This window comes from Poecilia mexicana, unplaced genomic scaffold (genome assembly GCF_051168715.1).
Source record: "Poecilia mexicana isolate PSO_F unplaced genomic scaffold, ASM5116871v1 scaffold_2, whole genome shotgun sequence".
NCBI lineage: Eukaryota > Metazoa > Chordata > Actinopteri > Cyprinodontiformes > Poeciliidae > Poecilia > Poecilia mexicana.
In genome coordinates this window covers 29,338,548-29,396,740 of record NW_028263371.1, presented here as the reverse complement: position 1 = coordinate 29,396,740, position 58,193 = coordinate 29,338,548, and the positions used below count along the sequence as shown (strand labels likewise).

The following is a 58,193-nucleotide window of genomic DNA, read 5'->3' as shown; positions in this document are numbered from 1 at the left end:
TAATTGTTTTTTTAAATCATTTACTATTTTCTCTTTGAGTTTCTCGTAGAGTTGTTATTTTCATTTACTTTTTACCTTGTTTGGCAGAGATGAAGATAACACAAATTAAAAATGTTCCTTAAAGTTTCTGCGTTTTGCAGTTTCAAACTATATCAAGAACAGGAACTATATGTTAACATCAGAAGCTTTCTTTTCGAGTAGACTTCTGTTTTCTTCTACGTGTTGCAGCCTTTGGACTTTTTCACATTTTGGTCATGCTGCAACCACTAATTTCACTTTACAAATAAAAAGTGAAATCTAGACAGTGTACCACGCAGCTGTCTTCATTTCCCTTCACTCTGAAATCCAAAGGTAAGCCATAAAAAATCCAGATTTTAATTCGTAAAACTTTTAAACAGCCATGTATTAGTTGCCTTCTCCCTCACAATTGGTGGAGGTCTGTCGCTTGAAATCAAAATAAAATACATTAAAGTCTGAGCTGAGGAAATGTGTAACAGTTAAAGAGGTGTAAACATTTAATAAGTAATAGTTAAGCACAAAGGGAAAACCGCTCTTCATTGTTTTCACACAGGATTTCACACTTTGAAGCAGTTTGGGTGTTTCCAAACACCCAAACTGTGTTCCTGTTGATTGCTTGCCATCCTGTTGATTGCTTTGTAACCTTTGACCTTATACCTGTAACAAAATTTATGCATCATTAAATCTGTTAAATTCGCCAACTTCTCAAATTGAACCTTAAAATGTTACATTCATATTCCCTTCTTTGATGTTTCATATCTTAATGTCTTTTTTTGTTTAACTAGTAGCAGAGTTTTCAAGGATGTTCTTTATTTGAGAATTGATCTCTCTGGCCTTTCTGCAAAAAATCTGGCAGAAATGCAATCAGCATGATCACACCATTGCCGTAGTCATGCTTGGTGTTGGCAACATCATTTGGTCAAAGTTATATGGATGGAGCTAAATACATTAAAGTTCTGAAAGAAATAGCTGCAGAAATGTTCAGGTTTCATTTTCAGTGGACTTAAAACATCTTCAAACCGTGATTTTTCTAGGAAACCTAAATGATGTTTACATAATTTATGCCAAAATCTATATGAACATTGGGATGTATAATTGGAAAAACTACTTTAAGCAAACTGTAGAAACCAAAGTGTCCAACAGGGGGCGTAAGAGTCTATTTTGATAGAGCTGTTTACATGTTCTACAACTTTTTCCAGTTTATTCAGTCAGGCCACTGTTTATGTTTATGTTTTTTTTAAATAACACAATTTGTTTTAAATAAATAAAACAAATTAAACCCCTGACAGTAATGAGCTCTTTAGCAGTTTCTGCTCATCCCAATTTGTCTTATTATTTAATTAATATATGTGTTTACATTATAAATGCTGTATAAGAGATTTTGTGGTGCAAGAAATGTGGATAATTTTCCATCAAATTTTTTGTGATTACATCTCTGTGTCTGTGCTGCATATGGTGAAAATTACAGAGCGACAGAACAGAAATTAGTTGAGTTTCTTTCAAATTAAAAGCTCTGATTTAAATCTTCAGGTGTACAGATTTTGATAATGGTTGCTTGCTGTTAGCAAAAACCCAATTTCTGGGTTTTCAACATTGATTGACATCGCTAAGACCCTCCCTCCCGACTCTGATTGGTTGTTGTTGGTTGGGTGTGGTGCATGTCTTCAGACAGCAAAAGTAGCACAGAGAGGAGGTGCAGGAGATCGACCTCTTTACAGATTTCCACTTTTACTTTGAAAACTGACAAAGGAAGTCATTTCTTACACCTTCTAGCTTGGTGAATCTGCTGGCCGCTACAGCTGTGCACAAAGCAAGGTGATACCAACATCCTCAGGAAGAGAGGAGAGGAAGAGGGAGGAGGAGGAGGAAGGAGCGATCTTGTTTCTCACTTCCAGCTCCGTTCCTTCTGTTTCCAGGCTGCGGGGTTTTCACCCAGCCTGGACTGACTGAGCTGCTGCTGTAGGACGATCCGAGACGCCAAATCATGAATTCGGCAGAGCAGACGGTAACGTGGCTTATCACGCTTGGGGTCCTGGAGTCTCCCAAGAAGAGCGTGTCGGATCCAGAGGCTTTCCTCCAGGCGTCCCTGCAGGATGGAGTGGTTCTGTGCAGGCTGCTGGAGCGACTCAGACCCGGGACGGTGGACAAAGTAAGCAGTCTAAAAATGGAAAACCACACGGAAGACTGATTTTTCCACTAATCTGAAAGGCTTTTTACGGTACATTTAGTAAAAATGATCAAGTTGTTAAAAAAAATAATAACTGGAGGTCCCAAATAGGCTACAGTATGTTTTCGGTATTTTGCGCTCAGATCTTAATTAATGCCTATGTCCTACTTTTGTAAAAAAAAAAAAAAATCTAGATCACAATTATTTTTGATGGCTATTGTTACACTTGGCAATTAAAATGTGTTGTTTTGAAATGTACTGCGTATGTAAATATGAAAAAGTGTAATTGCAAAATACTTTTGACATTTTAAAAACAAAGCAACAATAAGAACATGTTTAATATGGCTGGCAATTTGGGTAAACAGCTAAACTTAAAAAATGTTCACAATGGAGTTTAAATAAAACATTGGGTAAAGAAGAGCAGTTGAAATGTACTGCAATGTGCAAAATGCCTCAGTTTGATCATCCAAACACAACAAGATTCTGATATGCAATCTAAGAAAAGAAGAAACCCAAACACATGTAACTAGAGAGCCACAGATCAGTCTTTTTCTGGGTTTCAATAGCTTTGAGGTGCAGATATTTCAACTGCATGAGCCGTTTGTTTGATAGATGTAGGTCTGACTCCAACAAAAAAAATAAATAAAAGAATCACAAGATTGTCCCTATATGCATCAAAATCTGTGTCCCAATTTCCCAAACATTTTTGTTTGCTCAATTCAAAGAAAGGCATTAAAGTCATGCGATTGTTCACAACAACCGGTCTTCTGCAAGCTTGGCCACAAAGGGAATTCAAACTCGTATAAAAAAACTATATAAACTCTCTTGAATTGTTTAGAAATAAAGATACTCTGCTCTTTATTGGGGCTGATAACTTTTGGTTTTTAAGTTTGACCTGCCATTTCTTATTTTGGCGAAGTTCACGTTTTCCTTTACAACAATCAGTAGTTAATCAAATCCTTATTTTTTAACCATATAATCTCACAGGTGTGCGAGGTTATTCCCATTTGCACCAGAGCACGACGACACACTCACGCTTATATCCAACCACGCCCCCAAGACTCACGGACAATGGACTATGAGTCTGTTAACGTCACATCCTCCTTTAGCTTCGCGCAATTGCAATTAAAGTTTGACAGAAAATTTGATTTTTAAATAGCTTTTGGTGAAACAACACAGTAAATAACAACAAAACTAAACCACGGGGAGAGAGAACGCGCTCTTCAAAAATAAAATAAAGAACAATCATGTCACCAGACGTCAATGGAAGCAACTGTTTAATTCTTGAAAGCTTTACATTCTTTCTGGGGCTATTATAGATTACAAATGCATAAGCACTCGATGAAATAATATTGAGTGCTTAGTTATCACTATAAAGCAATAATAATAATAATAATAATAATAATAATAATAATAAGTCGCATTTTAAGCTTGTTTGGCAATGGTTTGCTTTACTTTGAAAGGTAAAACCGGAAGTTGTGCTGATTAGGTTGCTTGATCCTGGAAAGCAGCAAGTGCTCAGTCTGAGCGTCTGTGGGTTAAAAAAAGACGTGTGTCAGTCAAGGAAACTCTTTAAAATCTGCCATAGGGGTTAATTATCGCTTCAGAAGAGTATTTGAAACTGACCCGGTTTTCCTTTAATTCATAGTTTATCCAGGAACCGAGGAGCGACAGCGAGTGTCAGAGGAACATTGCGGAGTTTATTAAGGGCTGCGGGGCTTTCAGTGTAGAGGTGAGTCACTCCATCAGTTGTGTATTTATTTAGTTACACTGCGAGGTTATTAAAACAACAACAACAACAACAAAAAAAAAACAACAGCAACGACAAAAAGAAACACGTGTAGCTTTGTTTTTCTTGTGTAGAACCGCCTTTAAAATGTTATTTTGACAATTTATAAGTCATGTCTTAAAGCTGCGTGACAGCAAGAGTAACGGGCTTTTATATGGAAATTTATCATAAAAAGTGCCTTTGTTTTGTCACTTTGAGTCTACAAATATTAACTACCAAGATTCTATGGTCATGATTTTAAGATGGCTTGTTAGTCTCAATGCTGCTCTTTCATTAGACTGTATTTTATTGCTTTTCTTTAGCTTGCAGTTGTTTCTAAAGGTTTTATATTACTCTGACCCCAATGTGAGAATATTATTACCACCTCTTAATAAATCACTGATTGACTGTGATTAGCTGACTTTGTAAAATCAGTTTTATCATCCATATTAAGGCATGACTGCTTTGAGACTTTTAGAATCAAGAAATGATCTATGGGCTGTATTTATTGCAACAATGAATTATGTCAAGGAAAATGTCTGGCTGTCAGTTTTAAGCTGAAGTACATTTGAGTAATGTGTCAGGATTGTGATTTAATGCAAACCAGCAAGAAAGACTCATAAAAGCAAAATGAGGGTGGCCTGGAGTGGCCTAGTCAAAGTCAGGAGTTAAGTCTGGTTTAACTGCTGTGGCATGATTAATTTCTGTTGCCCTCCAGCATTATTGACTTCTGCAAAGCAGTGGTCCTGCACCACAACTTATTCCAAATGCTTAATTGTGGAGGAGAGGGGGAATGTTTTCATATTGAAAATGAAAACATTGAAAAAAAAATCTGTAGGGTAGCAAATACTTTGGTTGCAGATTCAAAACAAGCGAGACAGATTATTTTTGTCCTCACATTGGCTGCTCCCAAAATATGTATTTGCTGCCTGTGGTTCATTGGTAGTTATGGAAACAGGAGGCACAGATTCACTTTGATAGGATGTTGATTTTTTTTTCCATTTTTTTTTCCATTTTTTATTTTTTTTTACTTGACAGGAATGTTAAGTCTGTGGAACTGATTCCTAAATGAACGCGTCTTGAATAGGATCACAGTGCATTTTGATGTTTTTTAATCTTCTGTCGGTGGGATATAAAGTAAATTCAGGGACAATCTGGTATTTGTCTTTCTGTCACAGTTCAAAAGGACAACGCAGGGCGTTTGCCTCTCTGTTTGCATTTCTAAATGGGTCATGGCAGGTTATGACCTCCTTCTCAGTGAGTATGCAGAGAGAGCCAGAGAATAATGTTCAAAACGACAAACATCCTCTCACACAGTATTGATTTTAGCCGTGGGAAAAAGAAGAGTGGGATCATAATGGAAGAGATAGTGCAGCATGTAGACTCCTAACAAGGTTCTACTGTGGATTTGTAAGATAGATGGGCTTTTTTATTTAAAAAAAAAAAAAATCTTGAATCCTTGAGGAGGGATGGTGAGAGCATAAAATGGATAAAATGTGGGGGAGGGGAAGAGTGGGCTGATGTAATGTAGTCTGCCAGGCATCCAGTGGATTTTCCAATCAGCTTGATTAGAGGAATGGCAGCCATGTCACTGGAAGCCAAGGTCTCCATTACGAGCAGTCGGGAGTAATTCCCCCAGACAGTCGTGAAGCAGGCGGAGGGCAGGCCAGACCGAGTGTCCCACAGAAGAGGATTACACAGAGGAGGGCAACTCGGACTTTGATTAACGGAAGCAGCACAGGAAGCGGTCAGATAAAAAAAAAACAAAAAAAAAAAACAACAAAAAAAAAACGCTGCTGGACGTTTGACTGTAGCTGTAGAAAAGCTATCTCATTGTAGCTGTAAACCATTTAAACTGTAGTCAAGTAAGCAGCTTAAGCTATCACAAACTTTTGGCGACAAAGTAAAAATATTAGCTGTATTTAATCTTACCTTAAAGTTCATTTTTCTGATTATAAGGTTTTTGAAAGTTATGTTTTTCTACTAAAACTGATTTAAAGAGGAGAAAATTGCTCCTCCTTTTGGTGAAATTCATTTGGTAAACTCATAAAATATACAGGAATCATTTGGTTAAAGCTTTAACTTTGACTGCATCTCATTCCAGTCCTGCTTTTCCTTAGAGTTGCTTTTAACTTCAGCTTAGTGGATGTCGGCTTTGGTTAATAGTTTCATTAAGTAGACCTTAAATTTTGTCTTGTGATTTTTTTTAATAAACAAATGGATATTACTTGTTTCCATTTATTTTATAAAGATTAAATTAATTTAACAGAAGCTGATAGAAGCTATTATTCTCTAAAATCGAATGTTAAGACTATGGCGTGTAGAAACAACAGTTGACGGATTAATTGCAGCATAAATAAAACTTTTATTCAGGCAGAGGCCTCGCTGTATAATTTTATTCTTTCTTTTACCTAATTTTACCCTCGATTACCAGTCGGTGAAGTTTTGGGTCGTTGTGCGTTCGCTGTAGTCAGTTGGCACAAGTGTTTTGGTGAGATTAGCAACCCAAGCCAAATGCAAAAGAATGCATCTGGAAGTGTTTGGCTCGTTATGCTGTTAAGATTTTGCGGTTTAATTTGCCAATATAACCTTTAAAAAGGACACTACACCGAAAACAAACAAGCTATAAAAAGCTCAAACCTTGGCTTGCAAATGATCTGAAACGATGTATTAAAAGTTAAAATCCTCATCACATATGGCTCCATCTTCACAATTTGCTAATATAAACATGTTGCTGTGTGTGGTTTACACAGGATTAGGAGCTTCGGAGGTGTTTTGATTCTGGCTGCGTGTGTTGCCAGTAACATGTGTGATCGAGCGATTACAAGAGGGAAGCTCAGACTTAATCCACCTTCAGACCAAAGTTGGATCAGAGAATTAATGCAGCATTTGGCTCAGTTTTGCTTCATTTTTAGGGTGACGTACTTCTTCGAATGCAAACCAGATTCATTTATTGCATTTACCTTAAAGAAGAGTTTCTCAAAAGGTGTGAAAAGCTTTTTTTTCTGTCAGAGAGAACTCCTTTTTTTTTGTATGTCTCTTTGCGTTTTTTTTTTTTTTTTTTTTTTATTCTTTGTGGAGAAATTTTGGCCCACTGTCTAGGTTGTTCAAAAACAAACTTTGACTAGGCTAAAAAAAAAAATAAAAAAAAAATGCTAAAATTCTTTATTTGTTTCCAAGCCTTTTGAAGTGAGCGACCTCCTGCAGGGACTGAACTTCTCCAAAGTACTAAACTCCTTAGTTGCTCTTAACAAAGCCACTGAAGGTAAGAGTCGGGTGTTTGGGGCCATCTTAGGTGTTCATCTCTTTTCGAGTGTTATGGTTTTGCTTCCTGCTGTGTGCCTGCAGAGTTGTCCGTCCCAGGAGACGGCATATGCGTGCCGCACCCCTCCAATCTACGGATCAAATCGTTCGACTCTCTGAACACTCAAAGTCGCTCCTCTAAGCTGCAGCAGCCTCAGTACCGCAGCCTGGTGAGTCACGCTGCCAACGCCGGCGTCGCGACTCCAGCCAGACGTTTTCCCATTAAAACGGCCTCTCCGCTCCACCGTAGGACATGTCGGACGGCGGCGTGTGCGGCCAGCTGCTGGTCAAAGCGCGTTTCGCCTTCCAGCCGACCAACGAGGACGAGCTCTCCTTCTCCAAGGGTGACGTCATCTGTGTGACCAAGCAGGTGGAGGGGGGCTGGTGGGAAGGCTCGCTGAACGACAAGACTGGCTGGTTCCCCAGTAACTACGTGCGGGAGCTGAAAGGAGGCGGTGGGTGCTGACGAATACGGAAAGCGTTTAGTTGAAGACACTGAAATATCAACGTGCTGTTTGGATTTTCACTTCTTTATAACGATTGGCATCAGACACTGTCAGAACTGCACTTATAGTTGAGTCTGTGCTGTTGCTTCTACAGTCAGGTTGATCAGATCCTCGTGGCTCGTCTATAGTCTTGGTTTGCTGAGCTGCTTCCAAATTCAGGAAGCGTCACATGGACACAAAGAAAGGAAGTTCCTGAGCTGCTACTTAAAAAGGAAATTCCTGATGGAAAACATCAACTCAGACAGCAGCAGGCTGAGATGTAGCAGAGGATACATATGCCCCGTTGAGATGGTTTCATTCATTTTGATCTTTTTAAGTACAATAAGAAACTCATTACCCAGAAAAGACAGAGATTTATCCTGGCTTTACATTGCAATGTGTATTTAACTGGAATGATTATAACAACATGCCTGTTGGGAGTCATGCAGAACTATAATGATCAAACCAAAAGCTGAAAGATAACTTTTGGGGTTTCATTAGCTATAAGCTCCAATGATTACGATAGAAAAACACACATTTTAAATAAATCATGTTTTATAGAAAGGTGTGATGGTGTAAGGAATCTATGTATATAGTAGGAATTGAACATTAATTCCTTTTCAATGACGGTCTAACAAAGAGAGATGCACTTTAATATTGTGCTTGTAACGTGTGTTATCCTCTGATTGGAGCAGTAAGACTTTGTTCTGTTTTTAGACAAAACAGCAGACAAGCCAAAGTGTGGCACTCTGAAAAGTCCCCCAAAAAGTTTGGACACCACCATCATCTCAAAGACCTATTACAACATGGTGAGTAGCTATGGAGGACCAAAACCGACATAATAAAAAATAAAAGAAGAAATGTATAAATAAAAGAATAAATGTATAAATAAAATAAATATATATTTTGATAAGAAATAAAAGCATAAATATATATTTAGTTTTTCCTTTTCCTTACACATGAGTTTCCGTCGAGTAATGTATACATTTTCTTTTTCATTTCCCCTAAACATGCGCTTTGTCAAGAAAAATAGACATTTTGCTTTGTCTTTTTTTTTGCTTCTCTCTTTTCTGCTTGCTGTATTTCTGCTGCATCAATATGTTAATGAGGAGAGCTGTCCAGCTCCTCTACTATTGGCCAATGGAGCTTTGGAACCAGCGTCACTACGCGAGACATTGTTGGCCATTCAGCTCGCTCTGTGCATTCTTTACAGGCCACAGACTTAAACTTTACCCCGGTGGTTTTAACGTGCTACCAACTGCAGTGACGTTAGTTGTGAGTTGGATATTTCAATGTCCGCCGAGAAAGCAGCGTTTACCTCTAGGTTGATCCGATTTATGAATGCTAATTTCAGCCAGCTGTTCTCCTGCTCCCTCCTCAGCGCTCGGAGGTTCACTTAGGGCTGTCAACAAATTTCCGAACTGAACACTCCTGTCAACAAATGTTAATAAATGCCTTGCCTTATGACCAACTGATCCAAAAAGGTGGTAATTCATGCTTTTACATGAAACAGACTACCCTCTTTTAAAATGTCAAGTCGTATTCAATAAGATTCAAAGCTCTATTGGCCAATAGTAGAGGAGCTGGACAGCTCTCCTCATTAACGTATTGATGCAGCAGAAATAGAGCAAACGGAAAAAGATCAAGCAGAAAAGGGAGAAGCAAAAAAGGACAAAGCAAAATGTCTATTTTTCTTGACAAAACGCATGTTTAGGGGAAATGATAAAGAAAATGTATACATTACTTGACGGAAACTCATGTAAGGAAAAGGAAAAACTAAATATATATTTATGCATAATAAGAAATAAAAGAATAAATATATAAATAAAAGAATAAATAAATGTATTCTTTTATTTTTAATTATGTCGGTTTTGGTTCTCCATAAGTATCAGTATGTCAAGAAATCCGACCTCCTATTGTGCTCACTAATGTTTACTTAACATGCCAGCTGAAAGTCTTCTACCAGAAGTTAGACGTTTGGCTAAAATGATGGTTTGCAAAAAATGTAAAAATAAATTTTTTTTTTGTTTGTTTTTTTCTGTGGTGACTCAAGCTTAGAGGATGATTTTCACATTGTGTGTCCACCTTCATGGGCTGTCGCAATCAATTATTTTTGATTCACACATCTAATTGACCATCTCATAACCATGTCCGTGTGTGTATATAAGCATGGCATGATTTTGTGGAGCCCACATGGCACCCAAGCATGCGTCAGGTCTGTGTTGACAGAGTGCGGCCAATGTAATGTAGGTTATTTCTTCCATCTCAGTGGTTTCTGGGGCAGCCTTGCCTCAGGGTGGGCTCTTTCTGGTGCGAGTGTGTTTGAGTGTTTTTAATAATGTAGCAAGATGTCACAGTCTCTGCAGACAGTCTCATCTCTGGTTGAGGAGCCTCAGTGTTCTTTATACACTCGCATACAGGTTGTGCCTGAAGTGAAAGCTGTTCCTGGACCCTAATGCAAAAGAAAAAATAGGATCCCGTTTTTATTTATTAAAAAAAAAACTAGCTCGGATGAAGATGTAGGCTTTGGGCATTTTTATGATTACCAACTATAATGACCTCTTTCATTCACTTGCCATACTAATACATATTTTCTTGAAACATGTTAAAAATAAGCTAGTGTATACCTTAACACAGTATTGACAGAGGAGATTTTCACAACACCAGCATGAGTCAGAAATAAGATTGTGATAGCAGTATAGCATATGTTACTGTTTTAGATGGCTTCACACCTCACTCACTTCTTGTTTGAGCTAAAAATGTGCAATTGTTGGAAACATCAAGCCTGCTAGACTTCTGTAATTGTTGCAAGGTCTGTAAATGAACCTGTGGGGTAAAATGAAAATCCGGTTTTTAAGAGACTGTAAACTGCACTACTGGAGGGTGTGTTGTCGCTCCCCCAGGACGCTTTAACTGCCCAGTTTGCTTATCTTTAACAAGGTTTACAGCGTTTTCTTCCCAATAATTTAGGACTGTAACTGATAATCATTTTAGTAATTGATTAAACCATCAGTTTTTCATGTTGATTATTCAGATAAAATATGGCACTTTCTACAGATTATTTATTTAACAACTTAATCCTTTTTTTTTCTTTTTGTAAAATTAGAAATACATTAAAATGAGAATAAAAAAATATCCAATTCCTTTTTAAAATTAGAAAATAAAAATTTTATTCCCTAAATAAAATATATCTACAGACAGATATTTTTTTAATCTTAATTTCAAAATGTATATGTTTTGTACAGTCTTCGCATAATAATTGCTCTGAATTTTTGTCTTGCATTTTTTGAGTGTATACTGCACTTAATCACTGACTAAATTAATAAGTATTATTTCAATAATTGATTAATCACAGTTAATCCAATTAATCATTTCAGCCCAACAATTAATCACAGCTGTCTTGATGTTTCTCTCTGTATAACTTTTTGTTCATTTCCTTAAGAGATTTATGAAAAACATGGACAAGTGTAAAAAAAATGATTTATTTTTACTAACTCCGTGTCTCTCACAGGTCCTTCAAAACATCCTGGAGGCAGAGAGTGAATATTCAAGGGAGCTACAGAGTCTCCTGGGGACGTACCTACGTCCACTTCACCCCACAGACAGGTAGACGTTCCTCACCCCACTGTATAAATAAAATTTTACGTTGCAGCACGTATGTCTCAAAATTATTTTCTTCTGCTTTACAGACTCAGCAGTGTTGACATCGGTCATATTCAGGGAAATCTGGAAGAGATCTCTACATTTCAGCAGATGCTTGTCCAGTCCTTGGACGACCAGACCAAGTCAGTTTGTTTTTGTCTTTTTCTGCAAAATTCCTTCATTATTATTATTATTTTTTTTTTTTTTGTCGGATTCAAAACTGCTAAGAAGAACACGTGGCACTTTTTTTGTATGTACTTTTAAATAACCTTTAAGTCGGAAGTAGATGTAGCAGCAGAGCCATCTAGTGGTCATCTGAATTTAGTATTTTTTTTCTGTGTAATTGCAGAAATAAACATTTTTCCATTCAGTCTGATATTGCAGTGTAATTTGTGTAGACTTCCAGAGAACCAACAGAGAATTGGGGGTTTCTTTCTGAACCTGATGCCTGAGATGAAGGCCATATATGTGGCTTACTGCTCCAATCACCCGTCTGCAGTCAGTGTGCTCACACAGCACAGGTATGGACTCAAACCCTGAACACGTTTTGAAACTACAAACACTTTAAACTAACAGGTTTATCAATGTGTGTCTCACAGCGATGATCTTAGGGAATATATGGAGTCAAAAGGAGCGTCCAGTCCCGGCAACCTGACGCTAACAGTCAGTCTGAGCAAACCCTTCACCAGAATGGAAAGATACCCAGCACTGCTGAAGGAACTGGACAGACATATGGAAGTAAGAGTCCGTTTGTAGACCCAAAACTTCAGGCGACGCACATTCTTGTTTTTGATATTCTGGTCGTCTTTTAGGAGCAACACCCTGACCGAGTTGACCTCAGCGCCGCCATGGCAGCCTTCAAAGGCCTTGCAGTGAGAATGCTTCTTTTCCAGTTGTGAATCAGTTTTACGTCACATTTTGCAGAGTTTTTTTTATTTTTATTTACCAGAGTGTGTTTTAACGTAGGCAGAGTGTGAGGAGGTGAGAAAGAGGAAGAACCTGGAGCTGCAGATTCTGACTGAGCCAATCAGAAACTGGGAAGGAGAAGACATTAAAACTCTCGGCCCAGTTCTCCACATGTCCCAAGTCAAGGTTCACACGCAGAATTGCCAGGTACAAAACTCTGTGACGGAGGTGTTGGGTTTCGCTTTTTACCTGTCGAAGTCCGAATTGTTGTGATCTCGCCTGTGAGTCGAATCCAGCAGGATTTGGTGAACCACGTTCGTGTTTCTTCCAGGAGTCAAATGAACGCTTCCTCATCCTCTTCCCTCACACTCTGCTTATGCTCTCAGCTAGTCTCCGAATGAGTGGATTCATATACCAGGTATGTTATCATCATTATACTGCACAAATATTCATATGAATTGTTATTTAGGCTTACAAACATTAAAGGAATTGATTTCCAGCTCTAAGGGGAGCTCCTCTGTGTTTCTGTTTGTAGGGGAAAATGCCTCTATCAGGAATGCTCATCTCCAGAATTGAAGATGGAGAAAACCTGAAGAATGCTTTTGAAATATCTGGTCACTCCCACTTTTTCTCTCCATTTTCAAAATAAAATCATTTCAACAGAGGTCATATTGTTCCAAAAGATAACCCACTTCATGAGCTTGATTATTAAATAACACATCATCTCCAACTGTGTGCCTGTTGTTGAGCAGGAGGCCAATGTGAGCGCACGCAGATAGCTTGTAGCAGTCAACGTGATCTACAAGACTGGTTGGACCTCCTCACCAAACACACACACACCACACCGCCTCAAATGTGCAAGCTTCAGGATGTTTGTTACACAGTAAGGCTCCATGTTGTTCCGTCAGCCAGTGAGTTGATGGATGTTGACCCTCGCTGCTCATTCGTTCGTCTCTTTCTCTTCTTCACCTTGTCGCCTCTAGTTGCCCTCCCATCCCGCCGCTCACTCCAGATACTCCGAGTCTCGCGGGGGGAGCCCTTACCACACCCTGCCTCATCCCTCCTTAAATGGGACAATTTCCAGCAGCGGCCCCGTGTGGGGACCGCTGGAGCCACCGAGCACCCCCAAACCCTGGACCCTGAGCTGCCTTCGCCCTGCACCTCCACTACGGCCGTCTGCTGCTCTGTGCTTCAAAGAGGTGCCGATCGCAAACTCGTTCACGCAAACCTTCTTATAGACCCACACAAAGCAAGGCGTAATTGTGAAGTGGGAGGAACATGAAAGGGTTTTGAATATTTTTATAAACAGTGTGAAGAGTTAGCACACAGCTCCAGCTAGTTCAGCTAGTAATTAGTGATCAGGCCTGAAATCTGGCTATAGTGGCAGACTCAAACCTGAGCCTTCAAAGACACATAAACACAGTTAAAAAAAAGTCAGCCTTCTATCACCTGAAGAACAACCTGCTGTTATTTTGATTCATAATGACTGGAGCATTGATTGATACATTTGATGTGTATTTGCTTGGAGATTTTGATGATTGTGTTTTGACAAAATGTCAAAACACAATAACTCATAACTTACATTATGAGTTATTGTAAGAGGTTTTTATGGTGTAAAGCACCATGTTAATGAAATGTAAAGGAACTTGTATGTAAATTTGAACCAAATGTTCTTGCAGTTACAGCTGTAAATCTTTGAATCGCCTTTTTTTTTGGCACTGATTTTGTCTTTTAAAGGATGTAAGTAAAAGCCCCAAAAACAAGAGGCCGCTGCTCCCTACCATAAGGAAACCAGAGAGGAAACCATCTGAGGAAGATTTCACTGCTAGAAAGAGTAAGCTGAGCACACTGAAAACAAATGAGCTTTTGACAGGTTTCTTCTTCTGCATTAAAACTTTTGGATTTATCCTCATCTGTCATGTTTCTGTTCCTCCCACCTTCCTCTGGTGCGTCAGGCACAGCGGCTCTGGAGGAGGACGCTCAGATACTGAAGGTGATCGAGGCTTACTGCACGAGTGCAAAGACTCGCCAGACTCTAAACTCAAGTGAGTTACTTTACTTCTTCATATCCACACACAGTGTCTCAAACTGTTAGTACTGTGAATCACTTTTTCTTCAAAGCTTTTCTTTTTTACTAACAAGTTTTTCTCTCTCCTCTCTTTTCTCTGATATTCATTCAACCTCTTATGTCATCCTCATCCATTCTCTATTTTCCTATTTGTCCCAAACAAACCATTATTATTTTTGATTTGTCCTTGTGTTGTCATGCATTTTCCTATTTTGTTTGCGTTTCTTGTCCAAACCGACTTTATGGTTTTTCCGACACCTTCTTCACCCTTTATCCAATATGATTTGATTTTATTCCCTCATCCTCCAAAACATGTAATTTGGTGTTTTATGGCACCGTAAAGCATGGCAGGGAACTGACCTCATGCACAACCATGTGCTGGCTGAGACCAGCCTCACAGTGGCTGCGCTCCCTAGTAACCTGCCATCTTCTGACCAATCAGAAGACTCCGATTATGACAGTATCTGGACTAATCAAAGTCACAGGACCGCCTCGTTTTCTCGTAAGACGTTGTTGTGAACTGTTTCTGCTGATTCAAAGTGTGTGATAGGTGCTGTGTGGATGTCAGTGTGTTGCTGGAATCTTCCAAATACTTTTTTTTTTAAATGTCTGATTCAGTATCATTTAAGAATAACAATTAAGTGTAGATTTTTTTTACTTGCTTAAGTTGTGAAATACTCTGGTTACTTTGTAAAAATTAAAAATAGATTTTTTTACTTTTATTGTCTTAGGCTCCAGCAGAAAGGATGTCCATATGCTGTTCCCAGAGGAGGAGAAGATTATTGTTGAAGAAACAAGGAGCAACGGACAAACTGTAGTGGAGGAACGGTAATAAATCTGATTATATGCGCATCATATTTAAAAACAGGTCAATTGTTTGATGAACTTATGCATTGCAATGTATCAAATAATTTTTTTTAGATGTGATTTGTTCTATTTTACTTCATTTGGCTAATTTAAAGGGCTTAGTGACAAATACATTTCATTGTGATTTTTTTTTTATAGTATAAACATTATGTGTGTTAAAGCGTATGTGTATACTAATACCTTTGCTAATTTTTATTAATAATATTCCTGTATGTCTATATATGGATGACTGATAGAAGAAAAATATTAAAGCAGAGCTTGCATATTTATTTTATTTTTGCACCAGTAGTTTTGGATTAAGTTCTACTTTTAAAAAAATGACCTGCTGCCACTGACATTCAGCTTCTTGCATTGGTTGTACTTTTTATTTTTGTGAATGTAGCTTAATTTTTTCTCGTTTTAGATCAACATGTAAACAGGTTTTGGGGTATAAATTATATATTTTTTCTCCTGCAGGAGTCTGGTGGACACCGTTTATAGCCTCAGAGATGAGGTTCAGGAACTCAAGCAGGTCAGTTTCGTCTTTCTTTTTATTCCTGCCTATATTCTATTTTATTTCAGCCCAAAATTGAGGTTAGATTGAAAAACAAAAATCATTTTGATATCTAAATTTTGTTGTATTCAGTTTAGCATTATGGGATACAGACTAACCAAGCAGTTGGTATTGGTCATACCGGTTTTCTTTCATTTTAGGGTCACATTTTATGTGCATAAAATGTGTGGTGTGATTTCTACTTTGTTGTAGTATTAGTTTTTTGTCCCAGAGTTCCTCTTTTTTTTTTCTTTCATTCTTTGTTAATCTGTCTCCTTCTGTTTTCCAGGACAACAAGAGAATAAAGCGGACACTGGAGGAGGAGCAGCGAGCGAGAAAAGAGCTGGAGCGAATCGTCAGGCGGGTTCTGAAGAACATGAACGACCCGACCTGGGATGAGACTAACCTCTGAAACCGCTTCAGATTTGAAGCCAGGACCAATTTCTGACATTTAAATCATTATATGATGAGAGCTGTTAGCTGTGTGGACAGAAGCTGCCAGTAGTTTGTGCCACTCTTCATCACTTAATTTAACTTTAAAACCTTGAACTAACCCATGTGCCAAACCAGGGACCAGGAAACTGCCTGCCAGCTATCGATGAAGCCGCCCCCTACTGTTCATGAAGTAATGAAGCCATAACAGCTGGTAGGCATGAGGATGTCACTTCGGTTCGTCTTTTCTTCTGTTCTTGAACCAATAATAATTTCCTTTTTCTTTCCTAGTGTTGTCGCTGCTCCTTCCACTGGTATCCAGGACTGTATTTTATTTGCTCCTGGTCCATAAATATGACAGTTTTAAATGAACAAGACACCATAAGGAAGTTCAATAGTTAAGTCTTGATTAAAAACACACACACACACACACACACACAGTCACTGTCAGTCACACTTCCTGTGAGAACTTTGCATTCACTCATAGTGATGCGTATAAATGCTTCTTTTTCCAGAGCGGAGTCATTACACAACATAACACTTAAAGCTGCAGTATGTAACTTTAATAAAGAATATGTTTATTACGTATTTATTGAAACTGTCATCATTTCATGACGATACATTATGAGGCAGATAATCTGTGAGAATACTGAGCTCTTCCTCCTCCTCTGCTGCTGTTAATCACATGGCGAGTGATTGACAGCGCTAAGACGCGCCTCCTGGCTCTGTTTCTAGTTAGCACTGGGAGAAGGCAGAGGAGCTTGATTTTTTTTTTTTCTTTTTACGCCAGATTATCTGTGTCATACCATACTATTATGACATTATGACAGTTTCAACAAATGCATATAAAAATATTTTCTACGTACTGTTTGGTGGAGGTTTGAATTTAAACCAAATGTTAGTGGGTATATCTATAATTCAGGCTCCAACTTCCTAACTTTAGAAATCATTCTAGTTTTATGGTGTATAATCATTCAGTCCTGGAAAAATGAGTTCACATGGTTCATTCCCATTAGGAGTTGCTATAAAACATTTAACTGTATATTTTGTCTCCAAATGAAATGAACATTTAAAGGAACCAACAAGCCAGCTATGAAGTTACCAAAAACATCATAAATCAGCCAATAATGCACCAGCGTTTATAAAGATTTATGAACCACAAAAGAGTAACTAATAGTTTAAAAAAATGTTTGTAACTGATGATGAGATTATGTTATGGGACCACAGGGGAAAAAAAATCAGAACAGTCGTATTTATATTTGTTTTAATTTGATAAGCTACAATAAAACATCTTGAAAATGTTTGGTTTTCAGAAAACCTCAGGGCTTAATACCTTATGTTTCCAGCTCCAAATTAACACCCATTTCTACTTTAATTTTTCAAGCAATATTTAAAGGTGCTCATAATGTTATATTGACTTGAACTGCCTCTTAAGCAAAAAAACAAAAAACCTTTAGTTATTTGGTTTGTTTACATTTTAGAACCCCTGTAACTTAAAAACATTTTCCTTTCTGACCTTAGAATATATTCCTTTCATCATTAATGGTCAGTAAAAATGCATATTTGTTCATGGTAACAGGAAAAACATCAGAAGAGGCCTTCTACTGAACTCTGTTCAATGGTTCCAACTTAGGTCTCATCCTTAATGCAATAAATGGGAAGTTTTTCATTCCTGTTGTCAAAACTGAATATTTTTCAGATACTATTGAGGCACTTCAGCTGTTAGATTTCTATAATCCATTGCAAAGTGCAAGTTTGTTTGGTGAAACACTAAAAATGAGTAATAAAATAAAACTTAGTGCTAAGTTGGAAATGTAATAATGGTAGAAACCATCCGACTCACTTTTTTGAGTTCTGCTTAAGCAATGCGACTGATGGAAAAAAACTCAATGGACATTTGTCTTTGCAAAGCCAAATTTAAAGCAATATTACACTGGAAAATGTGTTTTATTTTTGTCAATATGCAATTTACTGTTTAATAAGTCATATTTATCTTTGTTTTCATTTTTTTTTTACTTGCTTTCATTAACACCTCTTTTCTACTTGACCCTGGCTCACATCACATATGTGATCTATAGAGCAGTTTCTCATCAGCAGTAGATATACTGCTAAAACATATTGCTTATACCTTGACAGCCTCTGTTGTGTTAGTTGTATGGCAATGATTTAACTCTAACTTGTGTATTTAGCAGTAACTGATGTAAATGTGTTCTGTGCCCTGGTGTTAGAATGATGAAAATGATTGCAGAGGTTACTATAACAACCATCTCTATTTATTTCACCTATTGATCTGCCCATGAATAAAATGCTGAATCCAAGTGAAACTTGAGTCTGTCATTGAGAATAAAAATATGATTACATTGTGTTCTGTGTCCACCAGCTTTGCTCTTCTTCACTATATATTTGAGGGGTTTTCCTCCTGGAAGGTGAAAATACACCTTATTCTCAAGTGGAAATGGATTGGCATTTGGATTGCATGCCACACTTTTAAGATTTTTATTTTTTATTTAAAAATCATGCTTCGTTTTCGTTCAATTTCTAAATTATGTCAGATAAAGTCCCAGTAAATGTGTTCCAGTTTTTTTTATCTGATAACCCAAAAGTATCTAATTCGGGCTGAAATCTGAGTGAAACAGCGCCGCCATTTAACGTTATATAATCGTAGTGGTCGAAAATGGTATTACACCTTTAGCAAACGGACGCAGGTGAAACTCGGCCTGATTTGATTATTTCAGACAGACGAAGATTCTCTGGAACAAAACACGGATAGCGCTTCCCATGAACAATAAACGTAAGTTATAACACAAGTTGCACTAAATGCGCACGGTAATATCTGAAAGGAACACACTTATAACTATTAACATAAATTGTGTTGGCTGACAGAGACTGACTAAAGAAGTAGACTGGACAGCGAAATATGCCAGTGAAATAAATGTATATATTTTTTGTTTATATAAGCCGCTGCGGCTTAAATTTTGACGTGAACCTGCGCTGATACTGTTAGTAATGTATCTTCCTGTCTAATTGAAATACGAGTCGAATTTAAAACTTAAATTGCCTTTTTTGTTTTTTTTTGTGTTATTTTGTAACAAAACACTTTTAAACCTGAGAAACCTCTACAGCTTCAGTCTATACCTATAATAAAAATATAACGAACTTTTTTCTACTTCCTGAGTGCAGCACAAGTGTTTATCGACTCAACAAATTGAATACAAGATGCTTGAGAAATTTATATAACTAGCTCTATTTCCAATTACCTACTGTATAGTAAAGTAATGAAGACATTTTTATCCGAGAGTGTAAATGTTCATTCCACCTCTAAATACCACGTCATATAAAATCCCAATTAAACAACAGCGTAAAATATTAATTTCCCCCCGTTCCAGTTTTTTACCGGACAACCCAACAGTATCTAATCCAGGAATTACACCTTACGCAATCAAACGCAGGTGAAAGTCGGTATAACTTGATTATTTCAAAGCGACTGAAACACGCAGGAATAAAACAAAGATAGCGCTTCCTCAGAAAATAAACTCCAATGTAAGTTGTAGCACGATGTCCAGTGAATGTGCATTGTAGAATATAAAAATAACTAATAAAATAATTATTAATATTAATTGCGAAACTTGTTAATTTCTCAAAAAAAATTTCTTCAGCCAGCAGGAGTGAAGAAAGAAGAGGACACAGGATTTCTCGAGAACTTCATCGACACGGGATGGAACAGACTAGTCAGCGAAATATGTGAGTGAAATTAATCACTTGTTTATGTTTATGTCTGCTGCTGTAGCTTAAGTTTACCTACCTGCTCATGAAGGTCCATACTAATCGTAATATCTATCTGTCCATCTATCTCAATTTTTTAAATCAAATTTGAAACTTATAATTACTCTTTCTTTTTTGTTTTTATGCTATTTTATGACTACATTATTTATTTGTATTGCAAAATATCCTTTGCACCACAGCAACAATCAGCTGCCCTGACCCTGTGCCTTTGTTGCTCACCCTCTAAAACATCAGCAGCCCTCCTCCGTGTTTCACAGTAAGAAAGTTGGACCTTTCATCATAGGCCTTGGTGACTCCTCCAAATGTTTATGGCTAAAAAGATAAATATTAATCTCATTAGTTCATATGAGTTTGTTCCAGAGGCATTCTCAGTTCTTTGGATATCGTTTTCTGTTCTTTTCTTGTTTTATACAACTCAGTTACCTCTTCCTGCAGTTGCTTTGACATTTATTTAGCCTTATCCACGACTCAGAAATCAGAAATGTCAGTGTAGCACTAGATGAAAGAGGCAATGGTCTATCATGAGCCAAGATATTACCTTTCGTATCCATTCAGAGCAGTTTGTGTCAACTTATGTGCAGGTTACAAGACCAAAATCAGGTATGTAATCTTTTGATCCGAGTCATTAGGGTAGTTTCTGTTGTCAGTATGATTTAAAACAAGTAAAAGTGTTTTAATAAGAAGTGGCAAATGAAAAATTGACAAAAAAAAACATTATGGTGTGTAAACTTCTGACTGTATATTCGACATCGACTAACATGAATCAAAACTTACTGTATTTGTTTTGTAAAATCTTCATTCATACTAGATATGTGCTTGATGTTTCACCGTGGATCTGTTTGATAGTTTCCATGGTAGTCGTCTGTTATCAATGCAATCAATAACATCGCACGGCCGGACTGCCAGGCGGTTTTGGCAGAACACCAGTGAAAAGCATTATTCTCGCAACAACAGAGAAGAAAGGAGTCTTTGTGGAGTTGTCCCTACCAAATTGACAAGGCCTTTTACAGCCTTTGATAGAGACTGGCTGCCTCGCACAATGGAAGGCATATAAATCTGCAGATGTCTTCTGGAAAGCTCAAATGTCAACGCTTTTCACAACAGCACCGGAGCCTTGCAAGAGGAATAATTGATTAGTTCACCTTTTGTCTTGAGCCAAATATTCATCCAGTCAGACATGAAAAGGAACCTGCAGGATAAAAAAAAAAAAACATCTTCTGCGTCAATCAACATGTAAAGAAATTATTATTTTTATTAAAAACTTTAATTTCTCATATTTTAACATTTGTTAATTTATTGACTAAACTGATTCAAATCTTTCTAGCCTTTGTTAAGCAGGCAGGGTTAGTTCATTGACTTTTATAACTAGGTAATACTACATCCTGAATCATTTTCCTGAAGTGTTATTAACACTACTTAAATTTCTTACATCGTAATCTTAAGAAATTTTTCTTTTCGGTTGAATTCAGTGGCTTTTGTCTCATGAACGTCAAAGAAAAGGCAGCCTAAAGCTGTAAATAAATGATTATGGCAGGCCTGAAATATCTAATTTACTCAACATTACATTTCTGGTTAGTGAAACTTAAATTATCATAACACCAGTGAAAATATGCAAAAAAAAAAAAAAAAAAAAAAAAAAAAGGTCCTGAAGCAGAAAAGCAGCCTGATATTATCATATAACACCAGCGTCATTAGTTTGTAATGAACAAGAACTAGTTCTAAACTGACTGAAAAACACATCACAATATAAGCGTTTAATTATTGATTTGTTTTTAATTTTGAATATCTGAAATACTTCCAAACTGGTGAAGTGGCCAATCCTGTTTTATCTACAGTTTTCACTCCACACTGTGGTTTTGTACTGTTTTTAAGCAGTTGTGAGGCACGGTGGTGAAAACTTATACTGCTGCTGCGCATGTTACTCAACAGGTTGCTAGGTAATGAAAGCGTGAGAGATTAGTTGATGCCACCAATATTGGATGCCTACATCCCTCAGAACGGTGTGAAATTATTGAATATTCTATCAGACCTTTTTTATTCATTGATATTGATCACTTGTCTATCACAATATATTTTGTTATTGATTTTCTCTTTCTAGCTGCACTTTATCTTTGTGTTCAGTAGCCGGCGATAATTTATACTTGACTTGTATTGTTGCTTTGTGCGTTCCACTTCCCTCCAAAGCTGTGCCACTCATTTTCAGCCTCTGCAATTTTCTTCTCCAGTAGCAGAAAGGAGCACAAGAGGAAAAAAGCCGAAAGAAAGATGACAAAGACAACACAGGACTCCTCTCTTTCCCCTGCCCTGGTTATTGTACAAAACAGGCGAGCAATAATTTTTTGTCATTGGTTTACTCCTAAAAGCCCATTTTGATGTCAGCGCTGAAAAGAAGGCAATAAAGAAACCTTTTCAGAGGAGCTGAATGAGAGAACGAAGAAGAAATGAATCCCTTTTGGATGTTGCGACCGGAGAGGCCTTTTTATTTTCTTTGCTCGGATAATCAAATGGAGCTGAAATGAAAATGGAGTTTTCTATGAAAATAGGGGCCTTTGTTGGCTTTGGAAGGCTGGTAATTCATAAACAATAAGCTGGCTCCTTTTGTTTGGGTTATAATATATTCCTGCTGTTCTGAAAGAGGTCCCTCGCTGCACACACATGCACTCGCACACATTGCAGCCAGGGTAAAAGCCAAAGTGAGGCAGCAGGGGAAGAGAGAAAGAGGGAGGATAAAAGGAGGCAGAGAGGCTGACTTTCTATTCATCCTCCTGACTGAGAGACGGCAGGATGCTCAACTCCTCACCTCACTTCCTCCGCTCGGCAACTTTTCCTCTCTGAGCATTTTGGTTATTTTATTCCTGCAGGTGAGAATGGATCATTTTTGACAGGTTGTTTTTTCTGAGTGCTTGGCGAGTCCTGAGGGAAGAAGTAAGGACGTGAGGCTGTTGATGGATCTTTTTTTTAAAGGATGCAGCATCTGATTCTTTGGAAAACAAAAATATCAACATGATTGAAGCAGGAACTGCAAAGCAAACAGAAGAGAGAACTGCACTTCACATCTTCAAGCGGCAATTTTTCAACATCCATCCAGTGAGGGGCGTGCATTAAGTGAGATTTCAAACCTTCTTGCCTCCTGTGACTGGAAAGTGTCGGGAAAACTTTCCTGAGTTGGAAAATGCTGAAGAAAGAAGGTACTGTAGGACTTTGACATGATGACTTTTACATTATTGTAGAAATATATGACTGAAAATTTAATATAACAGGAAAAACAGACCTTCTACCAACCTGATATCTAATCTGTATAATGTATAACAAAAGTAACAAATAAAAATAATTCCCATCAGAAAACATGATAAAACGTAAAAATAAGTAACCAAAAAAAATCAAAGAAAATGTACAACTGAAAAATTAAATAAACAAAACCAAAATACATACAAATTTAGATATTAATTAGCAATCCTAAATAAATGTTTTTGTAAACAAGTGAAAAAGCTAATAAAAAAATATTAAGTCTAAAGTAAGTGGAAAATGTCAAAAAACAATATCTAAGAGATAGATCAAATTAAAATGACAAAACAATACCACAAATGATAAAACATATTTGATTAAAAAAACTAGAGGAAAAATAAACATATTTATAGAATGAACAATGATCCACAATAGAAATTACATAAATAGCAACAGGTGAAATAATTTGGGCTAACATACATCTAAATATGCTAGAAATAAACTTACTTTTACATTCACCTTGTGGTTAGGTTTTGCTCTTTATATTATGAACGTATCCACCAACAACTAAGACTGTACCCTATCTCTTAAAAATGGTTCATTGTCAATTATTTGCTTGGGATCAAATGTAAAGGCTGTGTGAATGTCAACAGGAAAAGTTTTTTTTTATCAGAAATCTTTGCATAATGGTTATTCATAAAATCATCTCCATGCTCAGTGGCTTGGAATAACAATTTCTACTCTTTAGATGTTTTTGTATTCATGTGGATTGAGCTCAGACTCTGCTGCGCTGCCCTGAGGTGTACCTCAAGGCGTCATTGTTGGACATTTGCTTTTTTCAATCTACCTGCTGCAATTAGGAGCCATTTTTAAAAACCATAGCATCTCTTTTTTTGACTTTATGTGAATAATTTTCATGTATATTTCCCTTTGAAAAGCAGAACACACTCTGTTAAGCCCCTCCTTACTTGAGACCCCTCTAGAAATGCTTATAACTGCCTATATTAATAGTTCAAAAACAAAATATACTTTAATATGCATTAATACATAGTGGAAGCCGTATTAGCATGACTACAGAAGCTAACATCAATGGACTTCCACATCACTGCTGTTTGGGGCCACAGCTAATCAACGCCATTGATAAGAAACGGTACTCCTGGATTGGCTGCTTTGCAAACACCAACCAATAATATGTCAAGTAGAATTATATGCAAGTGTTTCAGCTTAGATATAATGGTAATTATATATCATTATATATATTTTCTGTGAATATTTTAGACATGAATTTATCCACAAATAGGTGGGATTCTTGTGAATAATTCTATGAATTCTCCTTCAGCTTGAATGTTTAGCTTGTCTTGATGCAGAGAGTGTGGCTGTCACTGCAGCTGGGAGTGACTCCTGCACCAGATGTTACCTGTGAGCCTTTTAGGAAAGGAGAAGGAACCTGCAGCAACACCTGTTCTTGAGGGAAGGTGTTCACACTAGTCACCAAAGGTCGCTTTTCTGAAAAGGGATTGCTGAATGGGTCTGAAAATTCACTAAATATATCTGTGCTCATGAACAGTCTCCACTAACTCAGCAATGAGAAGCATACATGCTCAGGTGGGACTGGAGAGATGAGCGGGTGGAGCTTGTCGTAAAAGTAGAGAAATTACATGTTGGATTTATTTTATTGGTTTTGTGCCATAGACTTGGTGTTTTGATGGCAATCAATTTAAAGCTGCTGCTTTTCCTGAGCGCTTTGTTTTAGATTTTGTACAATATTTTATCTTTGTTTATACCCAGAAGTTAAAAAAACAAACAAAAAAAAAAACAACTTTTAGTCTAATTTCTGCATTGCAATAAATCTATGTATCCTTCCACTCTTCAGTGAAATGTGTGTATTAATGTTGTTATGGGCTCCGTGGCAGGGAGCAGCTTCAAAATATTCAACTTGACTTGAATAATAGCATTTTGTGGTTGCATAATTTATTGTATTAAATGCCATAGAAACAAACTGAAGTGCAGCCAGGGCCAGGGGGCCATTTGTGACCCTGTGAGGCCCCTGACAAATATAGGACCAGGGCACCATGTTGGATTTCTTTAGGCCAACATGTTCATAATCATAAGGTTCTTAAAACATAGCAAAAGTCAGGTATAGAAGAAAATATTTGTCATTTGTTAACCAGGTTTCTGCATAAACCTGAATTTCACAATAAATAGAACCACAAACTGCCAGGATCTTTTACAAAAGCAGACTTGGGTGGTCCACCAATTATCTAATGTCGAATGCACCTTAGAAGAAACAGTGACATATTTATGGTTTTTGCTGCTGAACTTTGACTAGAAAGATTATCCTAGCAAAAAAAACTAAAACAAAACAAAACAAAAAAATATCCCAAAATATGAGGAATCTGTAATCCTGTCTTATGTTTTAGCTCTATAATGATTTACAAATCCAGTTTTTGGTTCACTCAATAAAATCTTACATTTTTAGTTTATTATTGTTTAGATAAAAATAATTTAAAAAGTTGTTTAATTTTGATATTTTTGTATAGATAAATTGTTTTCAACTTGATAATTGTGTGGCACAAAGTTTGTCCCAAATTACTTTATGGTTGTTTTGTGATTTTAAATGACATTTTGACAAATTATACAAGCAAATTAATCGGTTTCTTAGAGATATGTTGTAACCTTGGAGAAGAAGGAAAAAAGACATGGCAATTTTATATATATATATTTTCACGAGATATTAATTAGATTAGAGGTGGTGCTCTTATGACATTAAACTCAAATTTTATTAGTGTAAATTACCATGGAGACAGACCCAGGTCAGAAGTGATGGTCCTGAAAATCCCAAACTGAACTTGAAGTTACTTCATCACATTTATAAATTAAGTGGATAATTTAGAGCATAGTTGACGTTCAGCTGATAAAAGATACACAGTTGTGTTGTTCCAAACATATCCCCAAGATTTAATGCAAAATCTGTACAATTCAACTGGAAAAAAAAAATCTGTTAAAAATCTTAAAATAAAATCATTGCAGTAACCTTGTTGCATAAGTGTGCTCACGCGTAAAAATATACTTTGATTCATAAACCTGTTAGTCCAAGTCCAACATGTTTTGCTCTTGGTTTGGGTGCACAGCAAACCTCAACGATATTAAATCAGACCAACCATAAATTACATAAATTACCTATTTTCAGTTACTAGTGATCATAAGACTTTTTCAGAAGATCTCTTTCCAAATTTACACAGTCTGTGCAATACTTTGGAAATGAGAACCTTTTTGTAGATCAGTCGATATTAAAGCAGCTGATATCGATTTGCACTTAACAGCAGGGATACTTTCTAAACACTGACAAGCTAAATGCCGCCTTTCTACGGCTTTTATTCATGTGCTCAATATTTATTGTGTGATTCACTCTGTTACTTATTGTTTGCATGTGAATTTCTTTCATTTTTACTGCTCCATTATAAATATTGAAACTAAGAAAACTGCTGCACAGTTTGACATGAATGTCATGAAACTGAACTGAAGGTTTGCTGATTTAAGGACAAGATTATTGCAGCTTTATACACGTGCATCTCAAAATATTAGAATATCATTAAACATTTTAATATGTCATGTCACTGCTTTCAGAAAGTGAAACTCATCATCATTATATGTACTCATGTCTTTACATATAGAGCCATTTTGGTTCATCCAGGACAGAAGGATACCACAAACCCTGCAAGGTTTTCTACTAAGGTCCACTGATGCTCATTCAGCTGGAGACGTATCACATTGTTATAACACTTAAATTACATCTAAATAACTCCGTGCCACCCATAGTGACATCAGATCATCAGTTCAAAAAGACAAGCCTTTCATCTGAAAAGAGGACTTCTTTCACCAGATGTTTTCCTTCCACTCAACTTGCCCAAAAAATTGAGTGTGCCATAGCATTTCTGTATTAAAACTCCTTAAAAAAAATCAGTAAGAAATGCCTTAGATGTGTCATAAATCTATGAACTGTATCGGTTTCACTTTTTGAATTAATTTACTGCAGTAAAATACAATTCTAAGGATATTCTGATTTAAGGTGTGCCTGTAATCAGTCTACTGTGGTGTAATGAGTATTTAGCAAATGTCTTTGATTGCAGGGAGTCTAGACATTTAAAAATGGAGGATCACTTACTGTATTTGCGCCATTCTGGAACATTTAGTAAGTTCATTCACTGAATTTAAGAAGAAAGTTTAAGTCAGCTTTTCCACACGTGCTTAGGAAAATATTTAATCAATTCTCAGCAGCAAGAATAGGATTTGAATCTCTCCTTTTTAAAAAATACTTTTTTGTATTAAGGCAAGTTTAATAATTTCATGCTTTTAAGTGAACATCACAGAATAGATGTCATTTATATGTTAAAGAGATAAAAAAGTATGATTATTAAAAGACATACAGTTTTTGTAATAATTTTACCCTAATGTAAAAGGATCTCCATCTGTAGCAACTACTTGTGATAGATTACCAAATTTGTATTATTGTTGAATGCAGTTTGGGGGTTGCACAAGATCAGTGTTAAAACATGAAGCGTTTCCTCTTGGTATAGATCTGTAGAGCTGTATAAGTTTATTTCTGTTAATCATCTGCATTCTTATAAAAGAGCAGGAACTTAACTCCACATAGCTTTTAAAGGAAAAACAAACAGCCAATTTGTAAAGATAGATTCACATGTATAACATTTTCATTAATTTAAAGATGGCCGGAGTACATCTGGCTTGGTTTTGGTTAAAACTAAGTTATTTTTTTCCATGGTTATTCAGGTGGTTCCTATATTAAAGAACTGTAGCATATCTTCATACTTAAAATTATGACATTTGATTCACTTCAGCAGGCCAATGATATCAGACTGCATTTGTAGAGTGTATGAGCTGGCTGATGGTGACACTTAATCAGGCCACTAGATGGCGGTGTGGTCTAAAGGATAGAGTTATTAGTCACACATTTTCTTCGGTTTATATGTGTTAAAAAAAACAAAAGTTGTTTTTAATTAAGCATTGGGTTTTGACCTTTGAGCTATTACTAAATCACCTAGACATTTGTAACTAAACACATTTTTAGTTTTCTTAATAAAAAATATCAACACTAAATTCCTCCGATGTTTGCAGATGGAAATTTCAAGCATGAGTCCAAAGATGTGCACGCTCTAGACAGAATAGCAACCTTAATGTACATAAATATATCAGTCTCATAATTTATCGAAAAGCTGAAGAAAAGTTGTCTTTATAAATCAGTAAAGCCATTTCTTTTGTGTTTAAATATGAAAAACCACTAAAAATAAAAAAGAAGGGATACTCTAGCTTTAGCATCTTTCAAAGTAGGAAAACTAGGAGAAGCTAGAAATATTAGGAAACAAGATCTTGACCCAGTTGTTGCTTTTGCCGTCTGTGTGGAGTGTAGAAACCCAGCAGAGGGAGCCTGGAAACCATCTTTAAACTTAAAAAAAAGCACAAAATTGGTGACATGTTTTCCGCTGGCTTTAAAACCTCTTCCATGCATTCATTATTATCAGTCTATCATTAAGACATTGTTGCTTTTCTAGTTGATATTTGTACCAAAAATTTAAATGTAGGGCATTTAGCTTTGATTGCATAGTTTGATCACATGCCAAGCTATAGATCATGTTCTAAAATTAAAGTAAATTTTTATACAGATAATATTGAAATCAAAACCTCAACTTAATATAGCCTTATTAATAACATAATTTTAGCATTTTTCTGACATAAAAAAGGCAAAAGTCCTGTAATATGGCCTTTAATGCATTTTGTTGCTTATGTTTGCATTGCTCCATAAAAACAGAAAGAAATACAAAGTGTGAAGTGATCACATGGCTTTACCCTCCATCATAATGTTCATGATTTCCACTTTTAAACTGGACGTTTATGGAAAACCCAATAGTCGGACAATGTCTGGTCTCACACGCAACATAAACAAGACTGGAATAGAAGTTTTTCTAAGAAGCTGACAGTTTAAAACAGGAATAGAAAGATGAGAACTGTCGGTCCTTCTGAATGTGCATGCATTATGCCATTTCTTCAGCCGAGTTATTATGGCCAAGCCGAGTAAATACTGCCATTATGTGAGCTCAGACTCTCAACCTGTTGATGCACCATTAGCTTTACTTTTTCTGAGTCGCTCCTTGCAGAGACGAACATCAACTGAATGTGAAGAGGAAGAAACAATCACAGGGGGAAGCTTTGTTCAAAATGCTGCAGGGAGTTTTAGCTCTGAGCAAATTATACCAGTCACAGCTCCGTATTATTGCAATACTTTCTCTATTTCACTCTGCACACGGCTACACATAAAGGATGCATTTCATATTAGTGCAATTTAGAGATTTATCTTTGTTTTTTTTAAGCCACATTCTTTTAAAATGAGTTATGAAATAGATCATTGCGCCGAAATTTTCTTTGCAGAAACAAGCTGACATTAATAAGATTAGGAACACTAATCACTAATCACATCACGCACAAAAGCATGACCATTTTAAATAATGAGCCGATTTTTCTGTATATAATCTGTTTTATCTGTATTAGGATCACTTGCTGGCCTCATTTAAAGAAAAAATAAATGAGAAGAAATATTGTCAAAAAGCGTCCAGTAGTTTCAAGAATTATTTTGCTCATCCTGTCTGTCTCTGTGATCAATCATAGCAGTTTGGCACAAATATGAAGCTACATAAAGGAGAATTTTCCTTTTGATTCATTTGTAAACAGGATATGAATTTCATGTGTCTGTTGGAATTTCTTAAGAAGTGGATTTAGTAGGTCTGCACCAGATGGAGATCTTATCTGGGCCCAGGTTGGTTGGTAAACGTCCATATGTTTAAATGAATGCGGTTTCTTGTGGTTTTATTACTCAACTTTAAGTTGAGCCGCTTATTGTGCTAAACAGCTAAAGATTGAATTTACAACCTTTTGAGGGAAGCTGGATATTGCAGGTTGGTTCATAACACTGGCTTTATTTTTATAAATGTAGTTATGTTTAGGATGCATTCTGTTATGATTCATTTTATCCGCAAAATATTTTATGGGAATAATGAAATGGTAAGAACAGGATTAGATTAGACTGCAGTTATTGGTGTTCATGTGAGAGCAGAGAGGAAGACTAATTTGTATATCACCAGATCTGCTGTGCTCCTCCCCTTGTGGCTGTTCTCCATGTCACTCAATGGCAAAAGAGGAGATGTTGTGTGAACTTAAGTCTCTGTGTGAAAAACAACTTTTAAAAAAAGAGACTATTTATAAAAAGAAGCAAAAGAAAAACAATGGCTTGAAATTACAACTCAATTATCACTATCCATTTAAAACATCCAATCAGATTCAGTCCATTTCCCATTTATCCTTTCTTTCTATGGGGAGTTGATTTTGTTTCTTTTATAAGTTATTGTAAGGACCAGTGCTGAATATTCAGCTCTGTACAGAATATACATATATATATATTTTTTACCAAATTCAGGAGATTACTGCCACAAAATCTGCTCTGGATTTAAAGAAGACTTACAAAAAAACAACTAAAGCATAACTGGCCTAATATTGAGTTTCACATTTTATTACCTACTATGTATTTTTGTTGCACTGACATGCAAAAAATATTTTTGTTAGTAAATAGATTTTTCCAGAAGGAATTATATCCACCACCTGATAAGAACAGAGACATTGCTAATGCATCTTTACATTTTAAAAATTCAAACTAATTTTTTTTAGGTTTAATTCAACAGAATTTTTGTGAATTTCTGTTTAATTGCTGCCACACATATTTTAATATGGAACTCAAGATCAATCTCGTTGCCATCTTTTGATTTCTTATTGTCGTTAGTTTGGCAACAAATAGGCTCAAACATGTGAAATTAGTTTCTGATTGCAGAGGGGAAAAATATTCTCACAATGATATTTATTTGACTTTAGCCAATGTAGATAATGTAATGAAAATTCCATAATGAATTGAAATCAACTTTTACATTTTGTTTTTACGTCCAATTACTTTCATGACACACGACCAAACAATCATAAACTAGACCAATGTCATTTTTTCCCCAGACATTTATAAAGAAAATGGTGATAGGAACTGTAAACTTCAGGTATAAAGATGAACATTAGAGTTTAACACTTGTGTGATTTAGTTTAATGTCCTGATACAGATTCCTAAATCTTCATGCCTTTGCAGCATTTGCTAATAAAACTGTCAGCATTATGTCTGCTCTTTCTGCACCATCCTGTGTTGACTTTGCTCTTTGCTGTTGCTCTGGGTTTATTGCTGCCGGCGTGTGTTCTCTCTGCATAGAGCCGTGGCTGATGAAAAGGCTCTGCTGACATGCATTGTGAGAAATATGAATCGCATTAGAAACCTCCTCCAAGCGGGACTCAGACAGTTTGCTGAAACTGTATTTCCTCGCTTTTGCGTTTTACTGCTTGGGCAGAAAATTGCAGTTGTTGATGTAGTTGTTAAAAATTATAAAGTAATAATGTCCGGTCAACTGTGACATCATCACTGTGTTCCTTTAGCTGCTGAATTAGCCTGTATTGTGTAGCAGGTTTAGCTTAGGCTAACACTTAATTTTCTGGCAATATCTGTGCTGTAAAAGGTAAAAAAATAAAATAAAACCTGGAATGGAATAAGGCTGACCTGATGAAAGTACCTTAGAAGAGTCCTCCTAAAAATATTTTCCTCCATTTTTGTGATGTAGAAACATCAATTTCTAAGATATTTTATTGGGATTTTATGTGATAGATCACATCATGGCACATAGTTTGGTTACATTTCCAGCTGGTTTGGGGTATTTGTCTTAACCAGCTTTGCACATTTAGAGTGTGATTTTCTTTTACCATAGGAAAAATAACTCAAGTGACTTTGTATGTGAACATCAGTTTCCCAGATTTCATGAACCATATCTCTGGCTGTGTTTTTAGAATCGTCTCCAGACCTCTGCAGCTTTCACAGCTTTTCTTCCAGGATTGTAAAGTATTCAGCTAAAATCATCTTGAAATCAAGTCAAACCTTCTTCTCCTATTTTTCTCCATGGCTCTCCATGGAGATGTGGTGTGCAGGGTGTTTCCACCCGAGCAGTGGCTCTCTGCAGCTCCTCCACAGTGGCTTGACAACAATAACCTCAACATAAATTAAAATCCATCCACTGTGCATCTGTAATCCTCCTCTTTTCCCCTTTTACTCTGATATCTCTAAAAACGTGCAACTATGGCGCATCAGAAAATAACAGACGCTACATATTTTATGTTCTAATAAAATGAGACACAAAGTTGAAAGCAGCTCCACTGGTTGACAAGTTTTAAAAAAAATATAAAAATCTTCTAACCTGACAGAGCACTACCCCCCTCACCCCTCGCAGCCCTCGGCATAAAGGAACTACCACGCCATCATCACTCCGCTACAAGCATCACTCAAGACATTCAGCCCGACTAAATGGTTCGGCCAATTACATTGATTTTAGAGGAGCTATGTTGTTTGCATTAGCGCAGGAAAATGGGCTGCCATTTCCCATGTTGGTGAGAATTAGGGTCTACTCGGGGTCTGTAATGGATTGAATACCAATCAGCAGGCTCTTTTTGACCACATATCACATTGTGCACTCACACTATTAGAAACTCCTTTCAATGTATTTCTAATTACTTGAGCAGATGTATTTTTAGCTCCAGCAGGGAGGGCAGAGACCCGGCGCTTTGACAGCGCTGCTTGATCGGCTCTGCTGTTTGATTCCAGCTACATTATTAAATAGTGAATGATTGATTGGCTGTTTATCTATCAGTGTTTAGCCAAAAATATTGCAGCTTAATTTTATTCATAAAGCTTCCTTCCAGGATGGGCAGTTTAAAAGCTGTGTGATGAGAAAGCTCTGTAGATAACCTGACTGGATGACAGAGAAGAAATTGCTTATGATGTTTATATTCAGTTATTTGCTTTTTGTTGTCTGTCTGTATTAATTCAAGTCAATTTTCTGCAGGTGAATCAGCCAATAACACTCAAAGTAGACCTAAGATGCACAAAAACCCCCCACAATTATTCTTTAAAAAACTCTTCTCATTCTACTATAAATGCTAAACAAGTTTCCTCCTTTTAGATTCTCTGTTATGAATTAAGAGACTGAGATGAAGTTACAAATCACTGGCATCAAAAGTTTAAAGAAACTTTGATATTCCTAAAGAGAGTGAGCATGTTTTTATCAGCATAGGAAGTAGTTGCTGTGCACTGCCAGTCAGCTGGTTAAAAAAAAAACACACTTTAGTTTTCTGTCGATTCCAAAAAAAAAGTTGGAGGAATAAATCTGGAGCCAAAAGACACAAACAGTCCTGTCCTTTAGATGTCAAAAAGGGGAAGGAGATTATTTTCTAATTAATACCAGTTTGCACTGGTAAAATATCTGTACCAATGTAAAATACCAGTGTAGTTTGATTCAGTTCTCATAGTGTGAGAATCTCATTCTGACCAATAATGACCCAAATTTGAGATGTTTTTCTTAGGAAGTGACACGCAACTTGTTTTTCAGTTACTCACATGTCATTAAACATGTAATTGTTGCATATTCCTTTGCTATGATAACTTTGTTCAGTTATGTTGCTGTCAAACTTTGAGAGGTAAATTAAAAAGACTTCTTTTTGAGATTTAAAGTCTTCAAGAGCTTAACTTTATTTCCCTCCCTAGAAAATGTTTTTGCTTTATTTATGTTCAGCAGTAAGAAAATATAAATATTAAATTCTTTGAGATTATTTTTCTGACCCTTTTTTGTTTTGAAAATAATCTGTAGGCACATTTAAAATGAGGAAAAAAAATCTGTTTTTTTTTTATTTTTTTTTATAGTTTAATTTATTTGCTAAATAAATAATGGAAACTTTCCCCAAAGGCAACAGTGAACCATAATGGTTTTCACCAAGGCAGTATTAAATGTTGGCCCAAATCTCAGCTTGAATCTGACAGAGAATATGTGGAGGGAGTTCCAGATTAGGGTGATGGTACAGAGACTTGTAGCTCATCACCAAAGATGAATCGTCAAACTAGCAAAAAGCAGCTCGGCAATTATAACAAAGGTTTGATTATAATGGCAAGAAAAATGGTTCTACAGATTTTTGAGAGGTGTGTACAGCAGTTTTTAAAATGTAATTTAAAAGAAAATGTAAACAAATTGTAAATTTTTGTTTATTTCCACTTCTTTTCTGTTGTTCAGTCACCTTTTAAATGGATTCTTGTGTAATTTAACCTCTGTAAATGATTTCCTAATTTGATTCATTTACTTTTCATGGTTTTCAGACTAAGATAAAATAAAATAAAATAAAATAAAATATGAATATCCATTTAGCTGACACTTTACACACTTGGATTTATTTCTAAATGTCAGATACAGAATTTGATCGTAGAGGCATAAACCCAGTGTGGTTAGCCCCCAGATATGCTCACACACACTCCAAAACTCGAGCGCCACAAAGTAAGTAATCAAATGTCATTCTCCGGTTCAAGTCGATTCTCAATCTCCATTTTCAGCTTTCTCCAAAATCTATAAAGGCAGCTCTTAAGACGAGTACGGTGGGGGTTAAAGGTGCTGCGGGACGCTGTCGCTTTTGGGGTTAACAGATGCTTTTGCCTTCTGAGGTGATCTGTAAGCTCGTCGCTTTGCTGCCAGAGGATGTTTTGTATCGCATCTCTCTTTGTCTTGGGATATAATTTAAGGTCTCCTTACCTTGCTGTATGACGTGGCTGCATTCAGGCCTCATGTAGTTGGCAATAAGCACAACAGAAATGCCTCTCCAGCCGCATATCATAGCTGTCTCACAACAAGCCTCGCCTCAAAATAATTTCTTAATCCATTAATTGGCGTGGAGCAGCATTCGGGGCCGGGCTTTTTGTTCAGTATGTTTTTCAGAGATGCATACTAATCATATAAAGTGATCCTTTGTGCTCAGGTTGACAGCAGCAGCAAGAGCTTTTAGACACACACACACACACGCGCGCTCGGTGAGGCATGTGTCTGGGAGCGCCGACGGCAGAACGAGTGTATTATTTTCCCTGAAGAGTGTTATTTTCCTGTCAAGGCTTGATGGCAACGTGCCAACAGATGTGACAGGGAGTGATCATCCCTCCTTTATACAGTAGGGAGAGAGAGGGACGGATGAGGACGGAGGGAGGAAGACAGACACACTCGCCGGGCTTTCATCGGGGGGCATTTTCATGCAAATTCTGATATACAAGATTTGAAAAGCAGCGTGGAAGTGGCTAATTCTAATGAATTCCCGTCAACGAAGGAAAACTTTTGAAGCGATTGAATCCATTTGTCATATTTACATCCTCATCCGATCACCCAACAGGGGCAGTTTGTGTCTGTTCAGATCTTTATCCAGGCTTTTCTGTAGATCCAACGAAGTACTCAATACTTCAGTGTTTCTGTTGCTTCTTGGTTGCAGTGCTTTTTGTACCTTTTTATCTTCTTCATAAAAAAAATAAATAAATTGTTTTGCTGATTGCAGTGAGTTGAAGTTATGTAAAATAGATTTTTATACAATACCAGCTCAGGCCGACTATCAGAGTTTATATTTTCTGTTTATACGTTTTGTGAATTCAGTATTTGTAGATTAAATTCTACTTAATTTACAAAAGTAAAGATCGTCAGGGGAATACTTACTAAAGAAAACTTTTCTGATGAATTTCAGCTTTCATTTCTCAATTTAAATGTACATAAACTCAAATTGACTTGTTTAGCCAGAAACATTAACATAATCATGTTTTAGAGCTGAGAGAAAAAAGACGTTTCTTGTAGCCATCTACCAGAATATGACATCAATCTGAGAAAACCTTACCACATTTTTCAGGGTTCTTCCTTATTCAGCCTGTTTCAAGTCACCCCACAGCATTTCAGTGAGATTAAAATCTGGACTTTTAATTTCTTAATCCTTATCCAGTCCTTGATGGATTTACCTGGTATGTCTTGAGTCACTAGCTGCGTTTCCACTATAAATGTTCTCAGATATTTGTCGATATTCCACTAATCTTAAAAAACACAATTTCATAATTGCAGTGTTTGTTTTAAATAAGAAACACAATTAAAATCATTTGTTCACATGTTAAATCATTAAAAAACATGCCATGCCATGATCCTCCAACTACTTCCTGTTGTCTTCATGGTTTCCACCAGTAGTATATCCAGTTGTTGATCATTATTCCAGAAGATTTGGTCTTTCTCTCTATTCTCTCTGGCAAACTTCAATCTAATTTCTTTCTCATAGAGCAAATGATTCCTTCTTGCAAACCTCCTGTGGAAGTTAAACCGGTGCGTCCTCTTTCTGGTTTTTCAGAGACACATGTTCATATCAACAGTAGCAGGAGACTTTGTGATAAATCCATGGTTTTTGGAGACTTCTTTTAGCATCTTGCAGTCTCCACTCTGGGTGAACTTGCTTGGATTCCCAGATCTGGGTAAGTTGGTGGTTGTTTTCGGTGTTCTCCAGCGGTAAACTGTATTCCTTAAATCTTTGGACCTATCAATGCTTCAATGTTTCTGATCATTTTTGCACTAAAAAAATCTGCTGATGTAAGCATGAGTAGGTATTAGAGGTTTATCCTGCTGATATTTAGCAGGATCATAAGCATGGATCATAAAATCGCTTGATGGATTGGGAAAGTGCTCAACAGGTTAAAGGGATGTATGATTTTTTTTTTTACATCAGGTGCTAGAAATTAATAGAAAACTCTCTAATTCCACTTGAATCCCTCTCCAGATCAGTCCTCAGTAATCTGATCTCCTGAGCCCACTCTTCCTGAGAAGCAAAAACGGCTCTCGCTGATGAGCGGCCTGATAAATAACAGCTCCAGCAGATTAAATAGGAGCTCATCTAGAAACTCTGTAGGTAAACCCCTTGTGTGCGCTCTGTCTCTCTTTTCTCCTTTTACCCTCTTCATTTACTTCTTTTCTGGCTAAAAACAAAGAAAAGCTAAACAAAGCAGAAGGAAAACAAAAGGAAAGAAAGAAGAACATGTCATTACTGGTTTTGTTTCCTCAGTGGCACAATACCCTGACCAGCCTCATCAAATGATGGAGATTGCAAGCATGCATGCAGGCAAGTAGGATGGCCTGATAGACCCCCTCCCCCCCACCTCTGTGTGACGAAAGGCAGTTTAATTTAGATAATTATCTCACAAATTAACCACAAACTCCTCGGCTGTTAATTACCTGTCTGTGGGAGCGACACAGTAAAACAAAACCAGAACCAGAGGAGCTTTTGTTCACATCTTCTTGGGGGGGCCCATAAATTGGTTCCGCCCCTGCTGAAAGGCCAGATAACCCTTTGAAGGAACAACCACTAAAGCATTTGATAGGCTAATGGGAAATATTGTTAGCATCCCAGTTTGTAATTGGACGTCATAAATCTGGCCCAAGTGATGGGGCAACAAAAGAGGGGTTTTGTGTCGGTGTCAAGGCCACTGCGCGACTTGTAAATCCTTCCCCCCGCTGAATGGCGCTATCTGACGGCGCACGTACGGCTGCAGCACAAGATGCACGGCCGCCGCTTCCTCTCGCATCGATCCATTGTGAGTGCATGGGGTGTTTGGATTTCTGGATGTGTGTATCTGCTCCAGCAGCGCTAATAAAAGCGCCGTTCTTATCTTTGTGTCTGCTGAAGGTGATTCTGTCAGACGCTATTAACCTTGCCTTTATAATGACGGCTCGTCTGATTAGTTTCATCTCTTAAAAGTGCGACATTTTCAATTTCAGATTTTTCTTCGGTTCTCTGTGACACATTTGATTCACTTTGTCTCTTCGTTGATCTGCAGCACCTCGCAAAAAAAGTGCGTGTGACCCTTGAACATGCCACACTTTTCAGATTTTAACTTGTGTTGCTCTGTTGCATAAAATCCCAATAAATCCATTGAAAATTGCAATATGAAGAGATTGCACTACATGAAATGATTCTTGAAGTTGTTTTGGTAAAAAAAACAAAAAAAAAACAACAAATGACAAAAAGTGACAGAATTTAGCCTAATCTTTAAAAAAAATGACAAAGTGTGGTTTAACAAATCCAACTTTCTGCCTAATTTCTGCCTTTATGTCTTTTTAAGTGCTAATAAAAAATAGCCGCCTTTATCTCTGGTTAAGATTCTCCATAAATAGGAGATTTTAGTTGTTAGAGGTGTTCAGGTGAAAGGATGTGGCCGGCCCTTATTTCAGAGAACACCAGATGGAAATAAATAATAATTGATAAACTTTGCAGAAATGCCTCTCACTGCAGCTCCAAGTCTTTTCAGAGTTTTCTTTATCAGCTTTTCACATAAAAAGACTGAAATTTTCACCTATTTGTCTTGGCAAAGTAGCTCACACTCAGCCAGTTGGATGAAAAACATCTGTGAACATGAATTTTCAAGTGAATCTCAATCAAATTTAAGTCTGGACTAATAAAAGATTCCTAGTTTATCTCTGTGTTCACGGCGGTTTGCTGATTTCCATCAGGACATTTAGCTTCAATCATCCTCCTGCTTCTCTGCTCTGGTTGAAGAAAATGACCATAACATGATGCTGCCACCACCGTGCTTCACTTTAGGATAGGTAATGTTAGTTTCCTGCCTCACATGGCTTTTTCTACTTGTTTACTGTAGGTGCGGCTTCTTATTGCTTCCTTCGACAATAAGTGCCCAAGTTTACATTTTTACATTTTTATTTCCACTTAAGGAACACTTTCAGTGGAAAAGAGAGTAGACATGGAAAAAAAATACAAGAACTTGACTTAGACACAGGCTAAATAAAAAGCTACGGGACTAATGATGCTTTGCTTTTTTTTTGCTTCTATCCCAGGGGCCCCTTTCCTTCTAAATCTGGCCCTTATTGTAAATGAAAGAGCTTTGCACACTTTCTGACTAAATTGTTTCCTTCACAGCTGAGAACAAGTCATCCACATTGGCCTTCATATCCTCTGATAACAAGAACAACGAAGTTGGAGATTTATTAAACATGTAAAACAGTTAAAAGTAATAATTAAACATAAATCTACCTAGCCTTTGCTTTTTTCACCAGCTGTATTAACACCAGAGTGTGGCCAAGCTGTGGCCGTGTTCTCCAAACCAGGTGTGAGAAAACAAAGATGCATACACACACACACACACACACACACACACACACACACACACACACACACACACACACACACACACACACACACACACACACACACACACACACACACACACACCATGAGGGCAGCATCAGAGCTGCACCAATATTTGTGTTTTGCGGCTGTCACATATTTGTCCAAGTCCTCGTCGCTGCTCTCCACATGCATGGCTGCAGGTGTGAACAACTCTTGTGCTGAGAGCGACGCTCTCTGCCGTCACCCCACCAGAAACAGAGAGGCGCACACACACTCACGCACACACACGCAATCTCCACGGCTGGGGGAGGAAGGGGGGGAGAACAGGGAGAGATCAATAGTAGTGAGTGTGGAGTTTGGATAATTACAGTTGTTAGCAGGGAGAGGAGAGCTGCTATAGTGGCCTCTCCACTCAGAGTCTCTTATCACTCTCTGGCCTGTCATTACAGCTTTAAATGCTGCTGTGGCAAAGTGGCAACTCTCGTCTGTGTGTGTTTTCCATCCACGTAGTTTCCTCTCCTCTCCGATGCCTCTTTATCGCTTCTTCCATTTTTCTCTCGTCTGCTCTCACTTTTTGGGTCCCTTCCTCGTATTATTTACCCTTTGACTCTCTGCACTGCATTTTTCACCTCTCCTACCTATCCATCTATTATCTCTCTCCTTTAGCCTCTCTAATAAAGTTTCTATATCCTGATAAACAGCTCCACTAAACCAACACAAGCCTCTCCTGTAGTGATGCATGAACCACAACCTGTCAGCTCTGGTCTTGTTTGGCCCAAAGAGATTTGGCTGCAGCATTATTGAGAGCTCAGTTCAGTCAAGATTTGTAGTTTGTAAATTAAGAAAGTTCTGGCAACATTCAAATACTTTTAAAAGTTTTCTTCTTTTACTGATTTTATCCTATTTATTTGATCCAAGCTGTAGTTCTTTTATTTTTTGACTGTTTTACTTTGTAGATTTGAAAATTAAATGAGTCATTTTTAAAGTTTCCAACTGTGCACAAAAAAATATATTGTAAAAAGGTTGCATTTTCCCCTCAGTTAATACATTCATGACTTCCTTATTTTCTATGTAAAATTGTTGCTTTCCTAATTTATTTGTAACTTTTAACATTGTCAAAATTTGAGCATAGCCTTAAAGTGTCAGGCAACCTGAAGGTGTTGCTGTATTGATGAAGGAGACCGACATCACAACTTTAAAAATACAAAGATGACAAGCTAGCAACCAGGAAGATGACAAAGAAATAAAAAATATTTAGTTTTTCTTCTGCAATCCAACCTTTGCTCATACTGTCATCATTCCAGCTGCAGGATTTCTAAACATTCTTGTTTAAACTCTTAACATCCTGCCAGAGGCTTCCTGGTTGTTGAACTTTGACAAAACAACACCAAAAACAGGCTGGAGAAACTGGACTCAAATCCCCTTTGGAGGATTCTGGTTGTTTCACCATTTCCATTTTATGGTTCTGTTGGTTTCCACTCCCGTTGAGGATTCTTGTCAGACATAAAGAGATTAGAATGATGGAGAGAAGGATTAGATGGTGGCGAAACAAGAGCATTTTGTCCCCTCTGGGCTGTTTGTTCTGATTTAGATGGAGCAGGATTAGCTGAGGATGAGGAGATCAGTTGCATCTTTCAGAATGTGTGTATCCGTGTGTGCGTGTGTGTGTGTGTGTGCGTGTGTGTGCGTGTGTGTGTGTGTGTGCGTGTGTGTGTGTGTAAGAGAAGTAGGCCAGGGATACATAAATGCTTGAAGCAAAGCTGTCAGATATTCAGCTTGGTATTCCTGTGGTCTGTAGGTGGTGCATAGTTTATCATAAATAATGTATAGATAAAAATAACACACTGATTAGAGATAAGAATGTGACCAAATGCAGCGAAAAACTTTGCAGGAATGTCACAGCTTTAGATTATTTTATGAAATGAGACTTTATGGTGTAATGGATTTGATAGAGTTCACTTAAATTAAATAGAGTTTAAACTAAGGGATGTACTAATATAGACCTAATAAAGAGTTTACAAACAAAATGGATCTGAATGAGGAAGGAGTTAGGAGACAACTAGTCTCACTCCTTCTGCTTAAAACAAGGTGTTTCCTGAAGCAAATCTGACAGAATTCATCAGCGATTTTCCCCAAGCATCTCCGCTCTCATCTGTCTCACATCAATACATCAAGTTTTTAAACGCTAAATAACTGCACAACAGCCGGCTGTCGTTTATTTCTTTTGAGCAACCTCTGGGTTGCTGTTCATCTTGTTCTTCTGAACCATGTGACGTAGTTTGAGCTGTGTATGTCCTGTTTAAGACTTCTTTTAGCATCTTGCAGTCTGCTTCTAGGCTGGGAGCAGCAAGTTTGTTGCTGTCCTTCACTAGTAGACTCATTTTTAAACCTATTTTAATCATTTTTATAGACTGACTAGTTGCTAAAGTTTTGTTTATGGGAATAAATGTGCAACTTCATAATTTATTCCTCATCAGAAGTTGGACTTTTATTCAATTTTAAAGAAAGAAATTTCTAAAGTTTTTTTTTTTCGTATTACTTGAATTTATAAGTATCCATATATCCAAAACAAGACACAAATGATGAATAGATCTGACCCACTAACCAAAGGAAAAGTTTAGCAACGTGTAGCTCAGCATTTCTACCACATTGTTTAAACTCCAAGAAAATCCATGTTTACAGTAGAAACAAACCAACATTGAAGATAAAAATTATATCCAGTCTTTAGCTGCTTCAAATTCAATATTCCAGTCATTGTTGTGAATAAAAAGCCAGGCTTGTATTTCACATCTAAAGTTACCTAACTTATTTTAAAACCGTTTTCCCAAATTCCCAAATTAGTCAAATATAATCTACATTTGATCAAGCATCCATGTTTTAAAGGTGCCTCAAGAAAACTGTGTGAACGGCCAGATGTGGGTGTTCATGGTCTCCTTTACCTTTTGTTTAAATTGTCATGTCTCGCTCTTAGTGCTTGCAGATGGTGTAAAACTGTTGGTTTTGAGTAAATAGTCGTCATTCAGCCCAGTAGTGAAACAGAGCCGCCGTCTCTGAATGTGTTTTTGAGCTTCAGGAAGTGCTACATGGCCACTCGTGCAGCTGTGTCTCAAAACCCGCTCTCCCTGTGTGCATTACAAGCATTGAGTCGGGTATCACAATGAAACAGGAAATCACAGCAAGGATAAAAATCCTCTCCCTCTCTCTCTCTCCCGTCCTCATACAAAACACTCACAAATAACCCGCTAATCTCTGCCTCTGCCTGCGTGCCATTCAAGGCTTCCTCCAATTAAAAAGCATCAGGGAGTCGAACCCGCCATCTTATTTATCATATTAATTAGAAACTCCCCTGACAACAAAGACAGACCCACAGCTGTGGAGGAGAAGAGAGAGGCCTGGGAAATGAAGGATGGTTTGATTTGTTGTCTTGCTAATGTGACACCTATTATACAGGTTAGGCCTCGAATACAAAGATGCTGCAGCAGCATATGGTAATGGAGTACGCGCCATGCACGCAGGTGTGTCCAATACATGTGTGTTGCTCCTTTCACTAAGCATTTTTTCATGTATTTATCCACAGGTTTTGTTTATCTCATTAATCAGTGCTTGTCATTAGTTGTTAGCCTCAGTTTGGGGTTTTAGCCCGGATTTGCATGTATGAAATATCAAGTATTAAGATCTCCTCGTTTAATTGTGGGTTGATATCCCGATTTCAAAGAGTGGACGATGAGGGAAGAACATCTGGAGGTGTGCTGTCTGGTCTGGCACCGATGAAAGCACATGAAGTGTTCACACTAAGCCTGTTGGGTCGGCTTTAATCAAACTCTGGTTTGTTTGTCTAGAAAGTCCGGTTCATTTGGGGAAATGTGGGGGGAAAAAAGCTAATTCTGATCCACCTTCAAACCTAGGTCTCAGTTTGGTTCGAATACATGTGTGACCAGAAACCGCTCCAAACACAAACAAAGCAAATTCAAGAGTCTAATGCTAATGTGAGAAATCCTGTAAGTGCCAGAATCTGACGGTGCTGCTCCATGTTTGTTTACGTGATGAAGGAAGTCGCGCTTCGGTTTGATAGAGCAAGGGACGGATTTATCCGACCCATTGCCTCCGACAAACCAAGCCAGTTAAAGTTGGACGAAGGAATTTCATCGGGAGGAGAAACTGGAACATTCTGGCATCTGCAGCTTGCAGTAAAAACCTAAAGACCCTTCACCTCCAACTTCATCATAAAAATATGATGAGAGAGAGATAAGAGGAGGTGGAAACGGCGCAAGAGGAGCAGGACAGGCAGATCGGGGTGAGCAGGGGTTGACGCACTCTGTAATCATGGGTCTATTAGCCTGCGCTCCGTATGGCAGTGATGGGGCTGAAGTGCTGCCCTCTGAAAGATAAATGGTCAGGATATTTAACAGCTGACAGGTGTGTACATTTGTGCATTTAGTGCTGGGATCCCTTGTGTGGATCTTTCTTTGTGCGGTCTCTTTCTAAACATCTCAACTTCTTACAAATATTTCATACTTGTTACTGTAATTGAAATTTGGTCCATACATCACTGAATATATTTGTTAAACTTTTTTTTTCTCATTTTAATTGAAATTTAAATATGCTTTAGTGAATATTTCCACTTTTATGTCATTATAAAATCCTTTTGAAATTAACCATAAAACCTTGTAGTTCAACTTGAGTCCATTCACCTAACAGTAGACATGAGGAGTGGAGTGCTTAAAACTTTTTCTTTCAAATCTGAACTGAGAGAAAAAGACTTTGTAAAGTTCAGTCAGTCGATTTCAAGCCTTATTTTCTGTACAACATGAGACTTATCTCTGGTTTTGCTTAATAAGACTGGTAACTTGACTATTAATAGCAGTGGGCTACATATTCTTTAATTTCCCTTGTACCAATGATCATAAAGGTTAATTAGGATCATAAACTGTTTTTTCTTTTTTTTAAGTCAAATATTAACAGTCAATGAGATGAGTGGGAAATATAATGGATTCGCTGGCCGTGGTGCTGAAACGGGGACGTCTGTGGTTCTGAATCTTAACTCTGTTATTCACTTTATTCAGATATAAAGTGTTGGGTATGTCTTTTAAATTGCTTGTTAAACTTGTGGTATTTACGTTATTGATTCATAAACTGTTAATTTTGTTTTAAACTCTGTTTATCTTAGGATGCTATGGGCATTTTTTATTCAAATTTCTACTGCACTATTAGACTATTCCCACAAATCATGTAACCAGATAGAAAACATTCAATATCTTCTTTATATGTCTAAGAATAGCTCCTCTGTCATCAGTGCAGACAGAGTGTTTGCATAGTGTTGAATGAGATCTGAGTAATATGGTGCTAGAGTATTATGTACCAAAGTCTGCATATTTTACTACATTATTATAAGCATGGCAGATGTAGGACAGTGGAATGATGGTGTAACTAGTGAGTTAAAGTAAGTAGACCTGACATATTTGACCTGATAACATGTATATATACAGCTTGTTTGTTAGTCTCATCTTCCATGCAGGTTCATTTTGATCTGATAACAGATTTCTGTGTTTTTTGCTCAGAGACAGTACCACCACAGTCTAGTAAGCACTCAAGCAGCATAGAGATCTTTATATACTTCCTGTCTCTCTCGTGTTTGCATGACTAAAACATAAAAGTGAAAGGCGCTACTTTCAGATACTCCAGTCCCTGCACACTTGATGTAAGAGTAAACATGTAGATGTTATTGCTCCCATGGATCTTCATGTCTTTCTTCTGCTGAACCTCTTTACGCTCAGCCCTGCTTCCCGCTGCAATATGTGGAGGCTGTACTCCACACTCCCTTCCTCCGCCTGCCTGTCTCTGATCTACTGCTTCTGTTTGAGCATCAAAGCTGGTGAAGAGGTTTGCCATCTCTCCTTCCTCCCCACTTTTTTCTTGATCTTCAAACAGAGGAAAGTGCAAAGACTAACTGTGGGTTTAGACTTCTTCTGTTTGTTTTTTTCACTTTACCTTGTTTTGTGTTTCACTTTCATTTCTTTGTTTCTTTGTTTGGGATGTTACCAATGTCTAGTCTCAGTTTAAGTTAGCTTTTTAGCTTTGACAATAGTGGCTTCTATGTGGATTTATTATTCTGTGTTACTGTATCCCATGTGGTTATAATTAACTAACAATAAGAGGACTTTTTGACAATTTTGTTAAATTGTTGCGGAGGAATTTGACCACAGTCAGTCTGCTTAAAGTCATGAAACAGAATCACAATTGAATTTATGTCCAGGACTTATCTAGGCCACTTCAAAGCTTTCATTTTTAGTTGTTTTTTTCTTTCTTAAGTCATTGAGATGTTGATTTCCTGGTCATTGTCCTGCTGTATCACCCATGTGCACTTTAAGGTCATGAACCGAGGTCCTACTTCATGTTATCAGACAGGTTCTGGTATTGAAGTGATTTATTGATTCTACAGGTCTGGCAGTAATCAGACCTCAGTTTGGCTTTTCTGTTCAGTTCAGTTCATTTCCATGGAACTAATCCACAATAAATGGGATCTTAAGAAACTTCACAAAAGAAATGGGCCCATCAGGTCACTGACTGCAAATAGATGATAAATCACTGTTAGTTACGGCTTTTGCTATGATTGGCACAAATGCTCATATCTTTGGATAGCTCTGTTTGCTTAAAAAACTGCATTCCTTGAGGTTAATTGTTCTGTTAAATACAGAACTAGTTGCACTCCTTAAATTATATAAATTTTGTCACAATACAACCACAAACATCTATGAATTTTATATGATGGAGAAACATAAGGCTGTACACTTTGGTGAAGTAAAAGAAAGATTGTACATGCTTTAACAATTTTTTGTTTTGTTTTTTCAAGCAAACTAAAAATTGCATTATCCATTTGTTTTGAGTCTTTTTACTGTTAGCTCATAAAATGAAATGCAGGAAGCTCCATTCAGACGTCACTTGTTAATAAAAAGACCCAGCTAGGGATCTCTGTGGGAAAGGACGCAAAGATTCATTGTTCAGGTAGAAAACTGAGTTGACTTTAACTCTTCACTTGATTTTAAAGAAAAGACAAATATTCATATTTGTTCATGTGAGAACAGATGACAAAACTGCATCTCTTTGTTGCAATTTTATTTAATGATCATGTCATCCAAGGTTGCTCCTTCACTGCATTGGCTCAATTTACTGAAGAGAGAGTGACAATTATACAAAACCCAGTTTTATGGAAGCGTTGGCCTTCCTCTTCCTAATCATGTACTGCTTTGTGTTGGTCTATCACATTAAGTCCTGATAAAACACTGAATTGTGTGGTTGCGACGTCACCACAAAAATATGAATCTGTCCTCTCTGGTTTCTTTAAACTGCTCCTTTAAGAAGCAGCTGTAAGAGATTTAAAGAAAATGCCTGATCTGTATAAAAATACTGACCTTCCAGAACGGAAAACTGAAAGTGAGGCACCATTTTGATGTTTACATTCATATTTTTGAGGTATTTTATGGGATCAGGAGAACATCATGGATATGACTCTGAAAGGGACCAAAGTCCTTCAAGCTACCATAAAATCACACACACAGAGAGCAATGCACAGCACCACGACCATGACCTAAAACCCATTCCTCATTTTGCAGAAGCAGACTGACTAAATGGCCTTGCTAAAGGCTTTTTAATAGACTGTTTTGTGTGGGGAAACGGCGGGAGTCCCAGGAGAGACACAGGAGGGAGGGACGGAGCTGGGAGACGGAGAGAGGACGCTGCACTGGGAATCTGGGAAGAGAATGAACATTTCTACAACTCCACGTCCAGTCAGAGATAGATCTGTGACGTTTCATGAAAATACATTTTACTGAGGTCTTCTTTACACCATCGTGACTGATATATTATTGGAATAATGAAAAAGTTAAAGGGTTGGGAATGCTTGACATTTTCTCCTAACAATTTTCTTTCTGTTCTCAGAGATTATTCAGTAAAATGTAGAGATAAATACAATGTCAATGACAAAATAGGGAGCTAAGTGAAGAATTTGATATAAATGATGCTCCTTCCTTCTTTATTTCAATAATCACTTGTAAATAAACCAATATTTATTGGATCACAGTACTGGTTTCAGTTATGTACCCTTCTGGGACAAAAGTTAGACTTCTTTCCTTTCTGCTGTTTTGTTGCTGTCAACTGGTCATCATCATGTTTTAATAATTGATCAAATTAAGCTGACTAAAAACAAAAAAAACATCTTTTTCAAATATTGCCTTGTGAAAGCTACATTTTTTTTGTTTCAACTTAGTCTGGCATTTTTTTTTGATGTAAATCAAAAAATCATTTTAATTGAACCTGAACATGAAGTAGCATTTCAAGCATCTAATTCCCTGCACTTTACAAAGTCATTCTAATGCCTTGATACTTAGCAAAACTTGCATCTTTAGAAGAGTTTGAAAGATCAAAACCAGTCCTGACTCGACTCACATTTACTAAAAACATCTTAATTGATCTTCAAGAGTTTTGGGAAAATATGAGGACATATGAGACAAAAGTGGAACTTTTTGAAGCGTGTGCATCTCGTTTTGTCTGGTGTAAAAATAAAAGAACCTCCTACCTTGCAATTCAAACATGGTGTTGGTAGTGTGGCTGCTTTCCTGCCTCAGGACTTGGATGACTTGATTAAATTTACGGAGCCATAAATTCTGCTACTACACTTTTTCACAAAGAGAAAGAGATTGTTTTGGCTTAGTTTCCCTTATCAAATGTAATAAACAGTTTTTGTATTTACTCTGGGAATATTAAAGTTTAACTGAACCATATGAAACACTGAGTGTGACAAAAAATAAAAAATAAAAAGGGGGAGCAAGTACTTTTTCCAAAGCTCTGTACGTGATTTTAAGATAGAGGATGTGTTGGTCAGTCCAGGACGAAGGAATCGTTTTTGGGTCAAGGTGTTAAACTTCCCCATCCCAGGGGAAGCGATATGTTTGCACTCGCTGCGTCTTCCTCCGCTGCAGCCTGTGTGAATGAAGACGTTTATTACAACAGAGACACAGGGGGATTAGCAGGGGGCTTAAACCATTCTCATGGTAATGCCCAGAGCTGGGAGTGCACAGATAAACACAAACACTCACCTTATCAAAACACCCAGACCTGAAAGGCAACTCCTTAACTGCACTGACAGACCGGGAGAGACGCAGACAGGAAACCTGAAATACACCGAACAAAAAAAAAAAAAAAATGATGTCAGTCAGAAGCAGATGGGCTCATCCAGGAGAAAATGTTCCTTTTCAATCCAACTTTGAAGCAAAAGTAGGACTCCATTGTTTAAGGTAATGCAAAAACAGACAAACAACTTTTTACACGGGATACAGCAAACTTGGCTTCTATAATTTAAGTAAGATGGAGCACTCTGACATTATAATGAGCTAAGTTTAACACTGCTAATCAGGTATTAGATACACATGTACATCTAAAGATCTGCTGAAGTCAGATTGTTAAACAGATTATATTACTTAGTATAAATCCCCCTTAGATACCTCGAAATCTCAGTTTTTGTGAAATCTCCAGTTATTTTAAGACAGGGTTCAGAAAAAATCTTTTAAATTAATGCTTTTGGATGTTTTCAGCCCAATAGTCAACAATACCCATGGAAGATGTTGATTTAAAATGACTTTGATGCAACCAATAATTTTGTCGGGACTCAAGAAAACTAAAGGTAGAAGGAAAAAAAAGGTTTCCGTCACTTTAAATCCAAATAACCTGCTGCTGGCCACGCCCCCAACTCAACATTTACACTCATGTGAAAATGGCTGCAAACAGATGCACAATTATACAACACTGAAAAGCATAAGTCGAGTCTCATGCTCAACCAACAAGAATGCAGCAAATGGTTTCAAGATAAGTCAATGGCAAAACACTTGTCTTTTTCAGCAGCCATTGTATAGTGCATACAGCAGTAAAACCAGTTGACCAAACGTGCGGGAGCACAGCTTGGGTTGCTAGGTAAGGCTGGGCTTCACTGGCTGTGTTGCTAGGTGATGGGCAGTTCCTGCTGGTTTGTGACAGCTCATTTTCCAGACACCAAAAAACATTAACTTATCGTTTTTAGAAGAAGTAGACACCCAAATGGAAATATAAAAATGTTCAAAATGTGAATTTTGCATAATAGGACCTCTTTAAAACTAAGTTCACAATTTTGCAAATACCACTCAGTAAAATCCCTCAGACATCAGACCTGCTTGTTGTTTGAACTGGATTGTGTGGAATGAGTGGAGATTAAGGACTCAGGAATGTTTGAAGTTAGACTTTAAGATACTCAAGCCACGCGTCCTGTTAGAGCGTCAGTACTGTCCAGCAGCCACATCCATCACTCCTGTCATCATGTTCATACCAGGACGCAGACACAGGTTGTTTTCTTTCCCTCCGCCCCCCCTCCACCGCTCCTCATCCTCCCTTAGCTGCCAGTCTTCCCCACAGTGACAGAGATGTCGTTTCCAGATCCCTCCCCTGCCACCTCTGATTAAGGCCGCCATGAGTGAGACACACCTGTACAGCTGACGGGAGACAATGCTAGCGCTTCCTCCTTGAGATTGATTTTCTCCATTAAAACAGCCCCTTTGTCTAAAACCCCTGCACCCTCTTTGTTATGCTAAGAAGAAGATGGAAGATTTCCAATTCAATTTGGGCTGAACCGAGGGCCGGTCGGCTGTTCGGGTCTCCATTGTCCTGCCGGAGCCCATTGGGACAACGTATGCGTCTCCCAAACGCCAATTAAACTGGACGGAGAGACGGGCTGAGATAATTGACAGGCGGGAGAAAGGCGGTATTCTCTCTCTCTCCACTCTCTCTTTCTCTCTCTCGCTCTCTCATCATTGAAAAAGAAAATCAAAGAGAAGGAGTAACAGAGAGGAGGTGAAGTGTGGGATAAGACCGAGAACAAGTAGCAGAAGAATAAGAGCCTATAATATACAGCCTCCAACAAATTTTAACGCGGCTTTGAAGGTGACGTTTGAAATGTTGAATGTTTTTGAAACGGCTATATTGAAACAAACATCTGTAACACAAAAAAGTTTTATGTTATTTGCTCTGTGCTGGATTCAAACCTGCTGGATATTACAAGACATGTGGTCGTTCTCTCTCCAGAACATTTTAGACCCAGATGTTCGAAACTGGAATTATGGGACTCCGTCTTTATTTTCTCATACGTTACATGAACCGGCTTTGGGTTTGATCATACAGGCCAAATTAAACCATTAAATAGTTTCCTCCTCAGCTGTAATTTTTATAGAAAAATACATTCAAAACCAAATGTGGTCTAGAGATTAAAAGAAAAAAAAAAAAATCTAATAATTGTTGAGTTTTTATTATAAGCTATTATGGAATCACCTTAGCTACAGGCTCTGCAGCTGTTCAATGTGAAAACCATGTAAGACATATTCAAGTGTTTTCTGCGAACACTGAAATGTAAAAATACCTCCTTACAGAAATAACCACATATTTCATTGAACTTCACATTTAATAGCAGAAAATGAAAACGTTTAGTCATTGACATTGCTTGATTCAGGCTTTTATTTTTAGACTGCTTTTAAAAAAGGAATGTTTCCACCAGCAGTGTGTATTTGGGGATTAGATGGAGATAATTTATGAACATCAGGTTTTAAGATGGGCCACAGATTTAGGTCTGGATTGTTTATGTTGCTTTCTTATTGACATTTTACGTAAAGGCTGTATTTTTTGCTGAAACATGTAGTTGTATCGTTCACACCTGCAGCTCCTCCAGAGTTAACGCAGGTCACATGTCTGTCGGTTTAGGTCAGGGGTGTCCAAAATGTCGCCTGGGGGCCAATTGTGGCCCTTAAGATCAATTTTCTGTGGCCCACATCAGCAGTTTAACATGTGTGGCCCTCCAGCATATGGAGCTGAATTGGACGTTGTCATTTTTTTAGGATTTCAATTGAATATCTTGTTCAAAGAAACACTATTTTGTTTTTCTTTAATGTTTTTTACTTTAATTTTAATATCATTGTAAGTAGAGCACCGACCATCCAGGATTTTGTTTTTACTGAGCAGTCCTGGGTGCTCATTTATCAAGATGGCTAAGTAAAGAAAGGTTATTATAAGAAATCTTATTTAGATCTCTCTTTTATTAAGGCAAACAAATTAAACCCTTTTTGGAACCCACAATAATGTTGTTTTTCATAAAATATTAATTAAAATATTGCATGTTTTTAATTGAGTATGTGAGTACCTTAAAATCATTGAGTTTGGACATCATTGGTGTAGATGGGTAGCTATGTTTTGGTTAATTTGCATGCTAACTCCAGCATAAGTAGATTTCATTTTTCAATTAGCTGACTTCTGAAAGCAATTGGTCGCATAAGATTTTATTTAGGGCATCAGAGTAAGGGGGGTTGAAATTACAATGTGTTTGAGCCAGCTGGGTGCTCATTTAATCTGGTGTGTATTCAAAGCACATCAAGGACACAAGTAACTAAATAAATTTGCCACTTTATTAGAAACACCCTTCCTGTTTCAGGTAGTCTCTCTAATCTAATTTATTTGCAGAAGATTCAACAAGATGGCCTCAGAGATTTTTGCTCCACATTAACCCTGAGGTGTACCTAACAAAGCAGTCAGTGGGGGTATTCTTTTTGAGTATAAACTCGTAATACATAAGCATTCTTTCTTAAATCTTATCTTAATTTTCCTCATACTATCACTCCTTTCCTTCCTTCCTCTAATTGTCATGTTGCCTCCCTTCCTCTGACTCTCTCCCTCACCCCTCCCTCTGCAGCTTGGTGACGGACGGCTTAATAGGATTTAATAAGCCCCATTTGCATGTCAGCCTTTTAAGATTTTCTGTAAGAAAGAAAGGTGATCGGGGGGGAGAGGAGAAAGAGAGAACGTGCAAAGGAGTTGAAAAAAATCAAAGTCGACAGGGAGGGGGCATAACGATAGACAACTAGTGATGAAAGTAGAAAATTAATACACAAAAAGATCATTTATTGTAACACTGGCTTTCGTTAAATACGTATATTTGATGTTATCTGGGTAGGAAAATCATTTATCTGTGCTACAGTGGAGGTAATTGTGCTTCATGACGTGTCTGAGGTGGGAAGAATGTGATATTCAACTTGAACCAATGGCTTCATGTCACTTCTGCCAAGTGGCTTTTGGGCTTTTTGTTTGGATTTTATTATTTAGAGCAAATGTGGAGAACATGGTGCAACAGAAAGTCAAGATTCTCAAAAATCAGTCATAGCACAATGAGTTTGACGGCATTGCATGGAAATCAAATGTCATCATGTTGGAAGAGCTCATTGTTACCTCCCCAACGTTGGCACTTTTTTTCAATTTTATCCTCTTGAAAGCTTTTGTTGCAATGCTTAAAGCAGTCCTTCACAGGCACCGTGACTTTGAATGGTGTCTGTTCTTTCATTTAAACAAAGGCATTCATAGTGTGATGTTATGATGTTCCACCTCTATAGGACTGACAGACTGGGAGGTTGTGGTTTAAAGTCAGTCTTTCCGTCAGGAAACGGAGCATTTATGGTCATGCTGGAAAAACAAACTGGTTTTAAATCTCTGATCCAAATTAAATTGACATTTTTTAGTTATTTAAAAAGAAAAAAAAGAAATAGATAAAGTCAATTTTGTATTCGCCTGTCAACATTTTTACAGCAAGATATTTTACAGAATCAGATTTAGATTGAAAACAAATTGAACTGTCCAGATAGACGGGGATCCTAACAAGTCTGGAAAAATTATGTTTTAAAAATGAGGAGAATTATATACTGTTTGTAAGTTATAGCCCTAATTTTAGATATGCCGCCATAAAAAGAAAAAGATTTATTTTGTAATTATTGAGAAAGGGGCAGATTTTTCTAATGTTTTTCTTCTTCCTGGTCCCTTTCACTCATGTAGATAAAGTGTTTACAAGACAATGTTTTTGTACATTGGTGATGAAATGTTTTGTTTAGTGAATAAACTTAACAAAAAGCACAAGAATCAGAGTTAATCTTGGAACATTGGATTCAATCTGAACAAACATCCGACAAACGTTCACAACGAACCGGTCAGAGTCCTGCTGAGTGTGGACGGGGCCGTGGACATGTGAAACATGTTTGTCAGTTTGAAAAATGACAAAGTCTGAAAATTTTGCGATTACCAAATAAAAATGATGAGGCCTGAATTTCATGAATTTAAAAGTGTGAATTTCCTGAATTCACATTGAAATATAATTTGGAGAAGAGATTCTTCTGCTTTGAAAAGTAAAATGTTTTCAAACCTCCTCACTGAAGGTGGACATGCTTCTTTAGACAACCAAACAGATTTACAGCGTGCCAGCTTCAGCCTTGACAAAGATAGGACTGCAAAACACAGCATGTGTGTATAAACGTGTGTGTTTATGTATGTGTGTACGACAAAGACTGTGGTTCTCTGAGGATTATAAAAGGTCCAGCCAAAAACCATAAGTGTGCGCACACACACTAACACACGCGGTAATCCCCATGTTGGTAGCTGATGTTTATTGCCATGTAATAGGATCAGGAGGAGGGAGCGTTAGTATCAGTGCAAACATCTCACACTCTCACTCCCTCACACACACACGCACACACACACACCATCGCTGATCAAACATAGCCAAGGAAACATTGTGATCCAGGAGAGATGAGAGGGCTAATCCTTTTAGCCCTCTAAGAAGACTCTCCTCTTTCCTCTTCCAGGCTCGCTTTTTCAATCATCCGTCTTCTTTCGCTCTCTTTCTTCCTCTCCTCTTGCTTGACAGCATTGTTTTCCTCTTTTCCACTTTTACTGACGAGGACAAGGCTGAGGAGAGAGGGGGACGGCTAACCGAGCTAAATTTACATAGCAGCATGTGTGTGTGTGTGTGTGTGTGTGTGTGTTAAGAGGAGCTTGATCTGCTTGGTTTGTTGAGAGATTAGGCTTGATAAATCCTCCTTTAAACCAAACCAACCTTACTTCTTCTGCTTCCTCCCACTTTCACACTGCAGCCATCTCGCATAACACCACAAAAATTTATTTTTAATTTTTTTTTCATTTCAACTTGTTTGTAAAACATTGAAAGTTCTGGAAAAAAGTGTTTGTCCTGTTAACAAATTCTGGTTTTATGAGTTTTTGTTCCACATTTATGGATATTTTTGTTTCAGGTCAACCAAATTTGAAAATCAGACTAAGGAAACCTGAGGAAATAATAATAATAAAAAAAGTTTTTGCATGATGATTACATTTATGAAGGGAAAGTTTTCCAAAGTAACCTGTGAAAAAGTAACTCCACTTACACATTATAACCAGTGATATATTTTTTGATCCACTCTTTTTTCCAGAATTGTTTTAATTTTGCCCCATTTGAGGATTATGCAGTAAATGTACAACTTGTAAAGTGATGCTTCTGATGAATTTTTAGCTTGTTCACACAACTGTATCAGGGGTGCCAATAATTGTGTCCTAGTGTATCTAATCTCCCCCAAATATGAAACCCAAAGGCCTTTTCTGCCTTAATCCCGTACATCCCAACTGGATTAGGAATACTGCAGGATTGTACATGCCTCTAACTCCCTTATGGATGACAATTTGGAAACTTTTGATCACAACTGCCAAAAAAAGGCCCTGTGACTTTTGGTTCAGATTCCCGGTGGAAAAAAAAACAACATTCAGGTTCATTTCTGATGCAGTCGTGCCTTTAACATGGACACAAGTGGCGTGCTTTACTTTAATTTCTGAAGCTCTTTTCACCAACACTACACAGACCACTGGTGTGTGCCACACAGTGGGATCTAAGACAACAAAACACACTTTTCTTTCATATTTTGTCAGCCTTTGTGTGCTACAGTCTGAAATTGCTCAGCATGCGCAGGCCTTTAAGCTGCTGCACTATCAGGCAAAATTTTTTCCCATTTGTCATTCCTGCTGTCATGACTTTTCATGTCATGAAAGTGCAGCAAAAAAAAAAAAAAAAAACAAGCCTTAGCCTTTTAAAAAATCTGTTTACTTCGCTACATGAAATAATTTGGGGTCATTTTTCAGCGACGGAATATAAGACGAAGGACTGCTGTGCCATAAAAACAGTGCTGAGGCCAATGTGACTGAACAAAAGTCAGTGGAAACAAATAAATTATAACATTTTCACACGCCCTCTGTAATTGCAGTGCAGGTGTTCTCAAAGAATAATTTTGTGATTTTGTATAAAATTATATTTTCTTCACCTGTTGTTGGGAATGCAGAAATGTTCTGTTTTGGGAGACAGTAGATGACCTTGATTTTTAAAAAATGTAATGTGCAGCCCTTCTCCAAACATTTTAGAAATATATTAATATAACCGACGAGACAAAAGGGCAAGGAAGTCTCCTTACTTCAACATAAGTAAGTAAGTGAGTATAGTGGTTGTTAACTCTCTCACAAAGGCTCAAAACCTGAACTTTGTATCAAACTAGGTTGTACTGGTCCGATATTAAAATGAACATATAATATATATGGTTGTTACATTTATATGTTTTTGTTAATGTGCCCTTGAGCAAACAGAAAATGCATACAAGTGTGTGTCTTCAAACAGAGCCGTGAGTGCTTAATGAATTTACTTAGCGCTGATTGAAAATTAATTAAAACCACCTCAAACAGACAGCCGCCCACTGAGCAGCACTGGCAACACACTGACACACAGATTACTGCTTCAAGGAAGGAAGGAGGCAGCAACGGAGGCGGCAGGGAAGAGAGTCTATAACTATCTGACGCACTTTGCACAACTCTGCATGTCAGGGGTTATAGCAACGCAACCCTAACCGAGTCACTGTAATTTGTAAATTATTCAGAGTATCAGTCTAAAAGCAGAAGGCTCGACCGTACATGATTGCGTCTCCTCAGAGAAGGCTTTTCACAAACGCGTAATAAAAAATTTAGAGAAAAAAATGTTGAAAAGCTGAAAACAGAAAAGAGCCTGTTAAAGATTTCCCTTATGTCGGACTTTTAGACCCAAACAACAAACTCTTTAATGACGACAATTATAGTTTGGAATACGTAATTAGGGGATTAATGTTCAAAAATAATTTCCAATCACCAATGAATTTCACCAATGAACAGTCCAAAGTCATAAAACTGGTATATTTCAGACCAGTAAAAGGTGAAAGTTATAAGGTATAAGTACTATGTAAAATCAACATTGCACCATTTTATAATATTTGCTCATCAAAAATATACCCTTTAGTGTTGCCTTGGTTCTTTCATGCAAGTTTGAGAAAAACTTTAATCTCCATGGCAACCGTTCAGCAGTGCAAAACGCCGGGTTGAACCCAGCTCTGCCTTCGAGATGAAGTTCTTCCTCAGAGCTTCAGTCTCCAACCTTCAGAGCTCACGCCTCACAGAGCAACTCCCCCACTCAGCTCCTTCAGACTAGCCAGCAGCAATTAGCAAACACCTGGTGGAACTGCACATCCACTGAGCTCATTATATGAGCGACTCCTCAGTGAAACGCAAGTAAAAACGTTGTTAGACGTTGTGATGACTTCCTGAAGGCAGAGTTTCAGAAAGAGCAGGAGTTTTTAAAGAGACAGGTGTTATTTCAAGGTGTTACACTACTTAGACTAACTTCTTTGAAGTTACATTTGACATATATAGCATGTTCATAACATGTAAAGGTAACATAGGTAACAGTCATTACATGATTGTGTCATAAAATGCAACTCTATGCTTGGAAAACACATAATACTGCCTCTTTGAACTTGAAAATAAATTAAATCTATTATTTTATTTAATAGCCATGTAATGACTTTATATGATTTCTTAGGCTTGAAAATCTAATTCATTGAGTCAGAGTTGAATTACTTTAAAGGTGCCCTGCAGTAAAGGAAATGAAAGTCAATGTAAAAACAATACTAAAAAAACAAATTTGTTCCATATGTTCTCATACATCTACTTAATTTATTTACTGAATTGTAAAGTTGGAATCAATAGAAATGTTGAGAAATGTATCAGTTCTGAAGGCAGCAGCATTTTGCCTGACGGACATTTATCTATATTTAGAGATTTATTTACAATAAGCATCACCAATATTAGTGATATTAAAATACAAGACAAAGGTACAGATGTTCCTCCTCTTCTCCACATGTTCAAAAGTTTTTTCTTTTTCAGTCAAACTGGGCTTTAATTAACTTTTAGAAAATAATGAATTCCCTGTCATGATGCTGCAATGTACTTTATTTAGTCAGAAGAATCTGAACTTTGAGTTTCTGTTCTGCGTCTGGTTCAGCAAGTATTAACAGGTCCAGTTCCCTCAAAGCAGACAATGATGTTAAAGTCTAATTGATGCACTCTTTAAGTAAGTCCTAATTAGAGCACGGCTGGTAATAATTGGGCAGGCGGTCTGAGCACTAATTAGTCTTTAAAAAAAAAAACCTCTGTATGTGTGTGTTAGAATGTGGATAAATGATCTCCACAGGGGGGCTGATGAAGCCCATACTTCCAAGAAGCAGACAAAGCTGCAGAGGTAGAATCAGAGTGCAGCAGGGAGACAGAGAGCAGTAAACCTCCTGGGAAAAAAAGGAAAACCTCTCTTTTGTTATGCCATACGGCCTGCGGGTGGCCTCCGCTGCATGGGGGAGTCGGGGGGGGTGACAGCAGGTGTGTGTTTTTCTGAGAGAGGGAGCTGAACTTCCTCCTAGCAAGGCTAATTGATTCTGTAGCGCTCTCTTTATCTGCCCGGTCTTCCCCCTCGTTCTCTCCCTCTCTCTCTCTTTCACTACCGGCCTCTCATTGTTTATGCTGAGAGGCGTCTAGAAAACCGCAGAAATAAGATTTCCCACCTGCTGCATGCTGGGAAACATTAGCAACACACTCAGAGTTGACTTGTTTGTGTCTCACCGCCTCTCTGTTTAATGTTTTCTATGAGGGGCCGTTTAGGACAAAATTTACGTTTT

The 58,193-nt window shown here is 37.4% G+C and overlaps 1 protein-coding gene across 3 annotated transcripts; it reads left to right on the top strand.

Moving 5' to 3' along the window:
• Window positions 1–1,750: 1,750 nt before the first annotated feature.
• Window positions 1,751–18,553, top strand: LOC106907186 (rho guanine nucleotide exchange factor 7-like). 3 transcript variants are annotated; one of them, XM_014972771.2, is made up of 22 exons: window positions 1,751–2,167; window positions 3,834–3,917; window positions 7,134–7,218; window positions 7,302–7,426; window positions 7,507–7,711; window positions 8,459–8,550; window positions 11,253–11,347; window positions 11,431–11,526; window positions 11,782–11,904; window positions 11,983–12,121; window positions 12,196–12,255; window positions 12,350–12,496; window positions 12,621–12,707; window positions 12,825–12,903; window positions 13,042–13,172; window positions 13,273–13,488; window positions 14,027–14,123; window positions 14,245–14,334; window positions 14,701–14,859; window positions 15,089–15,185; window positions 15,681–15,735; window positions 16,046–18,553. In XM_014972771.2, exons 1-22 carry the CDS (start codon window positions 2,003–2,005, stop codon window positions 16,166–16,168), a joined length of 2,550 nt encoding a protein of 849 aa, XP_014828257.2. In that variant the 5' UTR covers window positions 1,751–2,002; the 3' UTR covers window positions 16,169–18,553. The 3 variants fall into 3 exon arrangements, 2 of the variants coding, with proteins under 2 accessions (XP_014828257.2, XP_014828258.2); XR_015765618.1 differs by lacking the exon at window positions 14,701–14,859 and having other exon boundaries at window positions 1,753–2,167; window positions 16,046–16,402; window positions 16,480–18,553; XM_014972772.2 differs by lacking the exon at window positions 14,701–14,859 and having other exon boundaries at window positions 1,753–2,167.
• The last annotated feature ends 39,640 nt before the right edge of the window (window positions 18,554–58,193 follow it).

Coding starts and splice junctions, on each gene's coding strand:
- LOC106907186 (XM_014972771.2), top strand. CDS start 2,003: ATGAATTCGGCAGAGCAGACGGTAACGTGGCTTATCACGCTTGGGGTC. Junction 11,905..11,982: donor AGTGTGCTCACACAGCACAG/GTATGGACTCAA, acceptor TGTGTCTCACAG/CGATGATCTTAGGGAATATA. Junction 15,736..16,045: donor AGGTTCAGGAACTCAAGCAG/GTCAGTTTCGTC, acceptor TCTGTTTTCCAG/GACAACAAGAGAATAAAGCG.